This window comes from Phyllobates terribilis, unplaced genomic scaffold (genome assembly GCF_046119375.1).
Source record: "Phyllobates terribilis strain yellow unplaced genomic scaffold, ASM4611937v1 Scaffold_7__3_contigs__length_470593459, whole genome shotgun sequence".
Classification (NCBI taxonomy): Eukaryota; Metazoa; Chordata; class Amphibia; order Anura; family Dendrobatidae; genus Phyllobates; species Phyllobates terribilis.
In genome coordinates this window covers 358,382,549-358,454,637 of record NW_027362767.1, presented here as the reverse complement: position 1 = coordinate 358,454,637, position 72,089 = coordinate 358,382,549, and the positions used below count along the sequence as shown (strand labels likewise).

The following is a 72,089-nucleotide window of genomic DNA, read 5'->3' as shown; positions in this document are numbered from 1 at the left end:
CATGGAACAAAACATAGAGATTTTGGGTCCATGGCCGGGAAACTCCCCAGATCTTAATCCCATTGAGAACTTGTGGTCAATCATCAAGAGACGGGTGGACAAACAAAAACCAACAAATTCTGGCAAAATGCAAGCATTGATTATGCAAGAATGGACTGCTATCAGTCAGGATTTGGTCCAAAAGTTGATTGAGAGCATGCCAGGGAGAATTACAGAGGTCTTGAAGAAGAAGGGGCAACACTGCAAATATTGACTTGCTGCATTAACTCATTCTAACTGTCAATATAACCTATTGGTACTCATAATATGATTGCAATTATATTTCTGTATGTGATATAAACATCAGACAAACACTAATAAAAACCAGAGGCCAGCAGATCATGTGAAAATATAATTTTGGTGTCATTCTCAAAACTTTTGGCCATGACTGTACATAGAGCAGGTCACATATAACTCCAGCCCAAGTTACATCACCAGTGTTTTGGGGGTCGGTCTCTGTGATGGGAGCACTTATATTGTATTGGTCCTATAAAACACACTACCTGAAAGACTGATGACCAGATCACAGCAAAGCAGAATGCAGGAAAATGGCTAAATAGGTGTCACAGGGTGCCATAAATAGCCATGGGCCCCAAGACAAAACTAGGGCCTCACTCAGAAATGAACACAATAGCTCATTTACCAAGGCTGGCTATAGGTAGGAAAGCAGATACTTGGAGGGATTTGTGCCAAATTTTCCACCTATTTATTAGAACAAAGAAAATCGTGTTACAGGGTCAGGATAGGGTTAAAAATCTTGTAAGTTTATTTGTAGCAAAAAATATATAAAAACATCACCATAGGTCAGGAACCTAACCAGAATAATGTTTAACCGCAAATGCGTTTCAGACTTGCATCTTTAGTTATTGTAATAGGATAGGATAGATACACAATTCCAGTTAAAGGGAATCTGTCAGAAGGTTTTGCTACGTAATCCGAGATCAGCATGATGTAGAGGCAGAGAGCCTGATTCCAGCGATGTATCACTTACTAGGCTGCTTGGTGCAGTTTTGATAGAATCCCTGCTTTCTCTGTTGTAAATGAAGCAGTGCTCAGAATGTTAAGCCCTGTGTAACCCCGCCCACGCTGGCAGATTCCTGTGTATAAACTGCAAATCAGTGGGGAGGGCGGGGTTACACAGATTAGCCTGACTGGCCTGTACCCGAGACCTAGTCAGGCAGTGATCATCTCCTGTTGATAAAACATGGATTGTATTGAAACTACAACACACAGCCTAATAAGTGACACATCCCTGGAATCAGGATATCTTGCTCTACATCATGCTGCTCTCAGATTAAGTAGCAAAAATCTGCTGACAGATTCCTTTTAATAAAGTACATGTCCTGTTTTGCATCTCCCAGAGCAATGTCATCAGTGTCGCTCACCACCAATGCAGATGTGAGTGGCGCCGGACAACCTCTTTATGTCAAATAATTCCCTGCAGAGCTGGCATCCATCTGAGGAGATGTACACAGATCTGTCTGACAGGTGGGGGGAGACGAATTGCTTGATATAACCCACTCTTAGTCCACTTGGCTAAAAAGATGATTTACATACAGGGAAGAGGGACAGAGGGGCAGGAACACAAGAAAAGCAACGCCGTATTCAGAACAGGGGCATTTACACCAGGTAAAAAATTACATCGTTATGGAAAGTGACAGGTTCTCTTTAAAGTGATTTCGGAAGACTGAGAACACCTACAACACCTGAAATGGATGACCCACATCTCTGGTTTACTCTATTATGACCGGCTATTAATGGAAAAAGTATGGAAATGGGACCAGTCGTGTGCAGGGTCCTCACATACAAAGGTTGAAAAAAAGATGATGGGGTTGGTATCTACTATAGACATGTTGTGGGGCCGCACATCAACTAGTCCATAAACCTCCTGCAATCTGCAGCAAACCAAAGACAAGTGCGAAGCATCATGGTCCGTGTGCATTACCTAATTCCCTATTAGTTATTAATTTGTGGGGATAATTTGGGACATTAATTTGACTGCTGGTTCTATTAGCTCAATAGGTCCACAGGAATCCTTGATTAGTTTAGGAATGGGCATCCACTATGGTTACTGGACACATGAAGTCCCCCACAACCACGATACCCATACACAATAGATACAAGTTAGAAAGTCTCGCCCTGTGGAACACTACACCCAGAATACCAAAGCTAGGGTGGGTGACCGCGAGCCCTGGTGGTGGTCATAGCTGCGGCCACCCAGGGGCAATACTCCATAACAACAATCCCCTGAGGTGGTGTAGGATGTAAGGACCTATTCACACTACATTCAGCGGTGCATTCAGGTCTTTACACAAGGCTTACAACTGAATCCCTGAAATTCAGGATTGTGCTGTCTGAAATGAGACATCTGAAAGATGAGCAAATGGAGCCTAAAGATTCAGACTTTAGCCTCGGTTTGCCTTTGTTCAAATCAATGGAAAAAATCTCCATCTCTACATGTCTGACAGCCATTCCATTCCAGTGTCAGCTGAATTCCAACCAAAGTACATCCCATTCTACTTAATGTGCTTCTGATTAGATGATCACCTGAACCAAATCTTATGTAACGAGGGAAAGTATAAAAAACACTGCTGTGGTCTTCACAATCCTCTTGCAATAGGACAAGCTGGATGGCTAAACAAGTGCTAGGAATAGCCCAAAAGTAATTTGAATTAAAAAACAACTCTTAACCATGCCAAAGGAGTTGAAAAGAAAAAAGTCTTGAGTGAGGAAAAGAAGGGCTCACTTCTGGCTTCACTAGCAGAGGGATACAGTGAGCGTCATGTTGCCTCCATCCTTAAAATTTCAAAGACGGCAGTCCATTACAACAGGGTCAAGCAGCAGACATTGGGGACAACAAAGCTACAGACCGGCAGAGGCGGAAAGCGACTCTCCACTGACCGGGATGACCGTCATCTTATTCGAATGTCACTCAGCAACCGACCTACAAATGACCTACAAAAGGAATGGCAAATGGCAGCTGAGGTGAAGTGCACTGCAAGAACAGTTCATAACGGGCTCAGAGGCAGGCCTCAAGTCATGTAAAGCTAGAAAAAAAGCCTTTCATCAATGAGAAGCAAAGGAGAGCCAGGCTGAAGTTTGCCAAAGACCATAAGGATTGGACCATAGAGGACTGGAGTAAGGTAATCTTCTCTGATGAGTCTAATTTTCAGCTTTGCCCAACACCTGGTCTTCTAATGGTTAGACGGAGACCTGGAGAGGCATACAAGCCACAGTGTCTTGCACCACTGTGAAATTTGGTGGAGGATCGGTGATGATCTGGGGATGTTTCAGCAAGGCTGGAATTGGGCAGGTTAATCTTTGCGAAGGATGTATGAATCAAACCACATACAAGGTTATCCTTGAAAAAACACTTGCTTCTTTCTGCTCAGGCAATGTTCCCCAACTCTGAGGACAATGCCCCATGCCACACAGCTAGGTCAATCAATGTGTGAATGAAGGAGCACCACATCAAGACCCTGTCATGGCCAGCCCAATCTCCAGACCTGAACCCTATTGAAAACCTCTGGAATGTAATCAAGAGGAAGATGGATAGTCACAAGCTATCAAACAAAGAAGAACTGCTTACATTATTGTGCCAGGAGTGGCATAAAGTCACCCAAAAGCAATGTGAAAGACTGGTGGAAAGCAGCCAAGACGCATGAAAGCTATGATTAAGAATCATGGTTATTCCACCAAATATTGATTTCTGAACTCTTCCTGAGTTAAAACATGAGTATTGTTGTTTCTAAATGAATAAGAACATGTTTTCTTTGCATTATTTGAGGTCTGAAAGCACAGTTTCTTTTTTATTATTTTGACAATTTCTCATTTGCTGCAAATAAATACAAAATTTTTAGCTTTGAATTTCGGATACATGTTGTCAGTAGTTTATAGAATAAAACAACAATGTACATCTTACTCAAAACTATACCTATAAAGAGAAAAATCAGAGAAAATGAGCTGTGTATATATAGATATATACACACACATTATATACATACACACACACATATATATATATATATATATATATCAGCAGAGCATCCCTCTCAAAGTCTGCACCGCTCTCGCTCACTAACTCAAGCAACCTGCACCGCCTCGCACCCCGCTAGCTCACGCACACAGCACCCCCTTGCATCCCTCTATCCCACACACCCTGCACACTTATCAACTGTGCGAAGGTCACTGGTAAAATACTGGAGGGGAAATATGTGTCAATCAGGATGTTACCATCAGTGATATGAACCCGGAAAAATGCTCCAGCATACTAAGTGCTGAGAGGGGTTAATCGACCATGCTAAGGGCTGGGTTTAGTGAACAGCTAAAGAGTGGGTAGTAGGCTGTTCACCATATCTCCACCCCAGGGTATGGTCCAGAAGGTAAATACGAAGCTTTTGGACTCCTTCAGTGTTTGGTGTGTCTGGAGATGAGAGCACCAGAGCTGTGCTCATGTTAAAAAGAACTGAACCTATTTTTGTTTTCTGTTGAGCCAGAAGGGCCGTGTTTGTTTTCCTAATTTTGGACTGGTTTATGCAGTACAATTTTAATAAATCAGTTGAAAACAAACAGAAAATGTTCCTGTATCTACCTCTAAGAAGCCGAGTGAGTCGACCTACCATACCACACACCCTGCACCCCTTTATCCCACACCCCTTTCCCACATAGCCTGCAACCCTCTCTCATTAATTAAAGCACCCTGCACCCCCTTGCACACCTCTCTCATGCACCCTGCACCCCCATATACTACACATACTGAACCCCCATTATCCCACATGCCTTGCACCTCCATATCCCACATCGCCTGCACCCCTCTATCTCGCAGATTCCGTACTACTCAGATGTGTTTTCTTCCATTTGGACAAGAAGCTGATTAGTGTGCCCCAGCAACCTGCCACCCTAGGCACCCGCCCTCCAGTGCCTAGCGGCTAATACTGCCCTGCTCAGGAATAAAAACAAACTCAAATCTGTCTTGGACAAAGCAAGATAGACTGCCAGAACAGTGAGGTGTCAGGTTACACCTGCATTTATACTGCAAGGAGAGGGAAGGGAGAGGAGGGGGCAGAGACAAAAAGACACAGGCGGATGGAGCCACAGCTTATAGGTAATGTATTTCTCTTTGATGGATTTACAGCCACAGCACAGTACTGCTGTATAATGTCCGCATTGCTTCTGTTGCTACTGTCTTTGTGCTTAGAGCAAGAGCAGCAAGAATCCATCATGTCCGTGTACGGTATAGACCTCATAGTAGCTAATCTCCACCCACTAGCTCAGAGAGGACTGAAAATCAGAGATAGAGCCTGCAGAGGGGAAACTGATGAAAACACACAGTTCAAGTCATATAATAAAGAGAAATAGTGACAGCCTGTTCTGACTAGTCACCTGAAAGGACAGGTACCCTTTAAAAGGAATCTGTCAGAAGGATTACACGCCTCAAAACTATTTATATGCACATGTAACTCTTGCAAATACAAGTACAGTCATTCCTTTTGCTAGAGTCTATTCCTCCGTTACAGAGAAAGCTGCATTTGAATGGATAAGCAAACGAGGCTGAAGTACTTTGGGTGTGTGGAAGTTCTTCCTGTTAGAACCTTGCTGTTAGGTTTTTTTTCCTTTGCTGGTCACATGACCTTGTTGGCCTATTTAATCCTGCTCCGCCCTTCTGGCTTTGCTGGACTTCATTGTATATCTACTTTCTAGCTAGCCTGTGCTCTGTATCTAACTCTGTTAGTTTGCTTGGTCTACGGACCTCTAGGTTCTATCTATTTTGTTTGTTCGTCTGTCTGCTACTATTTCTGTTAGGAGGTGTCCCATATTCCTCCCAGTCCTTAGTACTTGTAGGGATTCCCTCCCCAAATCTATAGGTCTCCGTACAGACTAGATTAGGACTTTAGCAGGTCTGATCGCAGGATCAGGTTCCCTGTTACATCGTAGGGATTCAGCTGAGTCTTATAGTAGGGACAGATCTCCTCTCTTTCCTTAGCTTTGGTAGCAGAACATAACAGTAAGTCCAGCCTGTAAATTCTCTAAGGAAAGATTTTTTTTTGTTCCATCATGGTGTCGGTTCAGGATTTGGCTAAACACCTGCAGGGACTCTCTCTGGAAGTTGCCGAGCTCCGTCAGCACGTGAGTAACTGTCCTGGAGCATATTTCTTGGAGCCTAAGGTATGTTTGCCGGATTTATTTTTTGGTGAACATCGAGAATTTTTTTCACTTAAAAATGCTTGCTTATTGTATTTTCGTTTGAGACCCAAGTCCTCTGGGGATGAATCCCAGCGCGTAGGGTTCATAATGTCACTTTTGCGCAAAGAGCCTCAGGAGTGGGCCTTTTCTTTGCAACCTAGTGATTCATGCTTCAGATCAGTGGATAGTTTTTTTTCTGCTTTAGGACTATTATATGATGATCCTGACCGTGTGGCATCAGCTGAGACTGAGTTGAGACGTTTAAAACAAGGATCAGGTAATATGGAAAAATATTGTACACATTTTCGTCGTTGGTCCACTCAAACAGGGTGGAACGATTCTGCTCTGAAAAGTCTATTTCTTGCTGGGCTCAGTGAAAAGGTTAAAGACCTGCTAATTGCTTATCCTACACCTGAGGATTTGCAACAGGCTATGCAATTAGCTATACGGGTGGACAGAAGACTGCGTGCTAGGGTTAATGAGAGCAAATCCTCTGCTATGTCAGTTTCTGGTTATGATAATGTGTGTACTAACAGTGGTGAACCGATGGAGATTGGATCGGTGGCACCTCGCTCTCAAGAAAAACACCGTCGTTTTTCAGAAGGCTTGTGTTTCTATTGCGGGAAATCTGGTCATTTGATTAAAGGCTGTGAGCTTCGTATGAAGAAAGAAAAAAAAATGGTCAGTCACGCCCGTATTGCCTGTTTAAATTCCAAGGGTATATTTTTAGCTGCTTCCACGATTGCTCAGGAAAAATTAATGGAATTTCGGGTGTTTGTTGATTGCGGGTCTACACTGAATGTAATTGATGGGGGATTCGTGGAAAAACTCAATTTAAAACCTGAACCTTTATCATCCCCCATTGCTGTGGTTTCTGTGGATGGCTCCCCTTTGAAGAATATTACTCTCAAGGTCAGTGAATTTCCTCTCACTATTAATGGTGTTCACCATGAGAAATTGGATTTGGTAGTGTTGAATAACTTGCCTTCTCCAGTAATATTGGGTTTGCCCTGGTTAAAATTTCACAATCCTGTACTGGATTGGTCTACCAGTGAAATTAAATCCTGGAGCCATAAATGTTATGACAAGTGTTGTAACAGGCGTATTGCAGCTTTGGATAGGGGAGAATTGCCTGTTCCTATTCAGGATTTTTGGAGAGTTTTTTCTGAGAAAGAATCGCAGGTTTTGCCTCCCCATAGAGACTATGATTGTTCTATTGAATTTGTCCCTGGAGCGACTCTTCCTAAAAGTCGTTTATTTAACCTTACTATTCCTGAGAGGAAGGCTTTGGAGGAATACATACAGACAAGTTTGGCCGCCGGTCACATTAGGCCCTCTAAGTCTCCTGTGGCGGTTGGATTTTTTTTTGTAAAAAAAAGGACGGCGGTTTACGTCCTTGTCTGGATTTTCGTGAGATTAACAAAATTACGGTACGCAATCCTTACCCACTGCCATTGATTCCTGATCTGTTTAACCAGTTATTGGGGGCCAAGTGGTTCTCTAAAATTGACCTTAAGGGGGCATACAATCTGTTGCGCATGAAGGAGGGTGATGAATGGAAGACTGCTTTTAACACTCCTGTGGGTCATTTTGAGAATCTGGTTATGCCTTTTGGTCTTACTAATGCTCCTGCATTTTTTCAGAATCTGATTAATGACATCCTTAGACCTTTGATCGGTAAAAATGTGGTTGTGTATTTGGATGACATTTTGATTTATTCGCCAGATCTGGAGTCTCATTGGCGGAGCGTGCGTGAGGTATTACAGTTATTAATGGACAATTCGCTTTTTGCTAAGCTGGAGAAATGTGAGTTCGCTGTACAGAGAATTAGTTTTTTGGGCTACATTATCTCCAGCAAAGGTTTTGAGATGGATCCGGTTAAGGTTCAGGCTGTGCAGGAATGGCCTAGGCCTATTGGTTTGAAATCAATACAGAGGTTTTTGGGTTTCGCCAATTACTATAGAAAATTCATAAAAAATTTTTCTAGTATTGTCAAACCTCTGACTGATCTCACCAGGAAAGGTGCTGATGCGGTTCAGTGGTCTTCTGAGGCCATTGAAGCTTTTGTGTATCTCAAGGAGAGGTTCACCTCTGCTCCCATCCTTATGCAGCCTGATGTTACTAGGCCGTTTTTGGTTGAGGTTGATGCTTCCTCTGTGGGGGTTGGCGCAGTATTGTCTCAGGATAACGGGGATGGATTACATCCCTGTGCATTTTTTTCAAAAAAATTTTCGGAGACTGAATTGAATTACGATATTGGTAATCGGGAATTATTGGCTATTAAACTCGCATTTGAACACTGGCGCCACTTCTTGGAAGGTGCGGAATTTCCCGTTCAGGTTCTTACGGATCATAAAAATCTGATATATCTTGACGCTGCCAAGCGCCTGAATGCCCGTCAGGCTAGGTGGGCACTGTTTTTCTCGCGGTTTAATTTCTCCGTTACTTACATCCCTGGTACTAAGAATGTTAAGGCGGATGCCTTGTCTCGCAGTTTTTCTCCCATAGTCGGTGCTGAGAAAGAGGAAAACATTTTACAAGAAGGTGTTGTGATAGCTGCTTTAGACTCCGTTTTGGAAGATGAGATTCTTAAAGCTCAGGAGAATGCCCCATCTAACACTCCTCATGGGAGGTTGTTTGTGCCTGGGACCTTTAGGAGAGATTTGTTTGTTGAGTGTCACGAATCTCGGTTGGCAGGTCATCCCGGAATCTCTGAGACCAAGAGACTGGTGGGTCGCAGTTTTTGGTGGCCTGGATGGCAGAAGGAAGTCATTAAGTGGGTGCGCCAATGTACTATATGTGCTAGATCTAAGTCCTCACATACTCCTGCTGCGGGGTTGCTTTGTCCTTTGGAGGTCCCCAGTGCTCCTTGGACACATTTGGCTATGGACTTTATAACTGACCTTCCCCCCTCTGAGGGTTTTACTGTCATCTGGGTGGTCGTGGACCGTTTTAGCAAGATGTGTCACTTGGTTCCCTTCGTCAAACTGCCCTGCGCTAAAACTCTCGCTAAGGCCTTTGTCAAGGAAATTGTCAGACTTCATGGCGTTCCTACTGACATTGTTTCTGATAGGGGTCCTCAGTTCGTGGCTCGTTTTTGGCGTGCCTTTTGTGACAGGTTGGGAATTCATTTGTCGTTTTCGTCCGGATATCATCCTGAATCTAATGGCCAGACAGAAAGGAAAAACCAGGATGTTGAGCAGTTCTTGCGTTGTTTTGTGGCAGACAATCAAGAGGGGTGGTCTGAGTTTCTGCCACTTGCCGAATTTGCTCTGAACAATCATACATCTTCTTCTGCTGGTTGTTCGCCTTTTTTTTGTTGTTCTGGGAGACATCCGTCGTTTGGGTCGTTCTCCAAGTTGGGATCTGCCGTGCCTGAGGAGGAGAATTTTTCCGGTGATTTGGAAAGAGTTTGGACGGATGTGCGTGGTAATCTTCAGGAGGCCAACAGAAAATCTAAAGACTACTTTGATAGGAAACGACAGGAGGTTTTGTTCGCTGTTGGTGACATGGTTTGGTTGTCCTCTAGGAATCTGCGGTTGAGGATTCCTTCTAAGAAATTGGGTCCCAAGTTTGTAGGGCCCTTTAAGGTGCTTCAGGTTGTCAACCAATCTGCTGTTAGGTTGGAGGTTCCTACCTCCTGGAGAATTAATCCGGTCTTTCATGTCTCTCTGTTAAAAAAAGCTGTTGTGTCGGATGGTGACGCCTCTGCCTCTGTTCCTCCGGTGGTGGAGGACGGGGAATATGAAATTTCTCGCATCCTTGACTCTAGACGGTATAGAGGTAGTTTGCAGTATCTTGTGGCCTGGAAAGGTTTCGGACCCGAGGATAACTCTTGGGTGAGGTCAGATGATGTTTCCGCGTCCAGACTTATCAGAGCGTTTCACAGGAGATTTCCTGATAAGCCTGGTCCTAGGGGATCCGGAGGATCCTCTTAGAAGGGGGGGTACTGTTAGAACCTTGCTGTTAGTTTTTTTTTCCTTTGCTGGTCACATGACCTTGTTGGCCTATTTAATCCTGCTCCGCCCTTCTGGCTTTGCTGGACTTCATTGTATATCTACTTTCTAGCTAGCCTGTGCTCTGTATCTAACTCTGTTAGTTTGCTTGGTCTACGGACCTCTAGGTTCTATCTATTTTGTTTGTTCGTCTGTCTGCTACTATTTCTGTTAGGAGGTGTCCCATATTCCTCCCAGTCCTTAGTACTTGTAGGGATTCCCTCCCCAAATCTATAGGTCTCCGTACAGACTAGATTAGGACTTTAGCAGGTCTGATCGCAGGATCAGGTTCCCTGTTACATCGTAGGGATTCAGCTGAGTCTTATAGTAGGGACAGATCTCCTCTCTTTCCTTAGCTTTGGTAGCAGAACATAACACTTCCAATGCCTCTGCTCTTCCCAGCTATATTTCCCACCTATTGATGCCTTTTTCTTAACTGTCTTCTCCTTTTGGATTCTGGTCGATCAGATGCCCCTGCAGAGCAGACCCTGGTACATGTGAGTAATTGGTAAAGAGATTACTCAACTATTAAAAATCCTGCATACTTAGTATCTTCCCCATTCTTACAATTCTAGGACAAGGGAGCCCCTGCTGCACCAGTATCTGCACCCAAAAGGGCTGTCAAGGTCTCGGGGAAATCTAGAAGATGTGCTCTCTGCAGTATAAACTGGCCTGGGAAACAGCTATGTGAGAGGTGTACCTCTAAAATCATCAAGGATGCACAGTCTACTTTTTTATCTGACATGAGGTCCATGATTAGAGAGGAGGTGCAAACTTCAATTTCAAATTTCGTTCCCCCACAGACATCTCAGCCAGGTCCCCGTGCTAAGAGACCAAGATGGGAGATGGAGCTAAGCTCAGAAGAGGACATACAATCCCTTGATTCTGATCAGGATGAGGAAGGCAAGATATGCTCAGAATCCCCAGAACAAGGGAAAAAATATATTTTTTCTCCTCTGACAACACAGACAAGATCCTACGGGCAGTGCGGGAATGGGGTGTCTGGGGCCACCAGGGAAATTAACTCCAGGGGCCCACCCCCCGGGCCCACCCTTCAGCTATTTGCAAATACCTGTTAGCCGTTATACCCATGGCATTATACTGCATATTAACCTTACTTTCAAAAAACCTATTATTTACCACACTCAATAAACATGACATACGCAGATTTGGTTGGAAAAATTTATGGCCACGGACTTTATTAAAAATTCTTATACTTAAAAAACCATAACTTTAATAAAACTCTTATAACACCGCAGCTTAGCCATAAGCTCAAGCCCGTTTACCTTACCAACCTGGTGTCCATTCAGTCTCCTGAACGACTAACCCCAAACGGCCATCATGACTAAAAAGACATGCATGGCCCCGCCCCACCAAGGGCCAACTCAACCACTGCTTGTAAATTTAGGTTGAATATGTCAAGACCTACATCAGAAAGGTGAACACAATCAACCTGAAAAAGGCCTGGCAATCCTCCTTCCAAATCCATGTGTCTAAATGAATACCCACCAATTAGTGGCATGAATTTACTCAAAGACCTGTTTAACCTTTTACGTATTTTCTCACAAAACTTCAGCTCCGCTGACCTAACCCACAAAAGCCTGGAAAAAAACTCAGAAAATATAATCTTAACATTATAAAATGACTTTTTTAACTCTAACAAACTCTTCTTCATCTGGAATAACAGGTCAATAGTGCCCAACTTTCCAATGTCGTTTCCTCCTAGGTGTACAATAATGATGTCAGGGGCCGGAGCTCGAATACCCATTAGGGTCACTTGATCCAAAAGACCGTCCCATCTTTGTCCACTAATTCCAAACCAAAAAATTCTCACTTTATCCGAAGACAATGATAAATTTGGCCCGTAGCAGCGCTGTTGCGCCCTCCATTCAGCCCATCGGATAAATGAATGGCCCAAAATCCACACTGTGACACCTAGAAAAACTACAACAGAAAAAACAATAGTGTTATCTCCTAATGTACAACTTATAACATTTCAAATCCCACCTTCCCAATCTCTTAATGACTTCCTCACTCAATCCCAATCTGGCGGCCTCTGTCGCAGCACCAATCCTAAAGGAATGGGTAGAAAAATATCTATCTCCCAACTGCATCTCCGACAAACACTTTTTAAGAATACTCCTAAACTGGAATTGCGTCAGAGGCTTACCAGACCGATGAAGCAGGAACTTCTCTCCATTTGCCGGGCGAATATCCAAGTAGCTCCTCACCCAGCAGACGGGACAGATAGCTGCATCAGAAAAACATTGTAAATGAATACCACAACCTTTACCGGACTGATCTGTCTTTGACCTAGCTATAAAAAGCATTAATGATTTTCTTTATAACTTCACGTTGTAATGGGTCCGGGAGGCGGAACCTCTGAGCTACTATACAAGGGGGCGGCCCTTGTAAGGGAGCGGGTGGCAGTCTCTGGGTGAACGGACAGGGAGTTACGGCAAGTGATCAGGGCAGTCTCTGGGTAAGGGGTAGGTACGACCTGTGATGGCAGAGCCTCCGGGTAGGCTAGCAGGCAGATGGTAGATGTGTGCTCCCAGGTGAGCAAGCGAGAGTCTCTGGAATAGCAGGTGGTCACGGCACGTGACGGCGGAACCTCCGGGCTGGCAGGCAGGTAGGTAACGGAGAAGCGCTCCCAGGTGAGCGGGCAAGAGTCTCTGGAATAGCTGGTGGTCACCGCACGTGACAACGGGACCTCCGGGCTGGCAAGCAGGCAGGTAACGGAGATGCGCTCCCAGGTGAGCGGGCAAGAGTCTCTGAGATAGCTGGTGGTCACGGCACGTGACAACGGAGCCTCCGGGCTGGCAAGCAGGCAGATAACGGAGAAGCGCTCCCAGGTGAGCGGGCAAGCTGGTCCATAGACAGACTGACCGGAGTAGTAAGGCAGACCGTCGGACCTCAGGCAAGCAGGCAGGTAGCTGATATGCGCTCCCAGGTGAGCGGGCAGGCTGGTCCTTTAGACAGACTGACAGGAGTAGTAAGGCAGACCGTCGGACCTCAGACTGGCAGACAGGTAACAAGTATTCAGGCAGGAATCAGGCAGGTAACTGGCAGGTAACTAGCAGGAAACTGGCAGGAAACTGGCAGGTAACTGGCAGGTAACTGGCAACGGGACCTGAGGGCTGAAGCACAGGTGAGACACAGGTGCAAACAACATTGCTCGGGCACCTCCATTTTGGAGGAGGTGCCTTATATATGATGAAGTCCTCCGGCCATTGGCCGGGGACTCCTTAGGACGGCGCTCGCGGCCCCTTTAAGAGGAGGGGAGCGCGCGCGCGCGCGCCCTAAGCACAGGGGCCGGGAAGGAGCGCGCGCTGAGAGCAGAGCGGGAGGAGGACGCCGGGAAGGAGCGCGCGCTGACAGCAGAGCGGGGAGAGGACGCCGGGCACGGAGCAGAGCGGTGAGGGGAGCAGCGTCCCTGCCTAGCAGAGGGCAGGGACGCCAGCGCTACACACGTGCTGCCATGACAATCCTTCTGTGCCCGTCTTACTTCTGGGTAACAGCTCACCTATACGAAGAGCTCCAAAAAACATTAAAACGGCTGCTGTGGAAAATAAAATAGCCTCAAATTCATTATAACAACAAGTAAATTCCACTTCACACAGATTTCTTAGCATAGTTGGTGAAATCGGGCACCTTCCATCACGAACAAAACGCTTCCTCTTGTACCCCTTCAATACCTGCTTAATTAAAAAATAATCATTAATTAGATGCCGACCCAGAATTTTAAGAAAGAAAGAAATACCGGATACATTTTTTGCTATTGTTGAATATGCAAGCCCTTTATCAATACATGTCAACACAAAAGTTAAAGCAGCCGGCTCCGAACACCTGTCAGCTCTCAACCTGCCACCCGCACAGAATTCTGACCACAGCTCCCAAGCCGCCAGGTAACCCTTCCAGGTTGAACCCGCTAGTGACCTTTGCAACAATTCCATTATTAGGCCCAGATTATTCCCCAAAAATATCCTGGACAATCCTCTCCTATCCGTTGAGCGCGGGGTGCGAGCCTGAAGAAATCCGAGAACTGTAAATGAGAAAGTGATTCAGCAACTGGACTATATTTATTATCAACTTCTACCGCCTTCAGCCAAATGTTCCTTTTGAGACACAACAGAAGTAAATGCCTGAGCAGTCTAACTACTAATTTACATTTACTTGACAAGCAATTCACAGCAAGAACTACTCCTTTCCTACTGGAATGAATGAGAATATTCCTATTAGACAACTGCTCTCCCCAAATCGCTATTGACACCAAAATGGGAAAAACTTCTAACAAAATTATATTATTTAAAACGCCATTTTTTAACCAGGCAGGGTGCCATTTCTCTGCACACCACTTACCATCCAGATAGACACCAAAACCTAAGGAAGAATCCATATACCACTCCAATTCAACCTCAGCAACAAAGGCAGACCGCCAAATTGATAGGCCATTAAAATACTGCAAAAACTCTAACCAGACTTCTAAATCTTCCTGGACCTCCTTGGTTATGCGCACATGAAACTGCGGGTTCCCAACTCCTGCAATGTGCGCGGACAAGCGTCTACTGAAAACTCTACCCATAGGCATAACTCTAGACGCAAAGGCTAGCAAACCCAACACAGACTCAACCTCTTTGACCATTGCTTTCTTCTTACTGAATAATGCTAGCAATGCATTCCTACATTTGTCAATCTTAAATAAAGGTAATCGACACTCGCCTATAACTGTATCTACTACAATACCTAAATATTCAATACAACTAACCGGATGAACCACACAAATTGATTGAAAGATAGCTAACAGCTCACTACAAACATCAGAATCAGCTGGGCCTACAAAAAGAAAATTGTCCAAGTAGTGCGCTATACCGCCCTTCATGGACTTGACTGCTGTCACCCACTCCATAAATGAAGCAAAAGCCTCAAAATAAAAAACACGATACTGAACAACCCATAGGCAGGCATTTATCTACATAGAAAGAACCATTAAACTGAAAACCAAGAGAATTAAACCCACTAGGGTGTATAGGCAGCAGCCTAAAGGTAGATTCTATGTCGGCCTTGGCCATTAAAGCCCCAGGCTTGGCCATTAAAGCTCCACTGCTGTATCAAATGATGTATAGCTAACAGAAATAATGCTATTGTCAATGCTGTCATTTAAAGAAGACCTGTATGGATATGATAAGTGGTGAATAAGCCTAAATGAATTTGGCTCCTTCTTAGGGACTACACCCAGAGGTGATAAACGAAAATTCTTAAACAGACGCACCCTAAAGGGGCCCGCTACTCTCCCTTCCACTATTTCTTTACTTAATTTCTTCTCTACCACCTCTGGGTGTAGATCCACAGATTTTAAATTATTCACCCATATGCAGCCTTCCCCCAGGAATTGGGGAATATAGAAACCCTCCGTAAAACCATTAGTTAGTAAGCTGGCTCTCTTGCGGTCTGGGTACCGTCCTAACCAGGGGCGCATTTTCTCCAGATTTACTGGAGTCAATGCCCTTGTTAAGGTGCTCCACCTGGACATAGGATGTGACCCTCCACAAAAGGAGCACCTCATGTTTGTATTTGCAGGTGTTGGGCCATATACATTGTGTTTCATTGAAAGCGAAGCAAGTACCTTTCCTCATTGAAGTTTGAGCCAGTATTTGGCGCTGAACATTAGCAGGTTTGGAGGGCAACATAAGGTTCAGCCACAAACCCACATCCTTAACTCCCCATCTAAGGGATGGATATACCGATAGTTTCTGTCTAAAATTCTCATCATAGAAATACCAGCTCAGATTACCAAAATGTTTGTATGCTTCCAATACTATTTCCACATGTTGGAAAAGCCGTGAACACTTGCTGGGAAACCTCTCACCCATAACACTGGCATAAATACAAAAGGCTTGCAGCCAATTATTAAAAGACCGTGGAATCGGTCTGTGTCTATCATCGTCTTTCTCCAGCCGGGACAAGTCCTTAGAAGGTGGCAGCAAAGACAAGATATCCAAATATTCATTACGCCAAATTTTTTCTTTACTGTTATGGGTAAGTGATAACCTAGAGGGGAGAGAGTGCATACTAACGCTTCCTTATAACAATCCTCCCCTACCCCTTTAACCCCTGAAGCTACAGGAGCTAAATGGATTCCTGCTCCCCCCTCTCGCCCCCCAGGCCCTGGTCTAAGTGCTTCCATACCTCAGCTACACCCGGGGTCCTGAGGACAGACTAGCTGGCCTAGAAGGCACAGCAGGGGGCTGTAATAAGTCCCTTAAGGAGGACAATACATGTGACAACTGTTCCAGAGTGTAGTGTGTATCATGATGGCTATACTCACCGCCCTCAGGCGACCCGTCCTGACTGTCATCACGCCTGAAGACCTCGTTCTCTGCGGGCTCTCCAGCTTGCGGACCGTCAGCCTCAGGACCAGCAACGGCTTCCTCCAGCCGGTGGTCAACTGAGGCCTGCTTGGTCCTTGTGTGTGGGGTGACATCAGCGGCACCCCTGCGTCCTCGCCTCCTCCCTGGTGTCCCGTGCGCCCTCACTGGGGATGGAGAGTATACCACTCTCCTCCTCTTGCTCCTGGCTCCGGCACGCAGTACCGCGCCACCGGATGACGTCATCAGGGCTTCCGGCTCAAAGTCGGTGATGCGCTCCTCCAGTGCTTCCCGTTCTCTGTTCAGTCTGCGGGCGGCACTCGGTCTGGGCACATCTCCCTCATCCTGGTCCAGGCATCGACGGATCCATGACAGGGCACCTTCCTCCCCCATCTTGCGGCGCGGCTCCTCCATCAGGGCGTCCATGGTGACACAGGCACGGCGGCGGCAGCGTCTGAGGACTGACACTCTCCTCAGGCTCTGCCATCTTTAATACCCTGCACCACCAATGTTTAATAAATATTAGGACCTTATCAGCAGCTGTCGCATAGGGAAGAAGTAGTCTTCCCCCTGCGACACCTCACTGACAGGCTGGCTACCTGAACCAATCCCCAGCATGGCGGGAAACCATTCCAGCCACATTAACCCTTTCAGGAGAGGAAAACAATGCATAATAATGCCATGCATTCCCCTCCTGAAGGTCCGGGTCTTAACAAGAAAAAGCAGCTGGAGAAACCAAGAGAGTCACTGCCCTGTTTGGAGACATCAGGAGACGGGTAGACAACCTGGAGAAGAGGGTCCTGAGTGAGATCTCCAGGCGGGAAGAGAAGGAGTAACTGTCCATGTCCAATGTGATCCAGAAGCTGGAAAGAAAGAAGGATGAGCTGTCAAGGAAGATGAGGCACATTGAGGAGCTGTGTAACATGAGGGATCCACTGACTGTCTTACAGGAACCAGACAACGGTGACTTGCGTGATCCTGAGGAGGAGGAAGGTGATGAGGACACAGGGGGACATGATGGAGGTGATCGGGGTGCGGAGCTGATCTCACACACATTATCTGATATGATCAGAGATATAAATGTGATCTTCTATGTGGAGGGTCCTGCAGACATATTACTGGATGTAAACACGGCTGGTAATAATCTCCTTATGTCAGACGACCTGAGAACTGCGACCTGGACAAGAATAACACAGGATCGTCCAGAAACAGCAGAGAGATTCCAGGATGATCAGGTGATGAGCAGGAGGCGATTTACCTCAGGACGACATTACTGGGAAGTGGAGATCAGTAGATCACGATGGTGGATGGTGGGGATGTCTTATCCCAGCATAGACAGGAGGGGGCGTCAGTCATTCATTGGATATAATAAAAAGTCCTGGTGTTTATATGGAGGGAGGTGGTATAAGAATCAGTATTCAGTGGGACATGACCGTAAAGTGATCCAGTTACCTCATGAGATCTCCAATGATAGAGTCAGAATATGTCTGGAGGCCGGGCAGCTGTCCTTTTATGGGCTGTGTGACCCCATCAGACACTTACACACCTTCACTGCCGCCTTCACCGAGCCCCTTCATGCTCTATTACATGTAATTAATGGTTCTATGAAGATATCAGGGGAAGCAGCAGGTGGGAAAACTGAAACAATCTGATTGATGGAGAACGTGGCCTGTTGGATGCAGCAGGTTTTAGGAATGTTCTTCTTTCCCTTCTTATTTAACAATTATAGGAGTTTTCATAAAATTACAACACATTGATCTTTTCTATTGGATCAGGTTAAATAATGAAAATAATTTTCTTTCTGACTTCATTAAAAAGAATGGAACCTACAGAACCCGGAGAAGGTTATTAAAGGGTGTTTTCCTGGACCGTACAAATAGAAAGCAGACATGTTTGAACCTATGTAAAAAACAAACTTGACTATGGGTTTTGCCGAATATTACAGGCTGGCTCCATTAAAAGAATAAATATGAGTTACAATACCACATACAACCTGTGGACAGGTGTGGTGCTGTTTCTGGAAAAAAAAGCAGCCTTGATTTTCTAATTATGGACTATACTCGTAAAATAAATATTCATTTTGCATCATTTTTTCATTGCCGATCCCCAGCGATCCCCGACCTTTCCCATTACAATCCATGAATAGAAATTGTGGCATCTTACGCTCTAATGGTCAGTGTTCTTTTGATGTCACATTATTGACCGCATGTCATCACATAACAGTTTGTAAACTAGAAGGATCTCTGACTAATGGGATCGGGCATGCCAGAAGAGAACTCCGAAAGCTGCCAATCAGTGGTGGGGGTGGGGCTGGACTACCTGACAGAAGCCAAATAGTCCTCTAGGTATAATCTTCTGCTTATAAAACAACTAGATGGTGGCCCGATTCTAACGCATCGGGTATTCTAGAATAGGTATGCAGCCGACCGGGCGCAATCAGCAGAACGTTGTTTAAATGTGGCGCCAAAATCACTGATTGGTCACGGCCGCTGCCCGCGACCAATCAGCACAGCGGTGTTTAAATTTTGCGCCAAGATCACTGATTGGTCGACCTCCGGCCGCGACCAGTCAGCGAATCGTATTGGTGAGGACCGGGTAGCGGAATGGTATTGGTGAGGACCGGGGAGCGTCGCTGCCTGTGCGGCTACTTCCGCTGCGAGAAGCCGGGAGATGAGCGGCTGCTCACAGCAGAAGTATCCCGACCGGCAGCGCCGCTCCCCGGTCCTCCCTTGACACCTTAGCCGCATGGAGGTCAGCGGTGCCGCCGGTCAGGATACTTCTGCTGCTAGCGGCCGGGAGATGAGCGCCTCACGCCGCCTCATCTCCCGGCTGAATCGCCGCTGACCTCCGTCCTGCAGATGAGCCGCTAACGGGCGCTATCTTTTTCTCAAATCCCGCGTCGCTGATTGGCCGCGGCCGGACCAATGAGCGACGCGGGATTTCCTGGACAGACAGACAGACGGGATAAGACGATTATATATATATATATATATATATATATATATATATATATATATATATATATATATATATATATATATATATATATATACACATATATATACACATATATATATATATATATATATATATATATATATATAGATGATTTTATAAAAATTACACCAGTAAGTGACATATCACTGTCTCTGCCCCAGTAAGTGACATATCTGGGTCTCTGCCCCTACGTCATTGTGCTCTCAGATTCGATAATAAAAACTTGGTGACACAGTCCCTTTAATATCACAATACAAACAGCATATTATATTGAGTAGGTCTTTTAGTCATGATGAGACTGGTGTATTTACTTTGAAAAATCTTGGCAGAAGAGGTGTGTAATCCTTTGTAAGTTTGCATCCAGTGATAGTGATAGAGTATGCGTTAGGTTAACTGCACACGTAGCGTTTTTGATGCGTTTTTGCGGCTTTTTTTCCGCATGGAAATGCATTAAAAATACTTGGTAATCGGTCTCCCTGCTATTGCAATGGCAATCCTGATGTGCTGTGCACATGATTAGCAAATTACCATTCAGGATTACCATTGCAGAAAAAAAACAAACACAGCATGTCAATTGAATACAGAGTTTATGCCTCAAATTCGCGCCCATTGAAGTCTATTGAACAGCAGCGAATCTGCAAGTATTAACAATATTTGTGAATTTACTGATTTTTTGTTCCACAAAAACGCAGCAAATAGAAAGTGGCCTCAGTGGGCGGGAAGGCCATCCCACAAGCATCCCATAATCCAGGAAGTGGAGTATCCCATAATCCCAGATTCCCGACTCCCGCTATTCCGGAGTGGTACACCCACATGGGGATCAATATCCCCTGACTGATTCAATTGGTGTGTGTGTGTGTGTGTGTGTGTGTGTGTGTGTGTGTGTGTGTGTGTGTGTGTGTGTGTGTGTGTGTGTGTGTGTGTGTATCTGGTGATGTCCATGTGTGGGTGTCTGCGATCTGTGTGTGGATGTCTGGGGTCTATGTGTGGGTGTCCGATTGTGTCCTGGGATCTGCGTGTCCGGGTTTGCAGCTAGACGTGGGCTGATCAGAGATTACAACTCCCATTGCCTACGTCTGTCCCTCGTGCTGCAGTGAGGGCAGGAGCAGGTAGGTGGGAGCAGTAGTTCCCATCAGTGTGCTTCTGTTTTCTAGTGCCCTAAAAAAAATAAAAATGTAATAAATGTAGTTCATACTTGCCAGTCCCCGACGTTCTCGCCCCTGAAAAAAATAAAAAAAACACCATCTACTCACCTTACACCTAAATCCCCGAAGCCCATGATCACCTGTAATAAATTAAAAATAAAAAAAACAACTTCATCCTCACCTGTCCGACGCAGTCCAAAATAATCGAGGGTCCCATGCAGATCCAATGTTTAGAGCAGCCTGACAACGGACATGTGGACAAGTGCTTGTGGCCAGGGACAGTACATCTTCCTGACGGCACACTGGGTAAACATAGTGGAAGCCGGGACCCAGTCGGACCTTGGGACGGAACGCATCCTCCCACATCGAGGATTGCGGGCCCTATGTCAGTCAGAGTTGCCCCCACAGTGTACAGCTCCTGCGTATCATCCTCCTCCTCCTCCTCATGTCCAGCTTCCATCTCAGATATCACCACATCAGTTACAAGCTGGAAGCACTGCCTCAGCCAAGTGGCAACAGGCTGTGCTGAAACTCATAAGCTTAGGTGATAAACCTCACACTGCTTGTGAGCTGTGGACAGCTGTGAAAGAGCAGGCAGATCTGTGGCTGAGACTGCTGATCCTACATCCAGGCATGATCGTGTGTGACAATAACCGTAACCTGGTGGCGGCTCTGAGGCGAGGAGAGATCACACACGTACCATGCCTGGCTCATGTGCTTAATCTCGTGGTTCAGCAGTTTCTTAAATCGTACCCCGAGTTGCCAGATTTGCTCGTCAAAGTACCCCGCCTGTCAGCTCATTTTCGGAAGTCGGCTAGAGCTTGAGCCGCCCTTGCTGTGTTGCAGCAGCGTTTGCAGCTTCCAGCACACTGACTGGTGTGTGATTTCCCCACACGTTGGAACTCTACCCTCCACATGTTGCAAAGGATTTGTGAGCAGAAGAGAGCAGTTGTGGAGTACCAGCTGCAACAAGGCTGTCGATATTCAGGTCAGACTCCACACATAAGACCTCAGGAGTGGACCTGGGATGTCTGACATATGTACCATCCTGACAAACTTTGTGGAGTCCACCAAGATGGTGAGTGGCGATGACGCCATCATTAGTGTCAGCATCCCACTTGTCTGTCTTTTGCAATGCTCTCTGAGGAGGCATTGCAGCCAAAGTATGATGAGATGGATCAAGAAGCCGTAGCAGGCGATTACACAGCCCAGGCTCATCTCATCCCAACGTGCATTGGGGGACAATGAAGGAGAGGTGGAGGAGGAAGAACAGGAGCTGGTATCATGCGCTGTAGACGGTTGTACCTGTACAACTGTCATACCGTCGGTTCAGCGTGGGTGGCCTGAGGACAGGGGGGGGAAGAGGAGGAGGAGAGCATGGTCAGTCGTCATCTTCGTGAGGACACGGAAGTCTTGCCCGTTACCAGTCTGGCACGCATGGCTGACTTTATGTTATGCTGTCTTAACCGTGACCCTCGCGTTGTCAAAATGTTGGGTGACAGTCATTACTGGTTGGTGACACTTTTAGACCCCCGCTACAAAGAGAACTTTCACTCTCTTATTCCTGAGGTGGAGAGGTCTACAATAATGGGGCAGTACCAGAAGGCCCTTGCTGCAGAACTGTTAAAAAAATTCCCATCTGAACACGCTAGCGGCAGAGGTCACAGTTCGTTGCCCAACCAAGACGTACAGGCGAGAGAGACGCAACTCCAATCCAGCAGAGGCAGGGGAACACTGTCAACGTTCTGGGACAGTTTTCTGAGACCCGCCCAGCTTACAGGCCCTGAGGCGCGGGGTAATCTCACAAGGAGTGGAAAGTTTCAAAAGATGGTGAGGGAGTACCTTGCCGACCGTACCAGCGTCCTCCGTGATTCCTCTGTGCCTTTTAATTATTGGGTATCCAAGCTGGACACTTGGAATGAACTCGCTCTGTACACCTTGGAGGTCCTGGCCTGCCCTGCCGCTAGCGTGTTATCGGAGCGTGTTTTTAGTGCCGCTGGGGGAATTATAACTGATAAGCGCACTCACCTGTCAACTGACAATGCTGACAAGCTGACCCTTATCAAAATGAACAAGGGCTGGATTGGGCCAGACTTCTCATCACCACCAAATGACAGCAGAGTAACATAAAGTCAAATCCACTGTGTTATTTCGGGAGGTGTATTCCCATGCACCGCTTCACACCCACACATGGGTATACGCTTCCTCATTTCGGCTGTTTTTTGCTCTTCTCCTTATCCTCAGCCTCCACCACCACTATACCACCAGGGTGACCGTGGTCCGTGTTGCCAGCATTGCAAGTTCCTCCGTCCTAAATTTTTGGAAGGTTTTGCTTGGAAGGCATAGGCAAAGACTATGGGAGACCCACTCCCCAATAATGGGAATAATGTTTTTAATATGCTGTACTGCATGGCTCTTGTAAGGGGCATTAAAATTGTCTTGTTAAGCTACTGTGACCTCCACGTCTCTTTCAAGGGTCATTGATATTGTCTTTTTATTCCACTGTAACCTCCACCACTCTTCCAAGGGGCATTGATATTGTCTTTTTATTCCACTGGGACCTCCACCACTCTTCCAAGTGGCATTATAACCGTCTTGTTAAACCACTCTGAACTCCACAGCTCTTCCAAGGGGCATTGGAATGTTGTTTTTAATTACCTCTAACCTCCACGACTCTTCCAACGGGCATTGCATTTCCTCCTAATTTTAGGCAGCTTTTGCTTTTCAATGCATAGGCGAACACTAAGGGAGACCCACTCCCCAATAATGGGTAGAAGGTTTTTAGTACGCTGTGATCCACGTCGGTTTCAAGGGGCATTGCAGTTCCTCATAATTTTTGGAAAGCCTTCCATTCACTGCTTGTGCCAACAGTGTACAGGAGGACCCAATTGCTATAAATGGAAAAAACGGTTTAGTTCAGGCCCTCTGACCTCCATGTCACTTCCAAGGGGCATTGGAGTACCTCAAAATTTTTGGTAGGCATTGCACTCACTGTATGCCCTATAACTGTGTAGCCGAACCGCTCCTTTTGGTACAGAAACATATCCTACAAGACATGTGTGGTTGACTGGCCTGATATTGATGTGAATGGTCCCTGTTCCTCCTGCTCTTTCTCCTTTGCCACCACCTCATCCATCATTCATCACCTGAAGCCTTGTTTTAACGGGAGTCATAGAACTGGGATAGTAGCAGGAAAACATCCAGCAATCCTCGGAGGAGGTAGGATATGCGCCAAAACGCTGACCACCTCAGGCCTAGCCGCTACTACATACAAGCGCTTACATTCCAAGGAGCAGAAAGCTAAGGCGATGGATGGCCCCATGATCATGAATAATTTACTCGTTGTGTAGGAGGCCGACCACTGCTGCTGTCTACTTTCTGAACTTTGTGTTGAAGCCTGATTGACCCAGAATCTGCAATCCTCTATGTCTGGAGGACGTGTTGCATATCAGTGTCCAACTGTGTCCCGGCTTCCACAATAATAACCCAGTGTGAAGGCATCAGTGAGATGGACCATCCCTGGCCACATTCACTTGTCCACGTGTTTGTGGTTAGGCTGTCCTTCCCACTAAATGCACTGGGGAGGGCACAGGTAAAGTTTTGGTATGCGCGCTTGTGTATAAGGCGCACGGGGACAAATAGGGGCGGCTGGGGACAATTAATGGACACCCGGCCGCCCCCAGGCGGCTGGGGACCGTGTGTGGGCACCCGGCTGCGGGGCGGCTGGGGACCAAGTGTGGACCCCCGGCTGCCGGGGACTGAGTATGGATACCAGGCCGCCAACGCAGCCATGACGTGGTGGCCAGATTCCGCCTCCACATGCCTAAAAGGCCCAATTTCAAGTGCAAGCAAGCAAGCAAGAAGTATGGTATTGCAGCCTGGGGGTGGGTGGGTGGCAGGCTGCATACTTGCGCTTGCATTGCAAGGAATGGGGGAGGTACAATTGAACACTGCCCTGGGATAGTTGCAAGTCTGCATCTTCTGATGCGGCAAGGATCACTTCTGATGGGCACACTTTTAGGCAGTGACCTGGGTGTCAGATGCTTCCAGGGGTCTTCCCCATGCTGTTCCCATGTCTTTTCAGCACTGTATGCATGTGGCACACAGCACATGGCCAGATAAGGTTGTAAAATGTTAAAATGACATTTTCCGGTGAATGCATTTTTCATGGTTGAAAGCAATACAAAAGAGCAAAAATGCATAATAAATGCTACTTGTGAACATAGCCCAAGGTGTGGAGGAGTATTTTTGTTTTTGGTTATTTATTTTACCTTATACACAAGTCTTTACCATGGAAAGGATGTTCCTTAACATATTTCACAGGAAAGCAGCTTCAGTTTAGTTTTTGAACGTTTTATTGTGAGCCCGTAAAAGTGGCTTAATACCTCTGACCACGTTGTTGACAGCAGTGACCTGGGGGTCAGAAATGCTTCCTGGGGCGATCCCCATGCTGTCCCCATGTCATTTGAGCACTGTCACTATCGTTTTGGCCACTTTTTAGGCTTTCTACAGACTGCCGGGGGTGCCGCCGCAAAAATGCTCGGGTCTCCCATAGACTAACATTGGGCTCGTTGCTCGGGTCGAGCACCCGAGTATCACGGTGAGCTCGGCCCGAGCTTCGAGCACCCGAGCATTTTAGTGCTCGCTCAACACTAGTAAGGACCTGTGGAACACATTCTGGACCTTAAGGGCGCAAGGAAGTTCAAGACGAAACGCAGCTGGGTTAATGACGGCGGTTATTTTATAGGGACCAATAAACTTAGGTCCCAGCTTCCAAGAAGGAACTGTCAATCTTATATTCCTGGTAGACAACCACACAAAGTCATTCACATTCAGGTCCGGACCTGGCAAGTGTTTTTTGTCAGCCATATGTTTATACCTGTCTCCCATGGTCTTTAAATTACACAGAACACCCTGTCATACCGAGGAGAGCGACAAAGCAAACCGTTCATCCTCAGGAACTCCTGAAGCTCCTCCCCCACTGAAGGTACCAAACTGTGGATGATAACTGTATGCACCGAAGAACGGTGACCTGCCAGTGGATTCTTGACGATGATTATTGATGGCAAATTCTGCCAGCGTTAAGTAGGATGCCCAATCCTCCTGATTTTTGGAGACGAAAAACCTGAGGTATGTCTCCAAGTTCTGATTGACACGCTCAGTCTGACCATTCGGCTGAGGGTGGAAGGCAGAGGAAAAGGACAGCTGCATCCCCAGTCGAGAACAGAATGCCTTCCATAACTTGGAAACAGACTGGGTCCCCTGATCGGACACCACATCGGAGGGAACCCCGTGCAGCTTCATAATCTCATTTATGAACATCTGAGCAAGTGTCTTGGCATTGGGAAGTGCAGGTAATGCGACAAAGTGAACCATTTTACTGAACCTATCTACTACGACCAAAACCACCGTTTTGCCTGCAGAAACCGGTAGGTCAGTAATATAATCCATGGACAAGTGTGTCCATGGCCTACAAGGGATAGGTAGCGGAAGAAGAGTACCAGATGGACGGGTATGCGAAACCTTAGAACGCGCGCAAATACTACAAGCAGCTACATGTTCAATCACATCCCGATGCAACCCCGGCCACAAAAACGACGAGAGAGAAGGTCCGCAGTTGCCTTACCACAGAGTTATGATGTTCCTTGATTACTTTGCGGTGCAGATCAGATGGTACAAATAACTTTCCTGAAGGGCAGGAGGCAGGTGCGTCCCTCTGAGCCTCCAACACCTCACCCTCCAATTCAGGATAAAGAGCCGAAATGACTACCCCTTTCTGTAATATTGGGGCAGGGTTCTCATTGTCCCCACCACCAGGGAAGCTCCGGGACAAAGCATCAGCCTTCACATTTTTGACCCCTGGACGAAAAGTGACAACAAAATTGAACCTAGTAAAAAACAGGGACCATCTGGCTTGCCTAGGGTTGAGACGTTTAGCTGACTAGAGATATGACAGGTTCTTATGGTCAGTAATAACAGTAATAGGATGGACAGCCCCCTCCAACCAATGTCGCCATTCCTCAAACACCTATTTGATCGCCAAAAGTTCCCTATTACACACGCCATAATTTCTCTCAGCCGAAGACAATTTTTTTTTAAAAGAAGGCGCATGGACGCCATTTACCAAGGAACCCTGAGACAACACAGCCCCAGCCCCGACATCCGAAGCATCGACCTCCACAGTAAAGGGTTGAGAAACAACGGGTTGACTGAGTATAGGTGCAGGTGGTAAAATTATTCTTTAAGGAAGAAAATAATAATAATAATAATTTTTATTTTTATAGCGCCAACATATTCCGCAGCACTTTACAATTTTAGGGGGGTCTTATACAAACAATACAGAATAAGCATATCTCAAATCAAAAGGAGTGAGGGCCCTGCTCGCAAGCTTACAGTCTATGAGGAAATGGGGGAGACACAAAAGGTAAAATGTACATATATTGTATAATGCAGCCTTGATGTACTAAATAGGATAAATAATAATACATGGACTGGTCGCCAGCCAGTATGTGTACAGTCCTGACCGAGGCTATTAAGTGCATGGATGGTATCAACCTGAAATTGAAGAAGATTTTAATATGGGGGAAAACTGGGACGGACAGATAGTGTGTTGAGGCGATACGCCAGTCTAAAGAAATGGGTTTTTAGAGTCCGCTTGAAACTGTGGGTATTAATTAATTAATCGAACTGTCCTGGGTATTGCATTCCAAAGAATTGGCGCAGCACGCAAGAAATCTTGGAGACGGGAGTGGGAAGTTCGGATTATGGAGGATTTTAGTTTTAAGTCATTGACAGAACGGAGGGTACATGTAGGGTGGTAGACTGAGACAAGGGAGGAGATTAGGGGGCTACTGAAGCATGGAGCGCTTTGTGGGTAAGCATGATAAGTTTAAATTGAACTCTATATTGGATGGGCAACCAGTGCAATGACTGGCACAGGGAAGAGGCATCAGTGTAGCGGTTGGCGAGGAATATGATCCTGGCTGCTGCGTTAAGGACGGATTGGAGAGGAGAGAGTTTAGTAAGAGGGAGACTGATTAGTAGAGAGTTACAATATTCAAGACGAGAATTAATAAGAGCTACAGTAAGAGTTTTTGCCGAGTCAAAGGCGAGAAAAGTCCTGATTCTTGAGATGTTTTTGAGGTGTAGATGACATGAACGAGCGAGTGATTTGATGTGAGGAGTGAAGGAAAGATCTGAATCAAAAATGACCCCAAGACAGCGGGCTTGTTGCTGGGGAGTAATGGTTGAGCCACAAACGGAAATGGCAATATCGGGCACAGGTAGGTTAGTGGAGGGAGGAAACACGAGTAGTTCAGTTTTTGACAGATTCAGTTTTAGACAGAGGGAGGACATAATGTTACACACAGCAGAAAGACAATCACTGGTCTTTTGTAGTAATGCAGGGGTGATGTCCGGAGCAGAGGTGTATAACTGGGTGTCATCAGCATAGAGATGGTACTGAAAACCGAATCTGGTGATTGTTTGTCCAATAGGAGCGGTGTATAGGGAGAAAAGAAGGGGGCCTAGGACTGATCCTTGAGGAACCCCGACAGTAAGGGGAAGGAGAGAGGAGGAGGAGCCGGCAAAAGACACAGAAGGAGCGGTCAGAGAGACAGGAGGAGAACCAGGAGAGAACAGTGTCCTTGAGGCCAATAGTGCAGAGCATAGTGAGGAGGAGCTGGTGATCCACAGTGTCGAATGCTGCAGAGAGATCCAGGAGAATCAGCAGGGAGTAGTGACCATTAGATTTAGCTGTTAGTAGATCACTTTAGTGAGGGCAGTTTCAGTAGAATGTAAAGAGCGGAAACCAGATTATAGAGGGTCAAGAAGAGAGTTGTCTGAGAGATAGCGGATTAGACGGGAATGGACCAGGCGTTCCAGGAGTTTAGAGATAAATGGAAGATTGGAAACAGGTCTGTAGTTGGCCGTGCAGTTCTGGTCAAGGGATGGTTTTTTAAGTAATGGATGTATGCTGGCGTGTTTAAAAGAAGAGGGAAAGATACCAGATGAGAGGGAGAGGTTGAAAATTTTAGTTAGGTGAGTGGTGACAGCTGGAGAAAGGGACTAAAGGAGATGTGAGGGAATAGGGTCACTGGTGCAGGTGGTAGGGTGAGAAGATACAAGGAGCCTGATCACTTCATCTTCAGTGATTGGTTCGAAGTCAGAAAGTGAGCAAGATACAATGTGGGGGGAGAGCATGCATAACATTTGGGGATTTGGAGAAAATTTCCTGTCGGATATGGTCAAATTTTTCTTTGAAATAATTTGATTGAAGAGAATGAAACGTGTCAAAGAGGCGTATAGGATTATTGGAAAGTGAGATTATGGGGTTGTTAAAGTACTGTAGGTTTGTGTGGAGAGGTGAAGGGCAGAGTTATATGTTTTCAGCATAAATTTATAATGGAGAAAATCTTTGGGCAGATTAGACTTTCTCCACAGCCGTTCAGCGCACCTGGGGCACCGCTGGAGAAGACGTGTTTGAGGCGTGTGCCAGGGTCATCGCCGTCTATGCCGAATTGTTCATTGTGTAGGAGGTGCGACTTCATCCAGGGAGCATAGCAATATTTCGTTATAATGCTTCAATGCAGAGTCGGGACATGAGAGGGAGGAGATAGGGGCCAATGATTGCAACTTTTTAATAAATTTCTGGGTGTTAATGGCACGTATATTTCTATAAGTGTGGAAAGTGGGGGGGGGGGGGTCTTGAGTAGAGTCACAGTTCTTGAAAGAGAATGAAAGAAGATTATGGTCCCAGAGTGGAAGGGGAAAGTTAGTAAAGTCATGTACTGAGCAAAGCCGGGAGAAGATCAGGTCCAATGTATTCCCGTCTTCATGTGTAGGAGAATTAGCAGGCTGTGAAAGGCCGAAGGAGGAGGTTAGTGATAAAAGATGAGCGGCAGATAGGGAAAGAGAATCGCCAATTGGGATGTTAAAATCTCCCATGATTATCGTGGGGATGTCGCAGGATAGAAAATTTGGAAACCAGGCAGCAAAGTGATCCAGGAACTGACGGGAGGGACCTGGAGGGCGATAGACAACCGCCACTCGCAGGGAGAAGGGCTGGTAGAGTCAGACTGTGTGGGCCTCAAAAGAAGGGAAGATAAGGGAGGGTACTGTGGGGATAACCTGAAAAGTACATTTTGTTGAAAGAAGCAGACCAACACCTCCACCTGATCTGTTGTCAGGTCTCCGGGTATGAGAGAAGTGTAGGCCACCATAGGAGAGAGCTGCAGCGGCGGTGGTGTCTGACTGCTGGATCCAGGTTTCGGTGAGAGCCAGAAGGTTGAGGGAATTAGAGAGGAAAAAGTCATGGATGTAAGAGAGTTCATTACATGCTGAGCACACATTCCAAAGGGCACAGTTGAAAGAGACAGAAGGCACACAAGGAATATTAATAAGATTAGCAGGGTTTCTGAATGTAACAGGGAAAGGGTAAGTGTTATTGTTACTGGAGGGTACTGGATTAGGAGAAATATCACCAGCGACTAAGGAGGAAGATACGGAGAGTGAGCAGATGGTTGAGTGATTTGTGAGAGAGTTTCCTGTGCTGCATGGTGGGAATGAATGGATCTGTGTGGTATAACATTGTGAAGAGAGCATGACAGCTGTACATAGGAGAAGAGAGGGGTTAATATGGATGAAGTGTGCAGAATTTGTGGGAGAACGGTGAATGTGGATGATTGTAGCAGCCAGAACGTAAATGGCACAAATAAAAATGGTGAACATTGTTTGCAAAACAGATGACCTGGAAGCATGTTTGTTTAATTGTCTTGCATGTCTTACCAGTCTCCTGCCCTGTCCAACTGCCATATCTAAATGTCGTGGCACTTCGATAAAATATGCATAAATGCCATATGCATAAATGCCCCTGCATAAATGCTGCCCCTTGAATATGTCTCAATATATAGGGACGTATCTGCTTAGATCTACACAGATTTAACTCGTTAGCAATCAATCAACTAGCTTAAGACAACAGGAGACAATAAAACTGCAGAAAAAAAACAGACACAGACTGGCAACTCAACATGGATCATAAACTGTTAAAGTAAGTGTGATGACCTTAAAGTATCATGGATTAAACAACGTAGATGAATGAGATATATATACCAGTGATTAGCTGCAGAGCATTGCAAGTAACATGGAGATACAATGCAGATTTCAGAAGGGATAATCCGTAGCAGAGAAGTGAGATATATATACCTGTAAGAGAAGAAAGATGAATATTAGAACCGCCATATCTAACTGCCGTGGCACTTTGATAAACTATGGCGCTTCGATAAAGTATGCATAAATGCTATATGCATAAATGCCCCCGCAAAAAAAGCCTGGAGGGAAGCATCTGACCATTTGGAAAAATCAGACCCATTCTTAGTCATGTCAGTAAGATGTTTCACTATAACAGAGTAATTTTGGATGAATTTCCTGTGAAAATTAGTAAAGCCCAGAAAACGTTGTAGAGCCTTCAGGTTATCGGGATGTTCCCAGTCAAGAACTGCACGGATCTTCTCTGGATCCATCTGAAAACCTGAAGATGACAAGTACCACAAAAACTGCACCTCCTGAACAGAGAAAACACATTTTTCTAGTTTGGCATAAAGTTTGTTATCCCTTAATATCTGGAGCACCTGCTTAACATGCCCCCGATGTGTCTCAAAATCAGGTGAATAAACCAAAATATCATCTAGATAGACCACCACAAACGATGAAAAATGTCATTTATGAAATGCTCGAATACCGCAGGTGCATTGGTCAAACCAAAAGGGATAACCAGACTCACGAAATGTCCTTCCGGGGTATTGAACGCTGTCTTCCATTCGTCCCCTTCTCTGACCAGATTGTAGGCTCCCCTTAAATCCAACTTGGAGAATACCTTAGCTCCCACAACCTGGCTGAACAAATCAGGAATCCGAGGAAGAGGGTATGGATCATGGATGGTAATTTGATTTAATTCACGGAAATCTAAACAGGGACGTAGACCGCCATCTTTTTTCTTCACAAAAAAGAACCCTGCCGCCACATGCGAAGATGAGGATCTGATATGTCCCTTCTCCAGACTTTCCCCAATGAAATCCTTCACGGCTTGTCTCCCAGGGCCAGAAAGATTATACAGTCTGGACTTCGGTAGTTTAGCTGCGGGGGTCAGGTTAATCGGACAGTCATAAGCAGAGGTGGATTAAGAGTAGCCAGGGCCCCGAGCAGTTTAGAAGGTGTTGGCCCCCCCAGGTACCCGATGTGTCACGTGACATGTCACATGATCCTCTTTGATAGATCCTGTAACACACAGGTGCTCTGGTACACATAGGTAGATGGAAAATGACAGAGAATTTTTCCCTTATGTACAGCATTATACATAACACAGCACTATACATAATAGAGCAGGGGTGGGAGAGTAATTTTCCCAAACGGCCACGTGAGAAACAGTGACTGTTGTGGAGGCTGAATGAATAGGCTGAAATTAATTTTACTCAATATTAATTATAATGATTTTTTTATATTAATTGTAGGACTTAATATTGAGCACAATTAAGTATGCTGACATCCCCCTATACACAGTATGAGCCCCCACATAGCCCCCTCAATCAACAAACAAAGCGATCAACCTATGAGGCCCTTATTCTTGTAAACCATAACAAAAAAAGACCTTAAAAAATTATTTCATTAGTTAATTTAAAACCCCAATACATCTATCTATATAATTGTCTTATCCCGTCTGTCTGTCCTGGAAATCCCGGGTCGCTGATTGGCCGCGGCCGGGACCAATCAGCGACGCGGCATTTCAGAAAAACATGGCAGCCATTAGCGGCTCATGTGAGGCACGGAGGTCAGCGGCGATGCAGCCGGGAGATGCAACCGGCTGCTCGCAGCATAAGTCCCCCGACCACAGGCGCCGCTGACCTACATGCGGCTATTGTCGGAAGATCAGCGGCTACAGCCGCTTATCTCCCTAGGACAAGTGTGACGCCCCTCCCCTCCTTTCCTTTCCCCTCCTCTCCTCTCCTCCAGTCCCTCCTCCCCGCTCGATCAGGACCCCGGCGTCATACTTACCCCTCCCCGTCCCTCCCCCCGCTCAATCAGGACCCCGGCGTCATACTTACCCCTCCCCTCCCCTCCTCTCCCGTCCCTCCCCCCGCTCGATCAGGACCCCGGCACCCAGCGTCATACTTACCCCTCCCCGTGCCTGCGCAGCAGCTCCTGTGTCTTCCGCTGATGCTCTGTGACGTCTCAGGTCAGAGGGCGCGGTGACGTCTTTACACCGCGCTCTCTCCTGACCGATCACAGCGCACAGCGTGAAGATGCCCGCTACGCTGGAGTTCGGAGCAGCAGCTGAGAAGTGAGGTGAGTATTGGATTTTTTTTTTTTTTTGTATGGGGCCATAGGGGACCTGCATGGGGTATTATATAGGGGGGATGTGACAGCCTGCATGGGGCGAGAGGTGACATCCTGCATGGGGTATTATATAGGGGGGGATGTGACATCCTGCATGGGGCATTATATGGGGGGGGGGAGAGGTGACATCCTGCATGGGGCATTATATGGGGGAGAGGTGACATCCTACATGGGGCATTATATGGGGGGGGGGGGGGAGAGGTGACATCCTACATGGGGCATTATATGGGGGGGGGGGGGAGAGGTGACATCCTCAATGGGGTATTATATAGGGGGGGGGGGGGGATGTGACATCCTGCATGGAGCACTATAGTGGGATGTGACTTCCTGCATGGGGCATTATATAGGGGGGATGTGACATCCTGCATGGGGCATTATATACGGGGGATGTGACATCCTGCATGGGGCATTATATACGGGGGATGTGACATCCTGCATGGGGCATTATATGCATGGGGAATTATATACGGGGGATGTGACTTCCTGCATGGGGCATTATAAAGGAGGGTCGGGAGACATATGCTAGAATACCCGATGCTTTAGAATCGGGCCACCATCTAGTAAAGACAGAAATGCACACATTTGCACAGAAAAACAGTGATTTAAAAAAAAAGAGCAGAAATGAGGGGAGATGGGGACTAGTTTTGCCCTTCACAATTCCCTTCCTGTCAGCGGAGGTTGGTACCCTAGGTTCGGTATGTCGCCCCCGCTCCACGTCGACTGCTCCTATTTAGCCCGACCACTACTGTACCTGACCAGGCATCCTGTCACTCAGTGAGATCAGAGCAGGTCAGAGTCCAGCTCGCTGCAGCGAGTCATTCTGCTCTGCTCCTTGGTGTGTGCGGTCGCCTGTCGGTCAGATGGATTACAGATTTTTCCAACTTCAGATAGGCGAGTATAAGGATTTTTTTTTATTTTATTCTTACTTTTACACTTGCTGGACACAGCAGGGGCTAGATACAACTGTCAACATTATCCCCTGCTGGAGCTGATCGCAGCGCCGGCAGGGAACCATGATGAGGACAGCGTTCAGCACCCGGCGCTTGGGAACAGCGCTAACTTTACACTGATTCCCAGGCACCGGTACGTGTCACACGGATGACACACGGATGTCATCAGTGCAGTGTGCAAAGAACGAACATGTCAGCGTGTTTTGCACATGGACACACGGTCTATGGAAACACCCTGACATGTGCACAAACCCATTCATTTGAATGGGTCTGCGTGTGTCAGTGTCTCCAGTACGTGTGGAATCTGTCCCCACACTTACTGGAGATACTGACGTGTGAAAGAGCCCTTAAAGCCCATTTTCAGTCAGTGCAGGGGCGCAGTTACAGTGTAAATGTACAGTAATAATTGCCCATGAGTCCCCAACATCACTTATCTGATCGGCCAGTCATGTGAACACGTTTGCTATTTGCATGTGTTGACTACACTCGGCTTGTCTCAATTCTCTTCTATTGAGAGAAGCCAAACGTAACTAGTCGACATGTGCAAATAGCAAACGTGTGGTCACTAGTGATGAGCGAGCATGCTCGAGTGTTTTCCGAGTATCTTCAGCGTGCTCGGGTGTTATGTTTGAGTCATGCCGTGTGCATGATTTTTGACTGTTTGACAGCTTTCATACATGTGAGGAATGCCTGTTTCTTAGGCGTTCCTCACATGTATTAAAGCTGTCAAACAGTCGCAAATCATGTGCACGGAGTGACTAAAACATAACGCCCGAGCACGTTGACGATACTCGGCGAGCACCCGAGTATGCTTGCCGAAAGGGTTAATAGAACACTAGTGGTCAAATGACTGCCCGATCACATAAGTGATGCTGGGGACTCATGACAGCAGTTGCACCGCACCCTGTCATGATTTACCAGTCTGCAGTCACATAGAGTGACTGCAGACTTTTATCCCAAGCCCACACAACCCCTTTAATAATTTTATACAAATAAGCTGCTAATTATGAAACAATTAAAGGGATTGTCTAGTCTTAAACTACAAGTCTGCAGTGATTATATTACCGCAGACTTGTAAATCCTCACATTGCATGCACAGCACACTGTCAGGACTCTCAAGTGCGGGCAGCGGGTTGTCATGTGACCTCAAGTATGCGATTTGCATACACCTGGCCACATTCCGACTAGACTGTTTACAGTCTCTCTCAATACACTTGTATTGCATGAGGCCGCGCAGTTGGAATGTGGCCAAGTGCATGTAAATTGCATACTCGCCGATATGGGCAATGGTGAAACCTCACAGTGTGCGCAATGTAAGAAGTCACATATCTGTAGCCTCATAGAGTCACAGCACACTTGTAGATTTAGACTGGACAACCCCTTTAAACAGAGTGCAGCTCATGGCATGGTTACTGTCAGGGTCGGACTGAGGCACCGTGACACTGGAGAATTCTCCGGTGGGCCCGGGTCCTCAGCGGACCACCGAGCAGGTTAACATGGCCACCGGTGCTCCGCACTGCAAGGGCCCGGAGGGTCTGGAGGGCCCTTGCAGTGCTGCTGATGGCCAGATTGCCCTAATCCTGTGCGCCGGGCAGGGAGCGATCCCTCCAGCTCCGCTGCCGACAGGAGGACAGTGGCAGCGGAGCTGCAACGATCCGTCCTCACCTCTGCTTCCCGCCCGGTGCTTCCTCCCTCACACAGGCTAGCGCTGCTTGATGATGTCATCATGCAGCGCAAGCCTGTGTCAGGGAGAAAGATGCCGGGCGGGGGCAGAGCACAGTGCTGCAGGGGAGCGTGCTGAGAGGTAAGTATTGTTTTTTAACTAATACACTGGACTGGAGATGGGGCGAAATGGGGACAGCAATGGTGATGGAGAAGGTGGGGGGAGATGAGGGAGAGCAATGGTGGTGGTGGGGGGAGATGAGGGAGAGCAATGGTGGTGGTGGGGGGAGATGAGGGAGAGCAATGGTGAAGGAGGAGGTGGGGGGAGATGAGGGAGAGCAATGTTGCTGGAGGAGGTGGGGGAAGAAGAGGGAGAGCAATAGTGCTGGAGGAGGTGGGGGGAGATGAGGGAGAGCAATGGTGAAGGAGGAGGTGGGGGGAGAAGAGGGAGAGCAATGGTGAAGGAGGAGGTGGGGGGAGAAGAGGGAGAGCAATGGTGAAGGAGGAGGTGGGGGGAGAAGAGGGAGAGCAATGGTGAAGGAGGAGGTGGGGGGAGAAGAGGGAGAGCAATGGTGAAGGAGGAGGTGGGGGGAGAAGAGGGAGAGCAATGGTGAAGGAGGAGGTGGGGGGAGAAGAGGGAGAGCAATGGTGAAGGAGGAGGTGGGGGAGAAGAGGGAGAGCAATGGTGAAGGAGGAGGTGGGGGGAGAAGAGGGAGAGCAATGGTGAAGGAGGAGGTGGGGGGAGAAGAGGGAGAGCAATGGTGAAGGAGGAGGTGGGGGGAGAAGAGGGAGAGCAATGGTGAAGGAGGAGGTGGGGGGAGAAGAGGGAGAGCAATGGTGAAGGAGGAGGTGGGGGGAGAAGAGGGAGAGCAATGGTGAAGGAGGAGGTGGGGGGAGAAGAGGGAGAGCAATGGTGAAGGAGGAGGTGGGGGGAGAAGAGGGAGAGCAATGGTGAAGGAGGAGGTGGGGGGAGAAGAGGGAGAGCAATGGTGAAGGAGGAGGTGGGGGGAGAAGAGGGAGAGCAATGGTGAAGGAGGAGGTGGGGGGAGAAGAGGGAGAGCAATGGTGAAGGAGGAGGTGGGGGGAGAAGAGGGAGAGCAATGGTGAAGGAGGAGGTGGGGGGAGAAGAGGGAGAGCAATGGTGAAGGAGGAGGTGAGGAGAGAAGAGGGAGAGCAATGGTGAAGGAGGAGGTGAGGAGAGAAGAGGGAGAGCAATGGTGAAGGAGGAGGTGAGGAGAGAAGAGGGAGAGCAATGGTGATGAAGGAGGTGGGGGGAGAAGAGGGAGAGCAATGGTGCTGGAGGAGGTGGGGGGAGAAGAGGGAGAGCAATGGCAATAATGGAGGAGATATGACAATTATGGAGGAGGTGGGGGAGATATGACAATGATGGAGAAGGTGGGGGAGAGCAATGATGGGGATGAGAGGGAGCAATGAAGGAGGAGGTGGGGGAGAGAAATGATGGGGAATTATTTGAATGCTATATGCTGTTAATATCTGGTCTGGTCACGGTGTGGTGGTATTTCTCCCTTGTATGTGGTATTATTCAGTCACTATGTGGTGGTAATATGTGGTCTGGTCATGGTGTGGTGGTATTTCTCCCTTGTATGTGGTATTATTCGGTCACTATGTGGTGGTAATTAGTGATGAGCGAGCACTAAAATTCTCGGGTACTCGTTGGTCAGGTAGAGCAAATTGGAATACTCGGGTGCTCGACCCGAGCAACGAGCCCAATGTAAGTCTATGGGAAACTCGAGCATTTTTCAGGCGGCTCCCCCTGGTGGTCTGCAGAGGGCCTAAAAATTGCCCAAATCGATGGGAACAGTCATCAAATGACATGGAAACAGCATGGGGAAGACCCCGGGAAGCATTTCTGTCTCCCAGGTCACTGCTGTCAACAACGTTGTCCACTTTTACGGACTCACAATAAAACATACAAAAACTAATCCAAAATGGATTTTCCTGGGAAATATGTTAAGGACAGTGGCGTACCGCCAATGGCGGCAGACCACGCAACTGCTATGAGGCCCGTGAGCCGGGGGGGCCCATAGTAGTCCAGGGGTGGACATACCGCTGCTGATGCAGCGGCGCCGGGTCCCCACCATGCAGCTGCACCAAGGGGCCCGCAAGGTGCAGCTGCTCCCTGCACGTGGCGGTCAGTGAGCGATCCCTGGAACTCTGCCGCTGTCAGGAGGAGAACAGCAGCTGAGCTGGAGGGTTCGTCCTCTGCTTCCTCTCTGACCCAGGCGCATGCAGCTTGATGACGTCATCATGCAGCACGCACCTGTTGCAGGGGAGCAATGATGGGGCTGCGTGGGACAGAGCAATGATGGGGCGGCGTGGGACAGAGCAATGATGGGGGTTTCACTTTGCTTGTACTGTGAAGCCTTGTATGTTTTCCGTGTGCACATAGCCTTACAGTTAATTGGGGAGAGTCACAGAGACTGAACAATTTATATTATTGGCCGGTGCAGATTATAGTTAATGGGGGGCACAGTGCTGCTTATCACTTTATATTTTGATTACTAAGTGGCTAATAGTATATTAATGGTGGGGTTACATATCTGTATTCGAGGACGCAGAGCGGGGGAGACACGTGTATACATACAATATGTGACCTTGTTATTTTCTAGGCTGGAGATCATCGTGACAAGATGAGTCGTGGCTGGGAGATGTCGACATGAAGGTCTGACCAGATGGAGAAGAAGCAGCAGAAACCGACTCTGATCAGATGAGACGTCAGCGGTAAGTGCCTGGATGCAAATATTGTTCTGTATCTGCACTGTGTGACTTGGAGTGATAACGTTATCTGTAAAATCCCTTAGGCCACATTCTCACATTTGTGTGAAATGTCTGTGTGCTGCCAGATCTTTTTATCGGATGGTCCACGGACTCGTACAGTTTTATAGATCCATTCACACATCCATGAAAATCACGGATCTGAGAATGAGATCTAAGAGGGTCAGAGAATGTCCTGTTCTGATCCGATTTTGAGGATTAGAATAGGACATGTTCAATGCATCAGTAAAACAGGGCAGCACACCGACACTGCACACAGATGCAGGAATGCAGCCTTATTATGTATAGCACAGTCCCTTAGTATATAGTGTACTCACTTATTATGTATAGCGCCATCCTTAGTTATATAGTTTCCTCTTTTATTATGTATAACACCCTCCCTTATTATGTACCATCCTCTCTAGCAGCTCACAGTTGGGGGATCATACTGTGTTGGTGTCACGCTGTCTCTGTGTACTGGAGGTAGGGGGCCTAAGCTGACCCTAAGCTGGGGCCCTGACTAATCCCTCTACCTGGAGGTACTGTTAAAGGTACAGAGGTCCAGGCCGCCAGCGTAACCCCTACCTCCTGAGGATCCCTGCACCTAAGTAATCTAGTCCTGAGAAGGACCCCGATCACAATAATATGCCAACACTCAGTACTTACACGAACGAGACAGTACAAGGGTAAAACCAAAACCACCTTGCATACAAAAACTACACAACTACAACAGAGGGAACACCAACGGGAAAGGAGATAAATGATAAAGCAAGGAAGGGAAAAAACACTCCGAATACACTTAGCTCTGAAACTCCAAATACCACGATCCACTCTGTTAGTCTGCATGAAATGCTTTCACCGACACTTCCCCAACAGACCGGCAGGCATTTGAAGGAGTCCCACTACAGCAGCACTGATTGCAGCTGGGCGAGGCTGGACCTCGTCTAGCACAGAGAGAGAGAGAGTTAACTCCCTCACTGCCGAAAAACACAAAGCACCAAAACCTCAGCTGCGAGAAGTCAGGCTGTGTAATCGTGACGATCTTCGTGGCGACACACCCGTGACAGTTGGGGTCAGCATACTTTGCCCTGGGAGTTGAGGTGGGGTATAGTAGGGTCATTATACTGCATACGTGGAGGAATTCACCATGGGGGTATCATACTGTGTTTTGGGGAGCCCTTTTATTGGCATCACACTTTATGGGGCAATGAAAGAGGGATCTAGGACTTCAGCAGGAGGAAAATTACTATGTAAAGGATGGAAAGTTGTGAGATCTGATCTTTGGTGACCCCGACTATTATTTACATTTTCTTTGGGGGGGGGGCCCAATTAGAGCTATGGGGCCCCATGATTCCTATGTACGCCCCTGGACCACCCCCCTTTTTTTAATCTCCTTGCTAATTTACGTACAATGAGTTGGGTAGGTAGAAAAAACATGTATGTTAAGTGGGAAATGTCCCTATGAAAAAGCACATCTTGCAAACGAAAACCACAGTTGCTGCTTTTTGGCACCTGAATATTTACCTTTGGAGATAAAAAAAAAATGCACATTTAAAAAATACAAATATGAGTGAGACTAGATGGTGGCCCGATTCTAACGCATCGGGTATTCTAGAATAGGTATGCGGCCGACCGGGCGCAAGCAGCAGAGCGGTGCTTACATTTGGCGCCAAAATCACTGATTGGTCGAGGCCGGCAACCGCGACCAATCAGCAGAGCGTTGTTTAAATTTGGCACCAAAATCACTGATTGGTCGAGGCCGGCACCCGCGACCAATCAGCAGGGCGTTGTTTAAATTTGGCACCAAAATTGCTGATTGGTCACGCCCGGCGGTCGCGACCAATCAGCAGAGCGGGGTTTCAATTTTGCGCCAATACTGCTGATTGTTCGCGGCCGGCGACCGCGACCAATTAGCAGAGCATTGTTTAAATTTGGCGCCAATCTTGCTGATTGGTCGCGTCGGCTGTCCGCGACCAATCAGCAGAGCGTTGTTTAAATTTGGCGCCAATCTCTCTGATTGGTCGCAGCTGGCATCCGCGACCAATCAGCAGAGCGTTGTTTAAATTTTGCGCTAAAATCGCTGATTGGTCGCGGCTGGCGTCCGCGACCAATCAGCAGAGCGGTGTTTCAATTTGCCACCAAAATCGCTGATTGGTCGGGGCCGGCCACTGTTACCAATCAGCAGAGCGGGGTTTAAATTTGCCGCCCATATCGATGATTGGTCAGGGCCAGCGGCCGCAACCAGTCAGCGTCGTATTAGTGAGGACCGGGGAGCGGCGCTGCCTGTGCGGGTACTTCCGCTGCGAGCAGCTGGGAAATGAGCGGCTGCTCGCAGCAGAAGCATCCTGACCGGCGGCGCCGCTCCTCGGTCCTCCGTTCACACTTGCCGTCGGGAGATCATAGCGCTGTTTAAATTAGGCGCCAATCTCACTGATTGGTCGCAGTCGGCTGGCGGCCGCAACCAATCAGCAGAGCGTTGTTTAAATTTTGCGCTAATCTCGCTGATTGGTCGCGGTCGGCTGTCATCCGCGACCAATCAGCAGAGCGTTGCTTAAATTTGGCGCCAATCTCGCTGATTGGTCGCGAATGGCGTCCTCGACCAATCAGCAGAGCGTTGTTTACATTTTGCGCCAATCTCGCTGATTGGTCGCGGCTGGAGTCCGCGACCAATCAGCAGAGCGTTGTTTAAATTTGGCGCCAAGCTCGCTGATTGGTCGCGGCTGGCGTCCGCAACCAATCAGCACAGCAGTGTTTAAATGTGGCGGCAAGATCGGTGATTGGTCGCGGCCGCTATTTAAATGTGGCACCCAAATCGGTGATTGGTCGCGGGCAGCGGCCGCGACCAATCAGCAGAGCGTTGTTTAACTTTAGCGCCAAGATCACTGATTGGTCGCGGGCGGAGAGCGCGACCAATCAGCGAATCGTATTGGTGAGGACCGGGGAGCGCCGCTGCCTGTGCGGATACTTCCGCTGCGAGAAGCCGGGACATGAGCGACTGCTCGCAGCAGAAGTATCCCGACCCGCAGCACCGCTCCCCGGTCCTCCCTTGACACCCTAGCCGCTGATGTCCCCACAGTATCCGCGTGGTGTTACAAAGGTCCGGACATTTTGGCGCCAAATTTAAATATCGGCCGCGACCAATCACCGATTTTGGCGCCACATTTAAATAGCATCCGCGACCAATCAGTACAGCGGTGTTTAAATGTGGAGCCAAGATCGGTGATTGGTCGCGGCCGATATTTAAATGTGGCGGCCAAATCGGTGATTGGTCACGGGCAGCGCCAGCGACCAATCAGCGATTTTTAACACAAATGTCCGGACCTTTGTAACACCATGCGGATACTGTGGGGACATCAGCGGCTAGGGTGTCGAGGAGGACCGGGGAGCGGCGCTGCGGGTCGGGATACTTCTACTGCGAGCACCGGCTCATGTCCCGGGTTCTCGCAGCGGAAGTATCCGCACAGGCAGCGCCGCTGACATCCATGCGCCTAGGGTGTGAAGGGAGGACCGGGGAGCGGCGCTGACATCCAATTGCTCGCGGCAGCTATTTAAATGTGCCGCACAAATCGGTGATTGGTCGCGGTCTTGGCCCACGACTAATGACTAATGAACTACCCGGTTGTGTACTGTCTTCCCTCCTGGTCCCAGAAGCAGACGGGTACAGCAGAGTTGTCATAGGTCTGCTGCTGGCCTCCCTCTCTGCTGCTGCCACTCCCGGCCTCCCTCTCTGCTGCCGCTCCCGGCCTCCCTCTCTCTCTCTCTGCTGCCGCTCCCGGCCTCCCTCTCTCTCTCTCTGCTGCCGCTCCCGGCCTCCCTCTCTCTCTCTGCAGCTGCCGCTCCCGGCCTCCCTTTCTGCTGCTGCCGCTCCTGGCCTCCCTCTCTCTCTCTCTGCTGCTGCCGTTCCCGGCCTCCCTCTCTCTCTCTGCTGCTGCCGCTCCCGGCCTCCCTCTCTCTCTCTGCTGCTGCCGCTCCCGGCCTCCCTCTCTCTCTCTGCTGCTGCCGCTCCCGGCCTCCTTCTCTCTCTCTGCTGCCGCCGCTCCCGGCCTCCCTCTCTCTGCTGCCGCCGCTCCCGGCCTCCCTCTCTCTCTCTGCTGCCGCCGCTCCCGGCCTCCCTCCCTCTCTGCTGCCGCTCCCAGCCTCCCTCTCTCTCTTTGCTGCTGCCGCTCCCGGCCTCCCTCCCTCTCTGCTGCCGCTCCCGGCCTCCCTCCCTCTCTGCTGCCGCCGCTCCCGGCCTCCCTCTCTCTCTTTGCTGCTGCCGCTCCCGGCCTCCCTCTCTGCTGCTGCCACCGCTCCTGGCCTCCCTCCCTCTCTCCTGCCGCCGCTCCTGGCCTCCCTCTCTGCTGCTGCCGCCGCTCCCGGCCTCCCTCTCTCTTCTGCTGCCGCTCCCGGCCTCCCTCCCTCTCTCTGCTGCCGCTGCTCCCAGCCTCCCTCCCTCTCTCTCTCTGCCGCTCCTGGCCTCCCTCTCTGCTGCTGCTGCCGCTCCTGGCCTCCCTCTCTCTCTGCTGCTGCTGCCGCTCCCGGCCTCCCTCTCCCTCTCTGCTGCCGCTCCCAGCCTCCCTCTCTCTCTTTGCTGCTGCCGCTCCCGGCCTCCCTCCCTCTCTGCTGCCGCTCCCGGCCTCCCTCCCTCTCTGCTGCCGCCGCTCCCGGCCTCCCTCTCTCTCTTTGCTGCTGCCGCTCCCGGCCTCCCTCTCTGCTGCTGCCACCGCTCCTGGCCTCCCTCCCTCTCTCCTGCCGCCGCTCCTGGCCTCCCTCTCTGCTGCTGCCGCCGCTCCCGGCCTCCCTCTCTCTTCTGCTGCCGCTCCCGGCCTCCCTCCCTCTCTGCTGCCGCTGCTCCCAGCCTCCCTCCCTCTCTCTCTCTGCCGCTCCTGGCCTCCCTCTCTGCTGCTGCTGCCGCTCCTGGCCTCCCTCTCTCTCTGCTGCTGCTGCCGCTCCCGGCCTCCCTCTCTCTCTCTGCTGCCGCCGCTCCCGGCCTCCCTCCCTCTCTCTCTCTCTGCTGCCGCCGCTCCCGGCCTCCCTCCCTCTCTCTCTCTGCTGCCGCTCCCGGCCTCCCTCTCTCTGCTGCCGCCGCTCCCGGCCTCCCTCTCTCTCTGCTGCTCCCGGCCTCCCTCTCTCTCTGCCGCTCCCGGCCTCACTCTCTCTCTCTGCTGCTGCCGCTCCCGGCCTCCCTCCCTCTCTCTCTCTCTCTGCTGCCGCCGCTCCCGGCCTCACTCTCTCTCTCTCTGCTGCCGCTCCCGGCCTCCCTCTCTCTCTGCTGCCGCTCCCGGCCTCCCTCTCTCTCTCTGCCGCCGCTCCCGGCCTCCCTCTCTCTCTCTGCTGCTGCCGCTCCCGGCCTCCCTCTCTCTCTCTGCTGCTGCCGCTCCCGGCCTCCCTCTCTCTCTCTGCTGCTGCCGCTCCCGGCCTCCCTCTCTCTCTCTGCTGCCGCCGCTCCCGGCCTCCCTCTCTCTCTCTGCTGCCGCCGCTCCCGGCCTCCCTCTCTCTCTGCTGCTCCCGGCCTCCCTCCCTCTCTCTCTGCTGCCGCCGCTCCCGGCCTCACTCTCTCTCTGCTGCTGCCGCTCCCGGCCTCCCTCTCTCTCTCTGCTGCCGCCGCTCCCGGCCTCCCTCTCTCTACCGCCGCTCCCGGCCTCACTCTCTCTCTGCTGCTGCCGCTCCCGGCCTCCCTCTCTCTCTCTGCTGCCGCCGCTCCCGGCCTCCCTCTCTCTCTCTGCTGCTGCCGCTCCCGGCCTCCCTCTCTCTCTCTGCTGCCGCCGCTCCCGGCCTCCCTCTCTCTCTCTCTGCTGCTGCCGCTCCCGGCCTCCCTCTCTCTCTGCTGCTGCCGCTCCCGGCCTCCCTCTCTCTCTCTGCTGCCGCCGCTCCCGGCCTCCCTCTCTCTCTCTGCTGCTGCCGCTCCTGGCCTCCCTCTCTCTCTCTGCTGCCGCCGCTCCCGGCCTCCCTCTCTCTCTCTCTGCTGCTGCCGCTCCCGGCCTCCCTCTCTCTCTGCTGCTGCCGCTCCCGGCCTCCCTCTCTCTCTCTGCTGCTGCCGCTCCCGGCCTCCCTCTCTCTCTCTGCTGCTGCCGCTCCCGGCCTCCCTCTCTCTCTCTGCTGCTGCCGCTCCCGGCCTCCCTCTCTCTCTCTCTGCTGCCGCTCCCGGCCTCACTCTCTCTCTCTCTGCTGCCGCTCCCGGCCTCACTCTCTCTCTCTGCTGCCGCCGCTCCCGGCCTCCCTCTCTCTCTGCTGCCGCCGCTCCCGGCCTCACTCTCTCTCTGCTGCTGCCGCTCCCGGCCTCCCTCTCTCTCTCTCTGCTGCTGCCGCTCCCGGCCTCCCTCTCTCTCTCTGCTGCTGCTGCTCCCGGCCTCCCTCTCTCTCTCTGCTGCTGCCGCTCCCGGCCTCCCTCTCTCTCTCTGCTGCTGCCGCTCCCGGCCTCCCTCTCTCTCTCTGCTGCTGCCGCTCCCGGCCTCCCTCTCTCTCTCTGCTGCTGCCGCTCCCGGCCTCCCTCTCTCTCTCTGCTGCTGCCGCTCCCGGCCTCCCTCTCTCTCTCTGCTGCTGCCGCTCCCGGCCTCCCTCTCTCTCTCTGCTGCTGCCGCTCCCGGCCTCACTCTCTCTCTCTCCGCTGCCGCCGCTCCCGGCCTCACTCTCTCTCTCTCCGCTGCCTCACTTGCCCAGTTACTTTAGGAAGACGTTCTATTTTTGTCTCCTGGTTTAATGGCTGTACATTATGGCTGTAGGATCCCCGCCACTGTACATCCTTAGCATTAAAAACAAACAAACACAAGAAGCAGCAGATGTTGGCACAGAGGAGACGGCGACCTCCCTAATGTTCTTTTAGGGAATAGGTCTGCTACTTGTCCTAAAGGGTATTTAAAGGAAACCATTCCCGTGATTCATGCTTCACAAACAACGTCAACCACAAGCATGTGTATCTACAAAAGGCTTTGGCATTTCAGAGAGATCCGGCAGCACCACGCGAGCGGCAGGTCACCTTTAAGGCCGCGTTCACACCTTCAGTATTTGGTCAGTATTTTACATCAGTATTTGTCTCCTGGTTTTGGCTTAAAACTACTGAAGTCAAATACTGAACGTGTGAACGTGGCCTTAAAGGGGTTTCCTGGACTACAAAAATGATTAGGTCACTGGCTAGTCAACAGCAATGAAAGAAATAGACTATAAATATCCATCCACTTCCAGGAGGAGTGAGCGGGGATCGGCACAATGCAGAACAGAAGCTGCAGGAGACATGGACTGGAGTCAGCTCCTCTCCTCACCAGTGATCCGGCAATGACGGATAACCAGCCTCCTTTCCCCGAGGCGCGGCAGCAGGGCAGCGAGGGGTTAATGCGCGCGGTGCGTACAGGGGGCGTGTGACAACTCTTCCCGCCGTTGGCGTGACGTCAGCACGTCGTGCGTCTACGAATGAAAGGAAACAAACAGTAGAGATTACGGAGCTGTTCCTGGAATCAGAGCGGCGGTGACTGAGCGCTGGTGGGAGCGGAACCGGGCGCAGCGGGTGAGTGCGGCCAGGGCACCGGAGCCGCGCTGTGAGGGCAGCAGTGCCCGCCTCCTGGAGAAACACTGCAGGCCGGCCAGCCTGGCACTCAGCCCCGCCGGAGCCCAGTGCGGGGGGCGAGGATACCCCGGGTACATGACACACTGGTGTTACTGGAAGACGCGTCATGTGTACGGGCTGTACTGAGGGGCAGGGACGCGGCGGGGCACTCCCACTGACAGCTGCTGCTCCCAGTAGTCACCCACCGCCGGCTCTGCCTGTTGCTAGGTAACAGCTTAATGCTGCAGAGATGGAGGAGACTGCGGGCAAAGGGGTCAGACTGGGCTGATCTCTGGGGGTGTTCGGCAGCTGGGACCCCACTAATTCTGAGGACAGAGCTGGGAGTTGCCCCCTCTAGTCATTACCAGCAGGGTGACGCTTGGGGAGATGAGGAGCGTCTGTCATACTGGTGACCTTATCGCCGGACCTGGGAGGTAAAGCACATTGTATATGTGGCCTCATCAGCGCTGTATGGTGGAAGTAATGTACCAGTAGGGGTGAGCCCATCTCGCTGGCTATCCCTGGCTCCTCGTTTGATCAGCCGGCCTGGTGCAGGGTTGTGAATTCCTCACCTCTCAGCAGTGACAACCTGCTCATCAGAGGAGTCAGGAGGTGGTCTGTGGGGCGCCTGTCCGGGGGCTACGGGATACTTGCTGACCTGTGGTCTGTGGGGTGCCTGTCTGAGGGCCACGGGATACTTGCTGACCTGTGGTCTGTGGGGTGCCTGTCCGGGGGCCACGGGATACTTGCTGACCTGTGGTCTGCGGGGCGCCTGTCCGGGGGCCACGGGATACTTGCTGACCTGTGGTCTGCGGGGCGCCTGTCCGGGGGCCACGGGATACTTGCTGACCTGTGGTCTGCGGGGCGCCTGTCCGGGGGCCACGGGATACTTGCTGACCTGTGGTCTGCGGGGCGCCTGTCCGGGGGCCACGGGATACTTGCTGACCTGACCTTCAATTGGCTTAACTTCTTGCCAGTCATGTCCATAGCCCGGTGTTTGTCGTCTTTGGTGTATTTCGGGCCAGTAAGTACCTGTATACCCTTTTATAGGATAATGGAGGCCACTTTTTTGCTTTTTTTTTTTTATGCACATATCACTTGGCATATTTTTTAATTACAGGAATCACTGACATATGGGGTTCAGGTATGAACTGCGATTTCTGGAATGGCCAGGGGTCTCCTGACTCGTGCTCGGTAGCCTCCCTGGCATATATGAGGCTATTGAGCTCAGCTCAGGAGACCCGTAGTCGGAATATTTGTCGGATGTGAGAAACCAGCCTTAATGAGAGAGTGTAATTCCTGATCAGTTTTGTGTTTTTCACCTTTGTGTCCTATCTCTAGTGTTTGTGAACTTGCGTAGAGCGAGCTGCAGAACATGTCGGGCTCTTCAGGACAGAAAAAAGGATCATTGCGGCAACGGAAATGTGGATTCTGCAGGTCAAACCGAGAAAAAGAATGCGGGCAGCTACTGATGTCCAGTAACCAGAAGGTGTCAGCACACCACAGGTGTCTGGTGGGTATCGGCCTGGATACAGTGTCCTGCCTTCCCTACTTTCTGTGTTTGCCCTGAGGCGTTTAACATTGTGCAGGATTTGTCTCTCTTGTTGGGCAAGGTGTATGTAAAGTGTAGTAAATTCTCTACCCTGACTTTTTTTTTTTTTTTTTTTTCATACATCTTATAGCTGTTTTCTTCTGCGCTTGTATCTTCACAATCTGACAGTGAAAACCTTGGAGGGTTTTCTGTAGAAGACATACAGAAAGAACTGAGAAGGGGCAAGAAACTGGTATGTCACCAAGTGCTAGAGACGCTCATGTCCTGTACTACTAGATTCTGAATGAGCTTCACTCTTGGGCTCGGTTCACATCCGTGTTATAGTCCATGTTCACATGTCGCGTATTTTTTTTTTTTTTTTTTTTCTCTTTGTGTAACGATTGCACATCTTCACAAAACTCTTACGGACACCATCATCAGTTAGCGTGGTTGTAGGTGATAATGAGGAGCAGAGTATAGGCATTAATAACACTAGGGTGGACCCAGTCTTCCTATCATTAAAGAAATATTCCCATCTCTCAAGATCCTATCCCAATATGTAGTAGGTGTATTATTAACAATATTAGCAAATATCTCCAATTAGAAACGTAGTATAGTTCTTCTGATTCGCAATATCGCTTACCCCGTGTGCAGGGCATTGCTGTAGCTTAGGTATCCATGGTTACGGCCACTAATAACTAGCTGTCACTATATAACTGGTTGTAACCACGGATACCTAAGCTACTGCAATGCCCTGCACATGGGGTAAGCGAGAGAGCAAATCAGAAGAACTATACTACATTTCTAATTGGAGGTATTGGGATAGGATCTTGGAGATAGGAATACCCCTTTTAAAGAGGCCATCTCAATGGTAATTGATTGCCCGTGGTCACATCCGTGAGAGTCGCTTTCAGACAGATGCCACCCCTGGCTGAAAGTAGATTTGTTGGGGACAATTGTGGCTGGTTAGGCATTGCATGTCCAGCGGATGCAGTTGGCTTGTATTGGGGAGATCCTGAGTGTGACACCTTTTTTATGATGCCTGTATACCCTAATAGGAAATATGGAGCGGTTGTCCTTATTGGTCAGCTTCTTTTTATTACGTTATTCCCATTGTATAATGTGGTGGCCTATCACCTAGACATGCCATCCTTCAATTATTACTGCAGGTCTGGTATCAGACGTTCCCAGTTTTGAAGATGAAGGGGCCTCAGCTCTGCACCGTCTTCTAAGCTTTTACTTGTGTACAGGGGGAAGTGATGCTGTTCCCTGCCCAACAGTGGGAGCTGTGAACTTTAAATCTTAAAAAAATGGATGCTGATCTCAAAATCCATCAGATTTCATTATTGCAGTATTATTGCTCAGGTCCCACCGCACAGTGAAGTCCAAGTGTTTCTCTAATGTCTTTCTGGCTGTTTTCCTAGATGTGCACTTTGTGTCATTGTCCTGGTGCAACAATTGGTTGTGAGGTGAAGACGTGTCGCAAGACCTATCATTACCACTGCGCTCTGCATGATAAAGCCCAGATACAGGAAAACCCATCACAAGGCGTATATCTGTAAGTACAAAGACTTCTTCCTCAATTATTCAAAAAAATATATATATTTTTTTTTTCACTGGACAACCTATTTATCACCTATCCAAATGATTGGTGTTAACTTATTGATTGGTGGGCGTCCAACCCCTGTATCTTGCGGATAGGTGATAATTTGTTTTCTCCTGACCACCCCTTTTTAATATACTTTGGTGAAAAATTCCCAAAATTGTGTGAGTGCTAATGCTGAACCTTACCACTGCAGATTTCTTTAGTGTAGCTGGATATTTGGGTGCAGTTTCTTTCATTTGGTTTTGAGAAGGCCACAAATTATGATGCAGTGATGCTGATTTCTGGTGGTCGGTCTGTGCTGGCCTGGTACAACTATTGCTGTACCCAGGAGATGGTGGGCAGATTATGGATTTCTCTTAACTTATGATAAATGTATGATCATTTTGGGGTCGGCTGTTGATCCCCACTGATTTTCAAGAACTGGAAAGTGTCTTCCATGGATGGAGTAGTAGTGAGCATGTGCCACTGACCACGGTGGCGCTCACTGTCTGTATGCGTGGCGCTCCCTACCACTCCATTCACACAGGGGACTTGGTGCTCCCGTTCTTGAAAACATTGAGTGTCTGAACAGCCTCAGCCCCAGTGAACAGACAATATTAATCTACCTTATGGACAACCCCTTTAAGAATATTGACGCATCTGTCTGTACTTTGCTCATCACAAAGTGCTGTCTGAGAGACTGGAAATGTTTTTGAGCCCTTTTACTTTTTTTAAAAAAAAAAAAAGAGCAGTGTTACTGAAACAAGCATCAGTAAAGGGTTGTCCACTATTTTATAACCTGCCCCCCAGCAGACCTAACAGCTGCTGACAAGTATAATTGTCCTTTATTACATTATGCTTCCAAGCTGATTTGCTGCCAGTCTTATGATTCCATGTCTTTACATGGGTTTTCTTCCAGTGACTTTCCATCCGATCTGCCCATTTCCCAAGTTCTGGATTTGGATGGATTGTCTCCAAGCCTTTTCAAGTGGAGGGTGTGTGAAGGGTTTGTGGCAGTCCGCATGAATCCAGAGCCTGGAAGAGGAGCAAAGTGGGCAGAAAGTTAGCCGAAGAAAACTGAGTAGCGACTAGTGTTGAGCGAGTATGTTCGGTTAACCCTTTCGCCGAGTATATTCGGCCGAGCACCGAGTATTTATAGAATGCTCGGGCTTTAAGTTTTCTGGAGAAACAGGCATTCCTCACATGTATTAAATCTGTCAAACAGTCGCAAATCATGTTCACGGAGCGACGAAAACTTAAAGCCCGAGCATTCTATAAATGCTCGGCCGAGTGTACTCGGCGAAAGGGTTAACCGAACATACTCGCTCAACACTAGTAGTGACACATCGACTCGCATGACCCAGCAAGATGGCGATTTAGGCTGTATTTATACTTCGGTATGAGTGTTACCCTCCATAAAAAAAAAAAAAAACTTTTGTTTCTCGGGAGTCTGGTTGCATGTGTCTCAGATTGATCACAAAGCCTTACAATTTGCATCAGTGTTTCACAAATCCTCATTGACTTGAATGGTCGAGACTGCGGATCAGAATAGGGACGGCTCGAAGTCTCGCATTTCTCGTACTCTGATCTGTGTTTTGCACAAATGTGTGCACATAGATCCATCAAACTTTATGGGGCCGTGTGCTGTCCGGATCAGAATGAGAGTGAATGCAGCTTTAGAAGCATGTAATGTAATTAAAGACAATTACAAATAATTTTTGTCCTATTTTAGTCCTTTGTCTGTTTATATCTTGCCACAATCTGTATGTCCAGTTTTAATAACTAAAGTATTATTATGAAATCTCTGGTAGTCTCTGCTGTCAAATATTTATTTCCAGATTTGACAATTCTCAAATTGTATATACTTTGCTTTATTAAAAAAAAATAAAAATCTTCTTCCTGTTTAGGATTTATTGCCGGAAACACAAAGAACAAATGCACAACTCAGAAGGTAAATATTAAAGTGGAAACCTCTTCACATGCCCTGAATTTTAAGGCAGAATTTAAGGCTCTTTCTATACTACTCCAGTTGCACTAGAATTGTAAAGAAGCTTGGGGGAGATTTGTAAAAACTGGAAAGACTGTCCTCTACTTTCTTGCATTAGTCATGAGAAATTTCCGATTTTGTGCCGTACAAGGCAATCAAAGCTAAAGATGATGTGTGTTTGCCTATTTTTTTTTTCTTTTTTTTTGGCTTCTATTGCTGCCTTTTGGTCTCATTACATTCCTGGCATATAAAAAGCGATGTTCATGATTTTTGAGTCCAAGTGCTGCGAAATTTTTTTTTTTCCTTGAACTCAAGGTTTCTTAAGTTGCTGTATTGAGCAATTTCCTCTAGATGGCAGCATTGCATCACCGTCCATCAAAACTTGATGTATAGTTGTCATTGAGCACTGTTCTATAACAACATATCCTGTATGTGCCGCGTGATTCACACTGGAATGATTTACAATCTGCCTTCCTATTTGTAGATGAATTAGAAGAAGAGTTTGGCCACAGAGACTTAAGTCCATCACCTGGTAAACGAGGTAGGGGAAGGGGCTCACGTGGAAAGTCGAGGACTGCAAACTCCAGAGGACAGTCTGAGGAGAGCAGGCTCACATCTTCACACTGTACAGAGGAGACGGAAAGCAGCTCCAGTGTAAGCCGTGGCAGGAGGTGGAGGAAAGCAAGTGTTGTGATGGTTGAGCTCATTCTCATCTTATTAGATTAGCCACATGGTTGCATATATGGCCATCACATGGCCTCCGCCATTGGGCAGGCATGCAGAAAAATTGGAATACTGTACATATTTCAAGAACTTTTGCACCCATTAAATCAAGTGTTGTCTTGCAATACATTAAATTTGGCAATATAGGAAAACTGTAAAGCATATATACCAAATATTTTAAAAAATATATTATTTTCATCCATAGAGGGATAAAGTACTTTGCGTTCTATCTGATTGCTACAAGGAGGCAGACACTTAAAGGGGTTTTCCCACGAACAAAGTTCATTTTAATTAATAGTTCTTGTAATAGTAATAAGCTCCATAATTGGATGTGTTTAAATAGAATGTCTCAGCACAGGAACAATCTTATAAATGTGCCCCTGCTGTGTAATGTATGTGTCTGACTGCAGAAATATCCGATATATCAAAATATGAAGTAAATTGATCCATTCAGTAAGCAATGTAATGGGATAAAAATCAAAACGTCAGAATTGTTTTTTGGTCGCCGCAACATTGCAATAAGCAGCAATCAAAACATTTTATCTACCCCCAAAACTGTATCCGTAATAACGTCAGCTCGGGGTGCAAAAAAGACCTCAAGCAGGCCCAGATCCCAAAAAATGAGAACGCTATGTGTGTTGGAAAATGGCGGCAAAAAGCAAAGAGAACTTCTTACCAATTTTTTTGTGTTCGCCACTTAAAGAAAACAGCTATCTGCAAAGCAATTGGAGTTTTTCCAGTTTTCCAGCACACTATATGGTAAAATCAATGGTGTCATTCAAAGGTACAACTTGTCCCTCAGAAAACAAGCCCTTATACGGCTATATTGACAGAAATCTAAAAAAAGTATGGCTCTTGGAAGAAGGGGAGGAAAACAAAAAAACAACAAACAGAAAATGGCCTGTGGTTGACAGGGTTAAAGTTTGTTGCTGGCTGAGCGCTCATAATGCAGAGACGGCCATATTCATTCCAGTCCATATTGCACAGTAGTTATTTCGCCTGCCCAGACATGTTTAGTGACACCTGGCAACAATCCACCTTTCTGGAAATTTTCTTTCAACAAAACCTCGTTCGTGGATGACCAGTCATTATTTGAGCAAAAGATCTTTCAAAAGAAAAGAAGCGTTCGTTCACTAGTCCTTCCTCTGTCAATGTTTGTATTGGCTTCACCAGCTTGAGTCTGTGTATGGGGGGGCCGCAGTCTCCTTCCACAGTTTTCCATCAGCATGAGGGAGTTCTCCTACTGATACTCATTCTTGCCAAAATGTTGCCTGCCATTTCCTTCTCCCCTTCCCAAGCCAGTAAATGATTCCTTCTCAAGTTGGATATAGTCGGCACATTTTTCTTAATATTCTTCCAGAGAGACCCAATTGAGGTCTGGTGGCATCAATATTCACTGTATCCTGCTGTATTTGGCCAACTGTAGATGTCGCTCATCACTCGAAGGGCAAAGTGGCACCCTTCCGTGTGATTGCCTACTCTGGGGTAGCATGGACACAGCCACTGCCTCACAGGTGTGCAATGCAGCCACGTGGTTGTGGCTTCACTCTTTTACCATATTTTGCCTCCGTTGGCGCTGCTGTAAGACACAAGAGTCCTGCAGACCGCTGTTCAATAAATTCTGCAACCTTCTCCATTGTTGACCCCTTTGGAACTTCCCATCCTTTATCTCCCCAATGGCACAAGCGAGGAAGTTTTTTGTTAGAAGTAAAAGCCGTTTCTCGTACTGTCTAGAGGCCGCACAGCTCCCACCCAGTGACCTTCTTTCTACAGTTATGCCGTTCGGTTATGGTTATACCAATTTTTCACATCCATGTTTCGCAGTAGACTTCTTATTGTTTAATGTAATTGCTCTTTAATATGTTACCTCTTTATTAGCTAGGGCTTACTTTATATCCATCTTCTTGTAGCAGCAGCTGTAACTGTGTCCCCAAGTGGAAAGTACAAGAAAAGTTTTACTTGTTGCTGTCATAGATGTTAAGAGCAAAAAGAAAATTGTATTTTTTTATTTTTTTGTTCATACAGAGAGACAGGTCACCCCACAGAAGCAGCCCTAGTGACAGTAGGCCGAAATGTGGTTTCTGTCATGCTGGTGATGAGGAAAATGAAACCCGAGGAAAGCTTCATATATTTAATGCAAAAAAAGCAGCCGCTCACTACAAGTGCATGGTGAGTATCCAGACTGCAATGTCTGACGCTGGTCCTCTGTAGCAGAAAAGTCTTCTCTCATCTGTTCTGTTACACTTTGCAGAAGCCATTTGGTTGGTTGCACTGTCTTGTTGTTTTTACAGTTGTACAATAATTTCATTTAATTTATTTTTTTTTTACCTCAAGTCGGAATACTTTAGATTTCTGTTCTTGGGTCAGGTTTATATTCTGTTGCCAAAAGCTTCTCTATGGCACTTTGGGGCTTGAAACACGACAGGAAAAAAATAAAAAATGCAAATTTTAAATGAAGAACAGTTATGAAGACTCCTGCTTTGCTAGTAATTGGTTGAGTATCAATAGTGTGTTTTTGTTTTTGAAATGTAATCTTTGGTTATTAATTTGGGTGTAAATGCCATCTGTAACAGTGAAGTAGAAAACTGCATTGCTACTGCACAAGAACCGTGGCATTAAATGTGTCCTATTTATTTTTGAAGAAAATAGTATTTTTCACCTTTTTTAAGTTACTACTAATTAAAAAAAATATTTATAAATAATTTTTATTGAAACTGTTACCCTGAAGATTTAGTATTACTGCTGTCCATGTGTATGTAACTCATTACTTTTCACTGTAGCCACGCTCTACTGTAAAAGTATAATTTACCTTCCTGACTGGTGCAGTAAAAAGCCAAGTCTAGTATATACAGAACCGGCCGGGGTGGCAGGAGACGGAGCAAGGGCAGGCGACCGGTCATTGCCAGTGCACACAGCACTATAGGGATATTCTAATGTATAAAATGTTTGCTTTTTGTTTTTTCAGGGTGTTGGGGTAGGGTTTGTTTCCTTATTTTTCTTCCCGTATCACAGTCTGGATTAAGAATAAAAACAGATTTTACAATTTTTACACTTGTAGCACTAAATCCAAGCCTAGCTTTTGTATTGAAGCACCTAAAGAGTGAGAAGGTGGGGGGCGACAGTCTGCTGTGCCATCGTCTATTGTAGTTGGTGTATCCCGTGTTATCAGCCGTGTATAGAGGTGTCATCTGTGATTGTAATCCTACTTCTGATAAGGAGCCTGCTGAAAACGCTTCTTGGAAAAAAACTAAAAAAGCCACAGTGTGTGTGTGTGACAATTGCAAGATTACAAATTGTACTTGTTAATAAAGATTGTGATATGGAATTAATGAAACCCGAAAATCCTAATTTAAACAATGTGTAACTTTCTGATGGCTTCCCTTCTAAAGGGTGATCATGCTGTAAGGTTACTGGTTTATTTTTGTAAATGAGGACAAGTTTGCTTGGGTTTATATTTCTCATGTAGCAATAAACTTAAATTTTAACCATTTAGTTGGCTGCCATATAGTATATGGTCTCCTTTTACAATTTTTTTTTTTTTTTTTTTTTTGTCTGTAGTTCATGATTGTGAGAGCGATGTTTGCAGTCTTAGGCTAAGTGCCCACGTTGCGGAACTGAAGCATATTTTTTACGCTTCTCCCTGGCGGGAAAATCTCATGCGGATATTACATGCGGTTTTCCCGCCAGGTAGAAGCGTTTGTGAGGCGTCTTTGCAGCGTCTTTGCATGCATTTCTGCATGCGGGTTATCAAGCACTTCTCCAAGTGATTTAAGCCTCACTTGGAAAAGTGCTTGACAACTTGTTCACACTATATAAATCCATGCAACCGGCATGGATTTATATAGTGTGACCAAGTAATAGTTAAAAAAAAGGATCAGAATGGTAAAAAAAAAAAAAAAAGAAAGTTTATACTCGCCTACCGATGCATTCTCTGCCCCGTCCGGAGTCTTGAGCGGCTCACGCTGTTGTGTGCAGGACCTGCGGTGACGTCATTGAGTCATGTGATGGGTCACATGACTCAATGACGTGGCAGGTCCTTCACACAACAGCGCGACGGAGGGAAAACATCAGAAGATAAGTATAAACTTTATTTTATTCTTTTTTGTACAGGTTCTTTGGTACCCAGGTCTGGATGAGAGTCTCCTGTCCTCCACACCCGGGTACCATCCGCATGCGGAAACGCAAAATTAATGAACATGCTGCGGATTTTTGACCGCAGCATATACGCTGCGGAAAAATCCGCAGCATGGGCATTGACATTGCGGAATGCCATTGGGGAACATGGGGTGCGGATTACCATGCGTTTTACAAGCATTTACTCTGCGGAAATTCCGCAGCATATACTCCTGTAATACGCAACGTGGGCACACAGCCTTAACCATTATATTACTCTTCCTGAATAAACGTAGTGAGCTATAATGCTGGGAGATAATTACACGGGGAAAAGTTTATTGTGAAAGTTACAACTGCAGTCGTGCTGCACACCTTTCAAAATATGCAGGTTAATTGTAAGATTTTTTTTTCTTCTTTCCTTGTAGCTTTTCTCTTCTGGAACAGTCCAGCTAACGACAACCTCAAGGGCCGAAGTTGGAGACTTTGACATAAAAACTGTGATACAAGAAATGAAACGTGGCAAACGCATGGTAGCTATATATTTTACACATTGTACTCGTTTTCACTATCACTGTACTGTTTTGTGGAGGTTGTAAGTCAAACGTTTGCCTTGGACCGCTCTTTCCACACTCTACTAAATGGCTCATGTAGAATAAATAACATGGAGAATACGTTTTATGATTAAAACATGCTAAACTTTTCCTAAATGTCTATAGGTAAATATGCAATGAGCCTCTTTTTAAGTTTTTCAATATGTAATTGACGTGCTAGATATTGACCCATATTGTTTTGTTTACACTTGATTTGCTCAGAAATGAAAACTTTGCATCTATAATTGCGCTAAATTTGCAATATTTCTCCTTCTTGAACAAGGAGACTGGCTAGACTTCTCATCAAACTAAAAGTCTTTTAGGCATAGATATCAAATGTTAAAGGGGTCTTCCGGTTAAGGTGAATTCCTGTCGCCACTTTGTGTTGGCATAATGTACAATGTCAGGATTTGCGATCTCTGCTAGGATTTCCCTCCAATTACCAGCTCAAATGGGGGTGGTCGTATGACTGGCATTATGCAATCCACGAATCCTGACCACTTGCAGTCACATAGTGACTACCTCAAACCCAGAAAACCTCCCTAACAAGTCGTATTAAGGACTCTTAACCGATCACTAGATCCTGAGCACCCATTCCTTCTCGCTGGACAAGTGTAACCATGAGGAGTTGTATTGGTGGGGTGATGTTGCATGCGTCCTGTCTCTCCAGTAAGTGTGTAACTGGCAGACAGCGGCCATTAATTGGAGCAGCAGGACTCGTGCGTGACTACCCCTACATTCAGGAAGTAACCCCATTCTAGAAATTGTGGGGTCCTCACAGCAATCACACCTTGATCACCTATTCTGTGTACAGATGGTAATTTATGTTCTTCGTGGAACACAATTTTATAGGAGCCATCCAACTATCCACAGGATAGGTGACAAGTTGCTGATGGTTGGGCCCTCACCCCCCATAAGTTGTTATGGTGGGGCAATCACTTTCAGTAAAGCAATTTTCAATCATTGTTCATTACCTTTTTAAGTAAAGATTTCAGTGTCGTTTATTGCAGGACTTCTTTGCAAAAGTTTTTAGACATATTTTTACTGTTCTCCTATTAAGCAAAGACATACTGTATTCTATTTATATTTTTTTAACATTTTCCTCCCTTTTACTTTTTTCATGTTTTCTATTATGTAGAAGTGTACGTTATGTGGCCTTCTAGGTGCAACCATCGGATGTGAGATCAAGGCCTGTGTGAAAACTTATCATTATCATTGTGGCGTACAGGATAAAGCTAAATATATCGAAAACATGTCACGAGGAATATACAAGTAAGCATTTGACTGCCTGCCACAGTGCAGTGCTAATAAAACTGTTACAGGGAATATGACAGCTGATTCATTCTGCCCGAAACACGTGCGGGATGAATCGGAATCCGGCTATGTTATTGTATCCTTGTGTGTTACACTCTGAAACACTGCGGTGACTTGGAGAGCACTCCCTTAAAGCAATTTTCACATGGTGCGGATTTTGCATTGCAGGTCCATAGCAATTTACTGTAAAATTTAGGGTTTTTCAAATCCAACTCTCATTGCAGAAAAAAAAATGTGGACCAAAATGAAAGTGTAATGCATATTTACAGTTCTCTTTGTGTGGATTTTCATTGCTGGCTTCACCCTGTTCATAGCCTGGTAATAGAGTAAGGTGAGATCTCCACGATAGACATGTGGATTCCTTGCACATTTTTCTCACGTTTTTTACCTAATCCACAGCGGAAAGTTTCCAAAACTTGTAGAGCATGGCCGAAGACTGGGGCCAAGGACAAAGCATCTAAGATGACTAGTCCATGAGACAGGTTTCTGCCTATGTACACACCCTGGGAGAGGCGTGTCTGCCTCAGGGGACAGACAAAAGCCATTGGGAACCTACCTGTTGTAGTAGGAGCATGGTCTCCAGACCCTGTTTTACTAGATCTGCTGATCACTAGGCATTTTTTGCAGCCAAACACACATTGATCGACCAATTTGGAGAAGGGTTTTAAATCTGACCTGCTTTCTGACATTACTTTCCTACGGCAGAAAGAATTTAGGCTCGTCAGTATAATGGTATGGATACCCTTTCATATTCTAATTTGTCACTATATTCTTGTATTTCTCAGGCTGTATTGTAAAAATCACAGCGGGAATGACGAACGAGACGAAGAAGATGAAGAACGTGAAAGCAGGAGCAAAGGAAACGCCGTCGACGTACAAGGCCATAACAATCCACCGCAGGTCAATGGAAATTAAGAGCAAAGCAACTAAAATCAGAGGGATGTGCCAGAAGCATGGCCGTGCACCACACTAGTGATGGGGGGGAATGCTGGACATTTTTTTTTCTTAAGTTGCATCTTAGTGAAGATTGTAAAGCAAAAAAAATAAAAAATCTGTCTGGTGTAAATTTTTCACATCAACCAAAACTGTGTTTGGTTAATGATTTATCATTAACCCACCCAAGACTTTTGGGCAGGATTTTTTTCTCTGCATCTTCTATATGCTGTTTTTGTTTATTTTATTTTTTTATAATAATTCCTGCGCTCAGGAAGGAATCTGGCTGGAGGCGGCTTGCAAGGTATTTTGCTTCCAATGCGGCAGCAAATATTTGCTTCTTTCAATGTTGGTAGCTTTTTCTTTTTCTCCTTTACTATTCTTTTCTTACCAATGTCCCCAGTTCCTTGGCATTCCAGCCTGTACAAGTGATCAAAAAAAGACATTTTATATGCGTTGTGGCCATTCAGTATGGCACTATTTTATTGTCTGCTACAGCAATATTGTACATGTCTGTGTCCCATCATAAATACATGGTGTATTAACAGACACCAGGGCTGTCTGCCTATTTTTCTAGGAAAATAAATCTTTAAGCTGCAAGCAAATCAAAGTCTACTATTGGGCCACGTCCCCACGATGAGTTTTTGGTGGGTTGGTTTTGTTTTTTTATACTGCATATTTTTTTGAAAACATGCAAGTAACCTATTTTACTTAATGCGAGCGCAGAAATGGTGCAGAAAGTCTGCAACATCAAAAGCTTATTTTGGGTGCTTAGCCTGAAGGTCCAGTTCAGACCACCGTAATGTTGGGCTGAGCTCACATGAAGGCTGACTACACCCATAGACTGCAGATGCATCTGTGTGCAGCTCTCTGTGCTTGTCACACTCGGGTGTGTGTGCGATGTGCCACTGACGCTCCTGTGACTCGAACCATTTACCTACCTTGGTCCATGTGCAGACCGTTGTGCACCTGGCCTGAAATTACCCTAGTCTGAACTGTGCTCATAAATGTTATGTTTCCATCTGACAGACTTGTTACTGACATTTCTGTGATTCCACCCTCCCTCCATACATTTGATTATATTTTGTAGAAATCTATTCATTCGTATGGGACGGGTTTTCAGTCCAGAAATTCTGGTAAACTCCTATGAACATGTCCCGTGTCCCAATGTGGGTTGTCTGTCCTGATCGTGTACTGCAATAGTAAGGGTATGATCACACCACATGGTTTTCCAGCGGTCAAAAATATCTGACCTTTTCCGAACAATTTTTAGATTAATTAAACAATGAACAAAAAAAAGCTAGTGTGGTTTTATTTTTAAGAACAAAAATGGTGACAGGATGCTGAAGGAAAAAAAATGCCTAGGCGTCTTTTTAGTCTTCCCATATTGAGCATCTTCCCAGCTGTAACACCAGCAGTATGTACGTCGCTTCTTTTAAGCACTTGTTGCAACCTGGCATAAAACACTTTGCATTGTGCAAAAATGATCTGCCTATTCAGGTTAGCACTAAAATTTTGGCGAATATTTTTTTTTTATTTTAATTTTTTCACACCATTTGCAAGCAGCTCTGCCAATAGGGGCGCAGCTGGGGACAAGCTGGGTTATGCCATGGCTACACCCACCCATCACGTTCATGCAAAGGCTTCTTTCTGCACGTGACTTTTTTTTATCTTGATTGAGGATAGGCAATGTTTTAAAAGACATGCAAAAGCCTGAATATTTGATGGAACAGTAGGTGTTTTTACATAGAGATGTGTGAACATACACTTAGCAGCTCAAGCTCTGCATATATGTAAGCACAACACTATCAGGACAGATTTTTAGCCAATAAACTTTTTGTTGTCCCCCCCCACCCCATTTGCAGCCAAAATCATGAAAATTATGATGAAATGGAAGATGTTGGTAACTTTATGTATACAGCTATGGAGTGTTCTGTACAGAAAAGTGGAAAACCTGTTCTGTTAACATTATGTTGGAATTGTCAAAATTACCTGTTTATTTGTAGAGATCATGCGCGCCCTTTTCTTTTTCTTTTCCAGGTGTCATCGCTGAATGGTGGGTGTATGCAAATGTCATTTAGCTGATAGATATTATATATCATGTGCCATGCTGTCATGGATCAGTCATATGAAATCATTTTATTAAAAAAAAAATAGAAAATAACTAAAAAAAAAATGTGTCTTTAGGATCATGTGATTAAATTCCAATATGAATGATCTGGTGCCTGTAATGGATTTGCTTCTGTTGCAAGGTGGCAGTCCCATGTAACCATCCTGTTCACAAAACAGGTAGTGACTTGGTCTCCTATAGGTTTATTTTGCTTTCTGACAATCGCCTTCACAATGCCGGATGCTGAAATAAACTTGAAGGCAAATTATTATCAGTGCACATAGAAGCAAAGATTTTATGCTTATAGCCATAGTAAATGATGTGATGCACATGGGGAAACGTTTAACATTTTTGGGAATAATTGCTCGGGTACATGGACTATTTAAAGGGTCTACTTTTATTTAGAGTGCAGTCATGAGAGGGGCACATCCCTCAGAGTTTTGAGCATGCCCTGTTTGCGGGCATCCGGGGTGGGTGATGCAGTGTAACCCCGTCTGTCAGTATCTCATACCTTTGTTTGCTTAAAGGGGTTGTATGAAACTTGGGTGGCTTCTTCAGGAATGAACTCCACTATTGTCCATGTACATGGTTTTATATTGGTGTAAAGCCCCATTTAAGGGAATGGAGGTGAGATGCAAAACCTAACAGTCCATAGACAAGAGTGGTGTGGTTTCTTGAGACCACTTCTGTTTTTCTAATCCCCCTTTAATGTGGAAATACTGTTTTATGAATTTAGATAATGCGAGAAATAAGTCAATGATGTTACATATCTTTTTACTGTAAAGTTTGAAATAAACAAGTTGATAATTGGGGGAAGTTATCACGAGTTTAAACTTTAGCATGAAGTGGTATAGTGCCCCTAACATCTCACATCTGGTACCACCTGGACGACTGCTACTATTCCGCTGTGAGAGACGCATCACTTAATGGGGTTTTGTGGGATTTGGTGACGTTAATGTGATAACATATTAAAATGGCCATAACTTTAAAATCCTCCACCCTTTCAGTGCCACATCTCCGGGGTCCCTACTAGTTCTACATTGGTCATGTGCCATACATCATTCAGGTGACCGCTTTATCCAGTCACTGGCCCCAGCGGGTATGTTGGCATGTACAGCAAGTGAGTTATAATTTATTCCTATGTTATCACATTGCTGTTAGTCAAATTTCATAAAGTCTCAAACTCTTTTTAATTATGACAGTGATCCCTCCATTGTCCAATTGGTGTCAGTTATTTGGGATTTTTCGACCAGCGTGTGGTAAACTTCAGCCAAGTTCATGCTAAAGCGAACAGCAGTGATGAGGGGGTTCCCCAAATTTCTAGTTACTGGTAATTGCAAATTACCTAAACAATCTGTAAAAACTGACACAAGCGGGTAATGAAATGTACAATTATTGCTCTGCGGTTTATAGGCTAAGTCATGTGGTCAGTACAGAGGGACGGGGTACTCGCCACCTTTTCAAGTTGTTCAGCCCCGTGTGCTTGCTTGGCTGCATCGTAACTTGTCTTTGTAGTTGGTGGATGAGGACGCTTTGTGTCCGTCCTCTCCCGACCCACACAATATTTTTTTTTTATTTTATTTTTTACCCCTTCCTAATCAAGCAACTTTTTTAGTTTTTGTACTTACCTTTTTTCACTCCCCTTTTTCCAAGGGTTATTTTTCCATGGTCAGTTGCAGGACGAGTTGTAGTTTTAGATGACACCATCCATTTTACCATTCAAAGGAAATTGGGCCAAAAAAATTCCAAGTGAAGCAAAAATTGCAGGGAAACGTAATTCCGCAAGTGTGTTTGGATTTTGATTTGCAGCTGTAAAAATAGCCTGACAACATGAATCTCAAGGTCGGCACAATTTTACCAATTTTGGTGTTTTTGTTTTTTACCACTCAGGATAAGCAGGGTGATTCTATTTTTTTTCTATAGTTAGACAATTGTACAACAGTCCCTAAAGTACATTTGTTATGCTGTTGCATAGCAACTAAGAGTCGCTCGGTTTTTCCTGCGTTTGGTACCTATTGCTTCAGCGGACCCTTCATAAAGGCTGACGTGCCAAACACTGATCTTGATGAGTCTGTGTCAAAATGTTGTAATATCTTTCAGACCTAAGATATAACAGTACATCTTATGTTGGGTTCCCATGTATGCAGCGGGCTCACGAGCTGAGCCTACACCAGGCGGATGCCAGCTGTAATACACGGCTGGCACCTGCCTATCCTTTCAGTAGCCAGAGTCTTTGTTGATCACTGTAGTTTAACCATTTAAACAGACTTTCACTGGTCTCTCAGATGGGTTATGACAGCATGGGCTTTCTGGAAGGCCCCCATTGCAGCTGCCATCTTGATCTGCCAACAGACAGCTCTTTACAATACACTGCAATGCTGTGGTATTGTAGTGTATAATCTAAGCGATCGAACCTGCACGATTGAATCTAGGTATGTGTTTTGTTTTTTTTTCTCTGAAACCCTAGTTAGAAGAGCTGGCTTCAGCCCGCCCTGCTCCAGATGATTGGCAGGTCTCGCCCACGTGTGTACATAGGGAGTGCCCTGTCAATCACCTAGGCTGGGGAGAAAAAAAAAAAAAAAAAAAAGAGAACCTCTTTGTGCAGCCAGGCTGTGATTCATACTGTCCGTAGTTTGGGCAGCATGAATCTAGTGACAGGCCAGCCTTCTGGCATGTGAAAGGAAAGCTAATTACATTAATCAATCCCCCTCCCTCCATTGCAATTTATGAAGGCAGACACTTTTTTACTCCAAAGAAACACACCTGAGATAAAAATGTGTGATTTTATTTTTACACTTTATATTATGATTGTCTTCTTTAGGGTCCAAAATTTTAGTGTTGATTAACTTGGCATTATCAACAGGAAAGTTTTCCCTTTCAAAGAAATATTACGTGATCTTCAGGCAGGAGAAGATGATCAGATTTATAATTTATTTTTTGGAAGAAAAAAAAATCGCATTTCCTTGGTGTTTGTAGGAGTCCAGTGGAAGGTCTTACTTGTGATTGACAGTCTTCCCTGTGTGACTGTGCATGCAGAGAGCTGTCAATCACAGAGGAGGACCACCCACTGCACTCCTATGCATATAAACACCAGGGATTTATAATAATCTCCTCTATTGGCTGCGTCTACACTACAACTTCTCTTTCACGCAACCTAAGTGTTCTAGATTCCCAAATGTGTCTAATGCCTTTTTAAAAGATAACATTTTAACTACCTGCCTTCACCACTAGAGGGAGCTCACTGTATTCAACATTTACATAACCCCTATACACACTTGTGCTTGGTTTTGCATCATGTTCTGAGACAAGTGTAATATATGGCTGTAAAGAATATACATTTCTCAGTATTAGAACAGCAGAGGTGCATGTACTGCTACTATGTACCATGTCCTCCACAGCCACAACGTGACAGCGAGGTAATGGTGAGCAGCTCTGATATAAGGGCACATGCATGTTTTATATAGGTCCCTATAGGAGCTGCTTTCTAAAGATTTGGGGACAGATCAGGAGACTCCCTGTTATTCTAACGTGTGCTCTTGTTATGTCATGTTCTTGAAAAAGTGCCTTACCATGTATATAGCTGTATTTGTATATTCCTGACGAGCATCTTCTGGATGGTGACTGTTTAGTATTATGTATCGCTGTGTACTTAGTGTTATGTCAGTAAGTGTAGTTGTACTAGTTAGGCATGAAGAATTATTTATAGTGGTATGTAACATTTACATGCATTTGTCACTTCTGCCATCGGTTTATAGCTATGAATTTCTCACGTAAGCTTTACTAGGGATTACTAAAGCTCGGCTCCGGGTAAGTAGAGATATAATGGCCGCCGTTTGTCTTGTTTTTCCTATTTGATGTACAGCAAGGGTGGAAACCTTGATAAAGTGCTCAACTGACCACTGTAGTACGAAAGATTGTCTACTGTACAGGATTAATTTTATTAACACTTATGGTAATGACTTTTTTTTTTTATTAAAATGATTACAAAAGATTTACTGAGGTCTATTTCTCTTTATTTGGTAACAGTAATAGCATCCATGCTGTTTAATTGAGTTTCAATTAATCACTTTTAACACCTGCAACAACAAAAAAAAAATCAAACTAAAGCACCCCATACCTATAAGTCAGGCAAAATACAAAAAGGAAAATGATATGCAAATAATCAATTCTGATGACTGACAATGGATGACTGTGCCAAAAAATGTGATCGGACAGGTTAGGTGTTTTGTTTTTTTTTGTAGAGGCTATTTACTACAAGTCTTTTTTACGACTGGAAGATGTCGCCAATCATTGCTACTTTATGCTAGCCCATTGTGTTTTTGTTCTTTTGTATTCACTGCTGCCTAAATGCAATGTGAAAGTGCCTTAGGTATCTGTTCAGTGGTCCCTTCAGCGCTTGCACCCGAACCCACCCGCAAAACAGGATTCTGATGTATGCGCCGACGGAGCCCTAGACTATAATGGTGCCGACAGAGTGAATGTGCGTTTTCTGGAGTGTACGCTTACTGGAGGAGGACACTCAGATGCAATCCACTATGTCTGAGTGTTTTCCTCCAGTAAACTTACACACTCGAAAATGATGCACGGCAGAGCGCACATTCGCTCTATCTGCACCATTAGTCTATGGCCCTGTCAGCGCATTCATCCGAATCCTGTTTTGCTGGTGGTTCGGACATAAGCTGGAAAGCAATGTGAGCGCTCCGTTGGCTTGGAATGTTGATAGAATGTTCGCACAAACCATTAGCATGCGACCAGCTGCAGTCTGGATGATACTTTATGGATCTCGTGAATACCCCATGGTGCGTTGTCTCTCAATGACATTCTCAAGTAAATGATTTTTTTTTTTTTTTTTTTCTTTCATTCTAGACGACAAAGATTCAGCCCTGTTTTTGTTTTTAAACCTTTTTGCCCTCCTCCTTGTTAGGTGTATGGCCAACTTTACATTTCGCTATGTGCCCACGATGCAGAAAAATGCTCAGGATTTTTTCCTGAGCATTTCTGCATCTCCCCTGGCAGAAAAAATGCATGTAAATTGTACATGCGAATTGTACATGCGTTTTCCTGCCAGGGACTTGTGGATGTGAAGCGTTCTTCACATGCATTTCCGCATGCGGGTTGACAAGCGCTTTCCAAGCGATTTTTAGCATCACTTGGAAAGTGCTTGACAGCTAGGTCACACTATATAAATCCATGCAAACAGCATGGATTTATAGTGTAACCCGAGAGAATGGTTAAAAATAAACCTATACTTACCTTCTGATGGCCACCGAGACTTGCTGCGCTCCTGTGCTGGCTGCCGGCAGATCACGGTACGTTGTACTGAAAGACCTGCCATCACATGACTGTGTCGTCAGCGCAGGTCCTTCAGTCCTGCGCGATCTATTGATGAGCACAGGGAAGGAGTCCGGGGCCGTCGGAAGGTGAATCTAGAATTTTTTATTTTATTTTTTTTTTTTTTTTACAGCTTTTAATGGTACCTGGGTGTGGAGGAGACTCTCCTGTCCTCCACACCCGGGTACCATCCGCATATTAGAACGCGCCAATTACGCAAGTACAGATGCAGTCTTGCGGAATTGGCGCGTTCTAATGCAAGTCAATGGCGGCAAAAACACAGCGCTTCCGCTAAATTAATGGACATGCTGCAGATTTTTGAGCGCAGCATAAACGCTGCGGAAAAATACGCAGCATGGGCATTGAAAGTGTGGAATTGCATTGGAGACCATGGGGGAAGGTTTACCTAGCGTTTCCCAAGCGTTTACCCTGCGGAATCTCCGCAGCATGAATGCTTGAAAAACGCATCGTGGGCACACAGCCTAAGTACTTGAACACCGTTTATACTTCAGTGGTGAGAAATGGGGCTGTCGAAGAGAAGGAGATCAAGCAGACTGCACTGGAGTGGGCTACGTACAAGTTCTAGAATCTAAGTGGTAAAAAATTACGACAGGTTATTTAAAATATTTTAAGTTTTTTGTTCACTTATATAGCGCTATTAATTCCACAGCGCTTTATAGACATCGTCATTGCTATCTCCATTGGGGCTCACAGTAATAAGTCTAGAGGTGTGCACAGCTTTTGGGTCAAGATTTACTTTTTTTTTTTTTCTCGTTCTTCCAATGTATCTTGAATTAAAAACGGAAACCACTTTGAAATCGGTTGATTAAAAGCAAATCTGTGTTTCCATGGTTACAGGTAAATCCCATGTAGTTTAATGTTCCCTCCCTGGTATATCTGCTAGGCTTGCAATAAGTAGGGGACATTTATGTACAAATTCTACTAACCCCCCCCCCCACCAATCTTTTTCCTTTTCTGCAGATCCTGAGAGTTCAATTTGAGCTACAATACCATCATCTATGTCTATAGGGACAGACAATTGCACTGTAGTGCCTCCTTTTACCATTAAATGTTTGATTAAAAGTAATGGAGACATGCAGAAAAAAGACCTTTTCCAATATGCGTCTGGTCCTGATCTGGAATCTTAAATGGGTTGGCCCAGGAATACATATGACAGCCACAGTATAGATCATAGCAAAATTAATATTAATGGCTCTTGTGACTTTATGGCCTTGTTAAAGGTAAACTGGCACCTAGCATTCAATATTGATAGAATAGTGTGCGTGTCCATCTAATGAGCGGCGTGCTCAGTTACTCTCCCCACAGCTAGGCCTCCATATAGAAATTCACGGCCAAGCAGCTAAAATAAATGACCAGTGGGACAGAAATCTATTTCTCCTGCCTCCTCTGCAGTGAACAGAACACCATTCAACTGAGAAAATGAGCCCACAAATTGCTATACACCAGTCACCAGGTCTCAACATTATCTAACGAAATGTCGAAACTCTCTTCAGTTATCCTTTTTTCTTTTTTTGCTACAGTGGATATAGGCAAAAGGAAAGAAAGCAGCACTAAAAGGGTTAAGCAGATGCTGGCGCGGAACACCTGCATTCAGCTATTTCATTTACGCTTTGATTTTTTTGCTGGAATGCTGCAGTGTGATCAAATAAGCGTTTTCTTCTTTTCATAATAGTGTATGGCAAAAAAAAAAAAAAAAACATAAAATAACCCGTGTTGCGTCGTCTTCTACAGTTTTGTTAAAAAAGCGGAAGCATTTCCTAGTGCCAGCAAAGTGGTTGGTATTCCTGAACTCTCATGCACACGGTTCTTATTTTTTTCCTTGCAGATTTAAGCTGCAGCATGTCAATTCTTTCAGCTTTTTTGCTACAGCTACCAATGTGTGGAAAAATCTGCAACAAAAACGCATGTTAAAAAAAAAAAAAAAAAAGTGCTGCAAAAGTGTGGTTTTCCTGCCTGCAAGAGATGCAGAAATTTCTGTTGCAAATACTTAACGTGTGCACGTAGCTAACTGCATCATACCTTTCCTCTGTGTCCATATAGATATTTATGAAATGGGCTCAGGCCCCTTTTTACACATCAGTAGAAAAACTATTGAAACTATTTAGTACCTATTCGTTGTTTAGGTTCCAGTCCTATTTTTGGCTTACAAATACTGATGCAAATTTATGACTAAAATACTTCTGTCTGAAATTGGCCTAAGGCTATGTGCGCACGTTCAGGATTTGAAGCAGAAAATTCCTGAGCGTTTCTGCATCTCCTTGGCAGGAAAAAGCATGTGGTTTTGATGCAATTTTATGCATATTTGATGTGGTTTTTGTACATCAATGAATGCTTTTTGGAGCTAAATAAAGTTATTTGGTAGGACATTTCTTGAACCCTTGGATCACACGCCGAACTGGGTGAGTATATTGATTCATTTAAATGATTTAAAGAATGTGTCTGTTGTATTAAAAAAAAAAAAAGTGTTTGCTCTGTGTCTTTATTTAACACTTTACTTTTCTTTAATTAGATTCGGTGATGAAAGGGTCTGATTGACACCTTGTCATCACCAAACTATAGAGCTGGGTGTCAGCTAGTCCCATTCACCCAATGTCATTAGCATTTCCATTCATGTAATTTCTGCAGCAGCTGTGAGCTGCTATTTTTAGCCTAGGAAGGTGCCATTAACATGGTCCCTGGCCGTTAACATCTCACAGCTGTTTCGTTAGCTGCTACGTCCCCACGAACAGCACTCAGCAGCGCTTTGGACACAGCGTATTTTTGCTGCATCCAAAACGCTGTGTTCTAATGCCGCACTTTTGGTGTCGGTACATGTGAATTCACCGCATATAATGACACTTCAATCGGTCAAAATCTGCAGCGGAGGCTAGCGTGTCCGCTACAGAAATTGACATGCTGCGGGTGAGTTTGGGTACGTGGTCACGGTCAGGAGCCGCTGTAGGTTTGACGCTGCGTGCTTATGCAGCGTCCAGATGTTACAGCGTAGTGGATGGGATTTCTAGAAATCGCTAGTCTCCACAACAGAAATTTGACCACTAGGATGTATTGAATGCGGTAAATACGCATGGTTCAGTGAACACATGTGGATTTACCTGCGTTCAGTAGAATGCAACATTTTGGACCCAGCAAAAAATATGCATCCAAAGCGCTGCTACATCTGGATCGTGGGCACAGAGCCTAAAATTAGAAAAAAAAAATGGTGTGCTCCCGCGTCATTTGTATAACCAGCAGAGGGAAAGCCAACCAGTGGGGGCTGATATTAGTAGTCGGGGAAGGGGGCCATTAGCCAACAATGTTCCCTGACTTAATAGCCCACAGCTATTTGTTTAGCCTTTTACGGGCTAGATTACAGGGGGACCCCAGAAAAAAATTGACGTGGGGTTCCCCTATAAAATCTAACTAGCAAAGGCTAAACTAGACAGCTGCGGGCTGATATTAATAGCCAGGGAAGGGGCCATGGATACTAGCCGCCTCCGTGGCTATTAATATCATCCCTCAGCAGTCCCAGAAATGGCGCATCCATAAGATGCGCCAAATCTGGCGATTAGCCTCCACTCTTCCTCCTGTCCTGTAGCGGAGCCGAGTGAGGTAATGGGGTTGGGGTTCACATCAGCCTTGTATTGACGGCTGATGTGAAGTCCAGGTTAGTAATGGAGGGCGTCTATAAGATGCCCCCATTACTAACTGCGTAGTAAAGTTAGCGCCGCCTTTTCAATAAAAGACACGGCCAGAATAAAGTATTTTAATGAAATAAAAAACATGGTTTTAAATTATTTTTTTTTATTGTACTCTGTCCACGAAGCCGTTGATCTTCTGAAAAAAAAAGTAAAATAACAACAATATCCCTCACCTGTCCGCTGTCACGACGCAGTCCACGATCACTGCCAACGATTGTCCCTCGGTGATCCGGGCCACTTCTACAGCAGTGACATCAGCAATCACTGATGTCCCTTCTGTAGAAGACAGCAATGTATACTGACAGGAGTGTAAAATCACCCCCTGACAGTGTACATTGCTGCTGGAGTGAGGCCACTGGGGTTCATCAGCTGAAGATCAGCCTCGGTGAGCTCTCACCACCATGGGAACATTCTTCAGAATGTTCCCACGATGAGGTCATGTGAGCGCAGGTCCTGGCAGCGGAGTGCACTGCTGGGAGCGAGCGCGTTCCCCGCAGTGTACCACCGGGAGGAGAGCATTGCCGAGGACCAGGAGCACACCGGGGAGCGCCGGACAGGTGAGTATAGTGTTGTAAAAAAAAATTTTTTTTTAACGTGGGCATGCCAGATCAGCAGAGCAGACTACTGCTTCCCCCAACCACGCTGCTCTCGCGGTTATCAACGGTAGTGGTGGTCGGATGAGAGGAGTAGTAGTCCTCCTTTGCCGGCCTGAGTACCACCCGCAGCACGTTTCCGCTGCAAATTCGCGCTCATTGGCTTTAATTGAAACGCAGAAAATCCACAGTTATACCTGCGGATTTGCTGCGGTTCAATTTAAGTCAATAGGTGCAAATTTACGTCGGAAACGCGCAAATAATGAACATGCTGCGTTTTTTTCTGCAGTGGTAATCCTGAGCGGAAATTTCTGCATCGTGTGTACAGCACACCAAGATTACCATTGCTATAGCTGGCAGAGCGATAGGCAAGCATTTTTGCAGCAAAAACGCTTGCCTATGTGTGCACATACCCTAAAGCTAACCAGGGATTTATAGCTGCACGGCCAAAATTGCAGATAATGATGGTGAATGCGTTCAAGTTGTGACTCGAAAGTCACCGAACATCCAGTCTTGGAATTCAACATAAACATATTAATTATAATTAGATGCAATCTTTAATGGGGTTGTCCAGCTAAACTGTGCATCATAAAATAAAAAAGCCTCTACTTCTCACCTGGACTGATGCCGTTCCTCCAGTTGGAGCTGCGTCTTTCCTGGCAGTTATTTGACATTATGGCCCTGATTAATTAAGACTGAAGTGTCGTATACTAGTCTTGATGGGCATACAGGAATAAAATGCCCCAAATTCATTAATAGGGGTTGTTCTTTTTTTTAAATAAAACTCCTCATTCGCTGCATGTTGTTTAACAAAAAAAATGCTCTACTCAATTCCAGACACCAGGATCAGCGGCAGAGACTCACCGGTAAACCTTGGGAAAGCAAGTATGGCTTTTTTAGAAAAAAATAATAATACAGCGTAAGTCGAACTATACTTGATGGGAATCCCTTTTTGAGGCACATGCCACTTAAGATGTGCCAAATTCATTATTATGTTGTGTGCCACGCCAGAAATGTTACTCCAGTCAGTTTCTGGCATAAGAAACGCCACCACTTTTCATGAATTTGATGGGTAGTTGTAGCCACGCCACCGTCTCAACCAGGCTCTTCTCCACCTCTGCCCATTTTGGCAGAGCTGCTTGAGATTGCCTTGAAAAGGACAAGTCGTAACGTTTTTGCACAACGCCTTTTCAAAATATTTTACGCCATTTTTTTGTATAAAGGTTTCACTATATCGAATATTATGTCTCGTGACCCTTGCAGCCATTTGGTATTCCGTCAGAGTGGTAATCCATAATGTTGAGTAATTGGCAATGATCTGGGAGGTGAGTATATGGTTTTAGATTTTTTTTTTTCTTTTATATTATGGCTCTACCTGACATGCATAGCCCCATGTATTTGGATGCAAGTCATGATGTCGCAGGCACTTGGAAGCATAAGAGACACCCAGGATACCAGCTGCAAAAGTGAGGACTGCTCTGATCCAGCTGCCACAAATGACCAGACTGAATGTCATTGAGCCTGAGGCTGGAGTCACACAATCATATAAAAAAAATAA

The 72,089-nt window shown here is 46.5% G+C and overlaps 1 protein-coding gene across 2 annotated transcripts; it reads left to right on the top strand.

Annotated features, from left to right (window-relative positions):
- Positions 1–45,830: 45,830 nt before the first annotated feature.
- On the top strand, positions 45,831–64,898 carry PHF6 (PHD finger protein 6). Of its 2 annotated transcripts, none has more exons than XM_073641315.1 (10): positions 45,831–45,984; positions 47,365–47,536; positions 47,706–47,807; positions 48,979–49,112; positions 51,047–51,090; positions 51,611–51,780; positions 53,875–54,018; positions 56,388–56,492; positions 57,691–57,824; positions 58,652–64,898. In XM_073641315.1, the coding sequence occupies exons 2-10, from the start codon at positions 47,399–47,401 to the stop codon at positions 58,779–58,781; spliced, it is 1,101 nt and encodes a 366-aa protein (XP_073497416.1). In that variant the 5' UTR covers positions 45,831–45,984; positions 47,365–47,398; the 3' UTR covers positions 58,782–64,898. The 2 variants fall into 2 exon arrangements, with proteins under 2 accessions (XP_073497416.1, XP_073497417.1); XM_073641316.1 differs by lacking the exon at positions 45,831–45,984 and adding an exon at positions 45,989–46,115.
- Positions 64,899–72,089: the final 7,191 nt, after the last annotated feature.

What these genes read in the sequence shown, in the direction of transcription:
- PHF6 (XM_073641315.1), top strand. Translation starts at nt 47,399, where the DNA reads ATGTCGGGCTCTTCAGGACAGAAAAAAGGATCATTGCGGCAACGGAAA. An exon ending in CCATCACAAGGCGTATATCT is followed by an intron (nt 49,113 to 51,046) that starts GTAAGTACAAAG and finishes CTTCCTGTTTAG; the next exon opens with GATTTATTGCCGGAAACACA. An exon ending in ATGTCACGAGGAATATACAA is followed by an intron (nt 57,825 to 58,651) that starts GTAAGCATTTGA and finishes TGTATTTCTCAG; the next exon opens with GCTGTATTGTAAAAATCACA.